This window comes from Penicillium cinerascens, assembly GCF_028974065.1.
Source record: "Penicillium cinerascens strain IBT 15544 chromosome Unknown scaffold_4_segment0_segment0, whole genome shotgun sequence".
NCBI classification, from domain to species: domain Eukaryota; kingdom Fungi; phylum Ascomycota; class Eurotiomycetes; order Eurotiales; family Aspergillaceae; genus Penicillium; species Penicillium cinerascens.
The window spans coordinates 2685092-2755513 of record NW_026695297.1 but is presented as its reverse complement, the minus strand read 5'-3'; the positions used below and the strand labels follow the sequence as shown (position 1 = coordinate 2755513).

Sequence of the window (70422 nt, the reverse complement as noted above, 5' to 3'; positions counted from 1 at the left end):
TCATAGGCCTCCATCCTGATTATTCAGCATCCCCCTGACCATGCTCACTGCTGCGCAGTATCCTCCGATCTCCGACCGCGCGTCCACGCCCTCTAGGACCCTGCTCTCTATGACCTCCCTGTCCTCCACGTCCAAGGCCACGACTGCGTCCTGGGAGGCGCCCAGGGCCAGGCCCACGTCGCCCACGCCCACGACCTCGCGGTGGCTGTATATACTCGAATGCTGACGGCTCTCGTTGGGTTGAGCGGTCAAATGCTGTCTGCTGCTTGCTTTGCTGTGTGCTCCGCTGTGTGCTCTGCTGTGTTTGACGCCTGGGAAGGCCGTACGAAGTTGGCAGCTCCACGTGGCCTTCCCCGGCGTCGTACCGGTAAAGGATCCTGCACTAGGAGTAGAGCGTCAATAGGCGGCCTCTCCTAGGTCGTATAGATGCCAGTGCAGATGGAAAATCTCAGGCTCGAAGCTTCGACCCTCGTCTTGATACTGCTTAATTAGGTGGATACAGGTTTGCTCGATAGCCATTTGGTGACGAATATTAGTATATTGGCGCTTAACGGTGTCCTCAAAGCTCTCGAGCACCTTAAGAAGGTCATTTGTCGACGTATAAAGGTTTCTTTTAAGAAGCCAATGAGCTGCTTCAGCCCTTGATGTCGCCGTCTCACCTAGATGTAGGTAATGCGAGGTGTAGAGATGTAGAAACTGCTCGGGGCAGTCATCAAGCCATTCAGCCTGAATATAAGCTAGTATAGGCTGGAAAACTAGGTCTGCGTAGGACGCTTGGAACGAGCTCCAGCGTTGGTTTAATACGGCCTCTGAATCCGCATAAATTACCTGATTCCAGCGCTGAAGCATTGATTTCCACCCTTTATCGACTAGCTTTCGAAGCTCATCCTGAAGTCGCTCTTTAGTCATAGGCCTATCAGACCGTGTAGGATTATTAGGGTCGAGGTCGAGGTCAAGGCCCGCTGGTAAAAAAAATGCCAATTCTGCGCGCGATAGCAATCTGGTCTGATAGAAGAGGGCGAGGTTTTTTCAAGAGAATCATCTCGATATGCCATATACAGCTGATGGTCTTGGTGCTAGGAAAAACGACATTAATAGCACTAATAAGCTCTCGCTCTTTATCTGTCAATATCGTTCGAGGGGGCTGAAGACCAAGAGAGTCGTAGGCCTCTGCAAGATAACGAAGGACGACCTCGTAGGTGTCTTGCTTCTCATCTCTAATAAAAGCGAATGCGATAAAGCAGGTTTGGCCAGTAGAGGCTAAACCTACGATATCAAGCAGCGGAAGGCTATACCGATTGGTTTTATATGTGCAGTCCATCAATAGAACCCATGAATGACGCCTCAGCATCTCAATACATGTACGATGCATGCAGAAAAGCGTAGTGATGTGACCTTTATCGTCAAGCTTATGCTTGAATATCCATTCGCCGTCCTTTGGAAGCTCTATTAGAAGCGCTTGTATATGTGTTCGGCCAGCTAGAAACTCCTCACTAATCTTCTTTCGACAGTTGTAGATATCCTGGAATACTAGAATAGAGCGTGGGTCCTCTCGAATACTAGTCAGAATCTGTCGCGTAGTATAGCCTTGTGTAAGCTGATGGTCGATAGTTGATGCCTTTTGGGCGAGCTCAAGCCTGCGATGTACGGCATGGGTTGATGGCGCTGAGGGTCTATGGTTATGCGTAATAACCTCATCATGCTGAAGACGCCATGTGTTCGTATCATGCTGGAGCCGTAGCGATAGCCCAAACTGACATCCATTCCATGATCTGCGCGCTCATCCCTTTTGTCGTGGGAAGTAGTAAAGAGATTCCCATGCTTTATCTCTACTCCCCAGGAGTCCTTATGACTTTCCTCGCGGTTTTAATGCTCGTCACGACGATACCGTTCAAAATCCCTATTGGCATCAACTCCCACGCAAGAGGATCACAGCTGCGGCCATTCATATACTACGCGTGTGAAGATTTTGTTGCAGTCGATGGCTTACAAGATCGGGAATTCCGCGCGCGGTTTAATCATCGATACGAAACCTCAAGACCCTTTAGGCGCATGATGCTTCATTTGACGCTATGGTGGTTTCTTGGAGTTTGCATTTATCTGGGAAGTGTATCGGCTATAATATGGACACTCGATTTCCATATTGCGTTTGGTTTATCGCTCGGAACCCTCTTCGGATGGATTTTCATCTGGGCTACGTTGTCATATCTCTACTTTCAGTATAAGGTGGGCCGGCAGAGTCGAAATTGGGCGAACCCCTGTTCATAATGTTTGGCGAACATATTGAAGGTTTCAGAATTGTCTCAATCACCAGCGGTGTGGGTCACTGATGAGACTCCTCTATCTGGACAGCATTTTCCAGAATTGTATTACAATTCACGGGTTTATTTCAGGCAGGCAATTCATGGGAAACAGCAAAATCATAGGGTTGTCCTTGGACGGGCCTTGGCACGGCTTAACGTAATTCACATGCGAGCTGACCGCACAAGCGAGCTGACCGCTCACCCGCCCTCTTCTTATTTAATAGTATATTTATCAACCAAAACGCCTTGATATTAATTATTTTACCTAACTGGGCATCTAGGGGACTTATGCCCTATCTCGCCACATATAGAGCAGGTAAATCGACGCTTTTATAGGGGTGCTGCTGTAGTTTGAACCGGTTGAACTGAGTTATGCAGAATGGGCTGAACCAGAGAAATAGGCTGCTCAATACGCTGAGAGAGCTCTTGGGCCTCCTGGGCTGATAGGCCTACAGGATGTGCTTCTCGTCTCTGCGTACGTGCCCTTTTTTGCTTCTTTTTCTCGTTTTCTAAGCGTAAATCCTGGTTTTCCTTCGCGAGAATTATAAGCTCTTGACGGACGGTATGGAACCCTTTTTCTAGCTGGTCAATTGCTTGATATGCTCGAACTGATGGGCTTTGCGACCGTCGACGAAGAAAAGCTTTGATTGATGAAGCTTGACGACGTGCTTGAATGCTTGTTTTTGGTGTTTTTGGGCTAAAAGCGCTAGATCGACTGCTTGGTCGGCTCTGAGGGGGTGTAGGTGTACGAAGCTGAATATTTAGCTTTGATATCACTCGGTCGGCATCTAATGGCCCTAAACCAGCTGCTGCGAAGCTATTTTGAATCATGACTGATTTAAATGTTTCAACGCGCGCGAGGGGATATGCTTCGAGGAAATCAAGCTTATCGATATGGTTGATACCAAGACGCATCAGACACTCGACGATCGTACCGTACGCGCGTTTAAGCGATGCAAAACAACCAATATCAAGTGGTTGAAGTAAGTGTGATGAATGCGGCGGCATACAAATCGATATAATATTGTTTTGAGCACAGATTTCGTCAAATTGTGGAGTCAAATGACTACCGTGGCCGTCGAGGATAAGAAGCCGATATTTGCCTTTAATGCGATTATTTGTCGCTGGAATAAAGCACTTTTGTAGCCATCGAAGCCCAATTTCATCTGTCGTCCATCCATTTTGACTAACTTCAAAGCGCCAATCTCTCGGAAGGTCATTAGTCCAAGCTAGATTATGTAGTTTGGCTTTGAAGATAATCGTGGGCGGAAGCGCCCACCCAGAAGCGCTAATTGACTCGATTGTAATACCCACTCGCGATTTCCTGGCTGTAAAACTGATCGCCGACCGTAGTATTCTGCTCGGGTAATAACCTTTGCGGTCGCTGTAAGGCCCATCGCGAAGCAAGTCTCGTCAAAATTGTAGATATCCTCCGATAGGATACCATATTGCTGAATTGTAGTTTGTACACGATTAAACCACTCTTGAATAACCTTTCAATCCTCTTGTTTTGCTCGCTAATAGTCGTATCGACGTGAAAAACGAGTCTTTAGCTCTGGCTGTCTTTTGACATAGTTTGTGACCCTGTTTTCGCCGACCGTCTGGATTGGGGTTGAACCGCGCTTTGTAAGCAAAAGATTCGCCATTTCTCGCACCAGAGGGCCTAGGGGCTGTTCCCCGCGTATCCATTGATAATATCCACTTCTTAAGCGATTCCTCTTCAGTTTGGGTCAGTTTATGGTTGTTGGTGCGTCTTTCAGAGCGATTTTGGTGGCCATTGATACGGTCGGCGAGCGTAGAACGCGGAACGTTAAATCGGCGCGCTGCGTCTCGAATAGAGCTAATTTCTTCCTTTTTTAGAGCCTGTATAGCTAATAAAAGACGGCCCTCTTGTTCGATGGAATTACGGCTTGATTGAGCGCGTTTTGGAGGCATGGTGGTTGGTAGAAAATAGAAGAGACGCGTTGGGACGCGTAAATTTAGTTGGGTGGCCGGGTGGCTTGTGAATTACGTTATGTTGTGACTTTCGCTATGTAAGTACGTTACCCAATTAATTTCTTTACGACGGCCTTCATATGGCGAAACTAATTACAAGCTCCATAATACCGGTTGGAACGATGGCACGTGGGTGGGCCTCTAGTCAGACTAAGAGGTTCAAAAAAGTTGGCATAGCCGTGCCTTCTAGCGCCCCACTCCCTTCGGGTGTTCGTGCGCCGGGGCCCAACGTAACTTATTCCATCGATCTAACCCAATATAGCCTACTGTGTGTTGGGCACCTGGTCTTTCCGTTCGAGAGGTGATCGATTTTCACACCGAGTCGATCTCAGGAGCTATAAAGATTCTATTTGGCCGCAAAATGACGCAGGAGATATGAGACAGGGATGGTGTTCATGCCTCATTCAACCCTGTCTTCTTCCCCTGCAGATCGGCTTACGCGTATCTAGTTACGGAGTTAATAACACATCCGGCACGTCCAAAAAATGCATGCTGTCTGGCTTTGAAATCTCGATCTGCCAATAAGTGAGAACAGGTTGAACATGTATGTTAAAGGTCAATGCAAGGCAAACATTGGAAGCAAAATACTCGGTTGCCAATTATCGGAATAACTCCGAGTCATGCATGGATGGATTACTTCCCAAGGGCTTCAAGGTCATGAAAGCCTTGCGACTCTTAGATGAACTTCAGAACAACTATAGCTTGGCACTAGAATAAGGACAAAAGCTAGGCTTAGAACAAGGCAGATGAATGCAACCGTCGCGATGAGAATACGACGCATAGAATGAGTAGATCGGAAGGACATTGTGTTGACATGGTACAAATAGCAGGAAAAATATATATTAGATGACAGATGAGAAAAGAAGAACCACCAAAGAGCCAACCGAGAGACCGCGCGGGCTAGCTTCAAGGCCCACCCCCCTCCTACAAGTCATAAGAATGAAACAGTATTAAGACAGAGCTATAAGTCAGTTGAAAACGTATATTTTGTCATCATAGATCGCACATCAGTTAAGCCCGAGGAACGCGTAGGTCTAGTGGTTTTCAGACAGGGTCGTTCACAAAGCTGGGTTTCTGGCTGACTTGATACACCAGTTGCTCGGTCCAGAAATGGGAAAAGACGGCTTGGACGGCCGGAACAGGACCGAAAAGGGTTCCCGCCACAGGGAATATTAAGCGGTCGAGAAGAGGGCCACGGTCCCACCAGTTTCGGAAGGAAAAGCCCGCATCAAGGACTCCTGCTTCCATCATATCATCAGAGCGAGTTTTGACGCATAGATAGTGCCAGCGGTCGTAAACAACCATGCAAAGATTTATCATGATGAATGAGCTGACACGTAGCAGGCCCGTGAATCGGAACACCAAGTCGAGATCTGGATGTAGTAATTCCGGTGGCGTGAGTGCAGAATAGATAGATGATATAATCAGGACGAGTGTCAAATGGCACGGAAGGAAATGAGCTTCCCAGAGAAGGTGTGCCAGCGCCCATTGCTTCCCACTGAAGAGGATTCGCCAGTTAGGACGGGAAGCGGTACCAATACTCTTGCGGATGGCATATCCTGTATCGAGAGCACCCCACATATGACGCAGAGCCTGACGATAGCGGGCGGCAAGAACATCCATAGTCTGTCGCCAGCCACGATTGTTGCCGCCGGAGATATTGCACTGACTGGCCGCACTGGGCACCGCCCGCGTGGTGATGTTACCATTCATGGCGAAGTAGCACTTGAGCAGCATATGCATGTCCTCACCAATAGCGGCCGCATTGCTATCCCAGCCCCCAGCCTTCCGCGCCAGGGATACAGGTAAGGTATACACAGAAGTCGGAATGGAGATCGGGGATCCGGGGTACATCGCTGAGATACCGGCGAATCCCCACATCAAATCAGCACAGCGGACCAAAATTGGAGTTTCGGATGAGTTCCGATCGAATATGATGGGGCACGAATAGAAAGACCGCTCTGAGCTTGCGACATTATCGAAATGAAGCCGTCGAATCTCACTGAAATAGTCTTGCAATAGGTGGGTATCGGCTACCAGCGCATTCATCAGTACCCCTGAATTAGAACAGAAGGAGCGCATTCCCTTTCAACATACCATCAATTACCGTGATCAATGTATTCATCACGCCCTGATCGCCATCCCTTGCGTGTATGTTCATGATATGCCGAGCCGCATATGCAACGTTGGAACTTTTGCCGGCAATCTCCCCTGGTACTCCTGATGGATGAAAGGTGGCTCGGATATGAAGGAAGGCCATCTCAAAATTCGATATCAACTCGGCTGCCTTCCCAGTGGCTTCCGCCTCCTTTGATTCCATACCGAGATAGATCTAGATTGGTAGGGCCGGTCAATTTTTGGTTCTTTCGATTTCAAAGATTCAAGTCAAACTGACCTCATATTGGGTGAACGCTCGTGGGTGGCTGGCCAGCACAATAAGCGTGGTTCTCAGGGTATCGAAATCCTCCTTGTAGTTTGGAAGAATAATGGCGTGGATGACCTCCTCACCACCGGAAAATGACTACGATTCGGTTGCGAAGGATTTCACATCGAGAACATCTAGCGAAAGACCCGGCTGACGTTCGCCTTCCGAGTAGTGCTCCACGTCACGAGACCGTTTTGGTTTAGCTTGCAAGCGCCGCTGCGGCGTCTTCTTTGATTCTCTCAGCGTCTTCACCAACGCCAAAAAGAGGCGCAGGGCGAAATTACACAGGGATGCCAGAGGGCTTCACCGTCCCAGGGAAGTGCTGGAAGCTAGTGCGAGCATTGTATAGGCTAAGAATCTCACCGCGCCTGTGGCAGCAGGAAGCGGCGGCAGTACTCAGCAAGCTCGGGCTACAGCCTGTCCCTGAGGACCCCTGTGTCTTCGTGGGCGAAGGAATCATCGTTTTCTTCTATGTGGATGATATCCTGATAGCAAGCCATTGGACTGCGAGAGAGCGGGCCCGGCAGCTAGAACGGGATCTCGAGGCACACTGGGAGCTCACTGATCATGGAGAAGCCGCATGGTTTCTAAATATACGCATCCTACGAGACCGTCAGCTCAAGAAGCTCTGGTTGTGTCAGGATAGCTATGTTACCAGTGTCGCAGCGCGGTATAACCTGACGGATAGACCGTCCGTGTACACGCCGCTGCCGGTTGAGGCATTGAAGCCTTATGAGGGCACCGCAAGCCCGCGAGACGTTCATCTTTACCAACAGAAGGTTGGTTCAGCTGGATATGCTACGACCATCACCAGACCGGATGCCGCAAAGGCGACGGCGCATCTAGCACAGTTCCTGACCAATCCGGGACCCCAGCACCATCAGGCGATCGACCGAGTGATCACCTACCTCTACACGACTAGGTATTACGCCATTGAGTACAGTGCAGAGAGTGGGATGGAGTCTGTGCAGCTATCGAGCGACGCTTCCTATGCAGACCATGCAGATAGGAAGAGCTCAGCAGGATTCATCTGTCAGGTCTATGGGGGTCCAGTGGATTGGAAAGCCACTAAACAGCGCACCGTGACCACATCGACCACCGAGGCAGAGCTGCTAGGGCTATCTGACGCCGGCAAGAACCTCCAGTGGTGGAAGCGGCTGCTAGACCGCATTGGCTTTGCTCCCTCTCATGTTATAACCATTGAGTGCGACAACGAGCGAGCGATGGGGCTGCTAACGAAGGACGACGTCGTGTTCGATACGAAGCTGCGGCATGTGGATATTCATCAGCATTGGCTGCGCCAGGAGGTCAGAGAGGGCCGTATAAACATCCGCTGGGTGCCCACGGCTAGGATGGTCGCGGACGGGCTTACCAAGCTGCTTCCTCGCCAGAAGCATGAGAATTTCCTCAGATTGCTTCGAATGGTGGATATAGGTCACATGATCGACTAGGCCCAAAGAGGAAACAGAGGCTGATTCGTAAAGTCATCGTTTTCAGCGATTTCAGGCCTACTGACATCGCTCAGGGGTGTGTCGGAACGAACAGCCTATGGAGACCGGATTATTGGATGATCCGATGTAATTATTTCTTATGTAATCAGAAACCCCCATAAATTGCCAGATTCAGAGGTATACAGTGACACAGCAAAAGTATTAACACCCCCCTAGACCCACCCCCCCCTTATTACCTAATATTCTGCCGGCCTAAAACTCCATGAATTTCTATCTAGTAGGGCGTATACCAGCCCTGGCTCTCAATAATAGCTTCCACCCGGTGCGGCATCGTCTCAGATAGATGCGTTAGGTGCTGTATTTCTAGTTCTTCCCATGCTATCTGTGCTGTCTCCACTAGAATAGCGTAGGACGCGCTATTATTACGCATATCAATAAGATCCGGCCATAACTCATAGATTTTAGCCTTCAAGAGCGCCCATAGGTTCTCAATAGGGTTTAAATCAGGCGAATGAGGCGGCCATTCCATTACCTCAATTCCTAGCTCGCGTAGAGTATCGCGGACAACGTGTGCAGTATGTGTAGGCGCATTATCATGCTGAAAGATACCACCCTCATGATTCATTAATGTAGGCAGCATTCGGAGATATAAATCTCGAATAATAAAGCGATCAACGCCTCCGCGAGGTGCTTCAGGGTTTCCAAATAGAGGGATAAGGCCAGTGCGTCGTGTGCTGCCAGAAAAAGCCCCCCAAAACATCTGCTTAACTTGGTTTCCTTTTATAGGAAGACCTTGACATTGTCTCTCCTTAGGCTGATCTCGAGGGCGAATAAAAGTCCATTCACGACGAACACCAATACCGCGCTCAATTGTACATTCGTCAGACCAATAGACACGAGCCTAATCTTCAGCAATAAAGTGTCGATAGCGATGCGCCCATTGAAGCCGTTTTAGCGCATTTTGTTCGGTCAAATAGGGCCGCCAGCTACAGCGCCACTTTCGTATATTCTCGGCGTTTAAAAGGCGTCGGATCGAGTCATAACCAAAAATTTAGGTCAGTAAGCATTTAAAACTAAAGGAATATAGCTAACCTTATTCGACACATTTGCAAGCAAATCAACGCGGGTAATCTTAGGATTTTCCTCAATAGCGTTTAACAAACGCTCACGATCAGCTTCATCAAGCTTCCGTGGGCGTCCAGAGCGTGGTTTAGAGACACCATCGAGTCGTTCGCGGTCCTTTTTAATAGTATAGCGTATACTAGAAAGAGAGACCCAAGGATAGCGCTTTTGAATACGTTTATAGCCCCATCCCGCAGCTTGGGACAGCTCACATATACGCTCACGTAGCGCAGGTGTCAATTCAGACCGCGGTGCCATAATAGATAGCAAAATAAGGAGATTCAGGAGGTATAAACAGAATAACGCGCAAAAACGCGAGATTATTGAGCTACTACTAGCGTGTTCCTAGGTAGGCGGTGAGAGGGCGGTGTAGGCGTGGGTCCAGGGGGGTGTTAATACTTTTGCTGTGTCACTGTAGCAATACAGAGTTCTTTTTACCGCTGATTGGCCCTTATATTACGTGCTCTGACAATAATTACTTCGGATCATCCAATAATCCGGTCTCCATAGGCTGTTCGTTCCGACACATACAAAAACATAGGAAATATGATGTCCAATGCGACCACTGATTAGCGGTAAATTATCCCTCCACGGGCTGACAGTAGGCAAGGGGTGTGTCGGGAGTAGTCGTCTCCTATATATATAGCTTCGTGTTTCCCCCTGAATAAACACAAGAGATACCTCTGAGCTACAACAAAATCTGGCACCCGAGACCTCTTTCAACCCTACCCCTACCCGAAATGCCTGCTCAATGGATTCACCGCTTCTATCCATAATCTCTTTGGGAGTACGAGAGGATGGAATGTGGTTCCAGTTGATGCCGCACACGGTCTACACGGCCGCATTCGGTCGGTTCATCCGCATGGTTTCGGACATACAAACTTGTACCATGAAACCTGTTATGCGGCACACGAAACAGGCATGCCCGTGACATAGACTCAATACATCGAATATAGGGCACATATAGGAAGCTTAATTCGTTGCCAGGCATCGCCCATCGTGTGCCCCTCCTTTGGATTTCTCTTCGCTGCAACCGCCGTTCGTTGATGGATGTATCGATGGCAGCGATGCTGTTGATAGACGTTGTGAAAGGGAGAAAATGAAAATATAAGAATGGAACATAGAGTGCCTATGATCGAAGCCGGCATGAATCGACGTGGCTGTTGGCAAGTCTGACAGTCACCAACTGAGAAAGCCGTGAAAGTCGAACTGCGCGTTTCGCCCGATTCACCTACGACTTGGATATCTCACGAATATAAATATAGGAATTGATACTATCAAACCCCCCTTGCCGCCCTTAACCTTCAACCAAATACTCGACCCTGTCGAGCCAGCGCCACCTTCGGCAGCATTTCATTCGCAAGATTATTGACATGTGGACCCTGGGTGGCGAAAATCATATTAAAAGCTTCTATGAGCGTATGGGCATAAGCGGACTTGAAGGCAGTGGGTAATACCAGCGCAAAGGGAGGGTTGCATGCTAATTTTCGCGCAGACTGTTGCGCCGGGATTGTTGAGCGTGGATCCTGCTTCGGCTAATTTTACCCGAAACCGGCGATGTCTACTGTGACTGAAGTGTTCGGGTGTTCGGCGCTTCTGGCCAGGCCCAAACCATAACACCCCCAGAAGCTCGGCAAATGCTTGGAAGGGTACTGGGTTTGCTTGCGTTGATATGACGCAGAGCGCCGTTGTCGCTGTCTAAGCCCGTGGAAAGTTGTGGCCGTTGCTTCTACTAACCTGCAGATTACCCATAATACAAGCAACCCATCATTGTTTACCACTATGGGATGCATGGCGTTTATTCTGCTCGCTTTGCGCAGCTTTTTCTTGAAGCACTTTCGCGCGCTGACCCGTAGGAGCCCTCGTACACTACTACCCACCTTCGGCGAGAATCAGCTTTTCGTTAACCTCCCCGCTGGGCGACGTGTGTGTCGGAGGTTAGCGACAGGTATCATAATCGCAGTCATACTATTGTTCTGGGTTATACATGGAACTCGCCGAATGGTAGTGGCCATGGAAACTCTCTCTCCGCATTGGTTAAAGTATCCAATGTAAGTAATTGCATCTCGCAGCGAGCGGGAGTGCCACTGACATAGAATATACAGACTGGACGGATATTCGCATGGACTCGAGTCAATTGTGATATGTTCAAACTATTCCCCGGAATATCCTAACGCCAAAAATGCAATCTTAACGAATTCGGCTCCACCGACAGCGTCTGATCCCTTGAGCCCGCCCCAGTTGATCCAATTCCGACCTTATCTTGGCCAGACAGAAGAAACAGGTAGTAAACACGAATTGTTAGAACTCTGCTATCTTGACTCCGCCGCGAAGATAGAAGCTCCTGACATTTACGCCTACAGTGGGGTTCCCCAGTTCCAGCCACTCCCAGCCATGGGGTCCCACAATCTTCTCCATCTCAGAGACGATATTTGTTTCGACCGGTACGGTAGATACGGCCCATACGGATTGGGTTACAGCATCGAAGAAGGCGGAACTGGTGAAGGAATGTCGCACCGGCTAGACCCAAGAGTCGCGGACGTTTGGAAGAAGACCGGCCTTATCGACTACAGAGATATCGACTGGGGCGAGGCGCAACACCGGTGTTACGAGTCAAACCAACAACATTTCGTTGCCGGTAATGGCACAATTGAATCGAGAAAGAAGAAGAGACAAGCCGTCGTCATCCGGACTTACACCGGGTTCTTTTGGACGCAATATGCAAAGTTGAACATTCGCGCCTTGATCAGCGAAACGGCTCTGAAGTCTGGCGGTGAGTATGCGGTACATCTCCTTTTGCACGTGAAGGATGATGATATTCCCATCTGGGCAGATGCAGTGGCACGGCAAAGTGTGCTGGATGAGCATGTCCCAAAGGAGTTCCACTCGATCTGCACATTGTGGTCAGAGGCGCAAATGAGGCTATATTACCCAGGGGACTTTGGAGTCTCTGTCGAAAACCCATCGGATGGAGACATCCACAGTGTACATCGCTCAGCACATATGCCACTTCAGCATTTCGCCGTCCATCATCCTGAATATGCGCATTTCTGGAACTGGGAGCTCGACATACGCTATATTGGTTCATATTATGAACTTTTTTCCAAGCTTGGAGACTGGACGGCAAGGCAGCCGCGCACCGGGGCCTGGGAGCGATCAGCACGGTACTATATCCCCGCGCTTCATGGTTCTTGGGAAGCTTTCACCGAAAACATTCAACGCAATCTGCGGACGAGCGGACGCCAACCCATTATGGGCCCCATTGAGTTTGACAGAGAAGAGCAGGTCAATTGCGTCATGGAGGAATACCTGGCCGAATCATGCAAGGGTGATGCAAACGTCTCATTGTGCGGTGTCGATGAGCCAGCCGACTTGATCACGCTCAACCCTCTATTTGATGTTGAGGACAGTGGCTGGGTTTTCAGCAAAGACATCACCGGATATGACGTCAGATATTCACTGCCTCCCCGGCGGTCGACCCTTGTGACAGCGAGCAGGCTTAGTTGGCGCCTACTTGATACCATGCATCAAGAAACGTGGAAGATGCACCATAGCATGTTCACTGAGATGTTTCCGCAAACAGTAGCGCTACATTATGGCCTCAAGGCAGTCTTTGCCCCACACCCTGTTTACCTGGAGCGATCCTGGCCTCTAGAAACCGTCGACAAGGTGTTCAATGGCGGCAAAGACCACACGGCCGGTGGGCCAGGGAGCCCTTTTTCCTTTGCTAATGAGCACAATTTCAAGGGCACGACGTGGTACTATCATGCAGAGTTCGCTGGGCGACTATGGCGCCGGTGGTTGAGTGAAAGGAAGGAGGGCGATGTAGAGGACGAAAAGCATGCTGACACAGAAGGACAATCCCGGCTTTGTTTACGGAGCATGCTGTTTCATCCGATCAAGTGGGAATGACAGTCAGGTGGGCATTCAGTGGGCGAACCGATATGATGGAGACAGTCAGACCTATGTGAGCCTACCATTACCCTCTTGACTCCTGCCTATTGCGATCATTTGTCCTATATGGCTTAGACCGCTACATTTCCCGTCCCTTATTTAGACTACTGTGATTATTGCATTTACAAGCCCGCCTCTTGTCTTGGAATTGGGAGCATTCGTCCTAGTTAGACATCTGTCCAGCAACGTGGGGGAATTATGCCTAGACAGTGTTTCTACAATCGCCAGGTCAGGTCCAGGGGTGTTGAAACTTTTGCTGCATCACTGTATGAACTAGGAAGTACTTTGCGTCATGGCGAGAATTGCGCCTAGGCGCGCCGACAGCTGAGAAAAGTGGGGCACATGGCCCAAGTCTTAAATGATAGGTTCTATTCAGGACAGTTGCATGAGAGCCCCTTACGTCGGGCCCACGATATTCCGTGCAGGACATCGCACACAAATATCGCTTGGCTATCCTCTCCCTCGAAAGGAACATCGCCGTTTCGAGGGAGAGCCGGGCTCTCTTCGGGACGGTTTCTTCCCGCCCACCACGGAAACCCTCATGTATGTACTAGATATGCTTCCGCATAGCTATTTTCCTCCTAATATATACGGAGTGCCACGGGGGCCCACCTGCAGCCCGCACAGCGCTGTAGTCCTCCGCCAACGAGGCCTACATCGCCAGGGTACAGACCGCAGGTGCCCCGTTTGGGCCAAAAATATCTCATTCGTCTCCATTTGTGCCAGTGTAGCAATGTTTGGAATAGACTATAATTTGTGCAAGCTAAGCTTTTCTTGGCTTTTGCGGGCGTAATCCCGGATCGATATCTACCACCTTGACCTCGATCCGGGTAATGTTCTGGCTCAAACCAAGTAGACCTTACCCTTAGTCTCTGCACGGAACTCCCACGTGTGACCGTCGGGACTCTATGATGATGATATTTCGGCCTGGCGGTCGTCATCCGTTTCCGCAAACTCTCGGTCGATCGCACTAACCTGCTCGAAAACCGTCTTCTTTTTTTTCCCGCGAGGAACACTTGCTGGAAACGGAACGCCCGTACACTGATCAAATCACTTTATATGCCTCTCATCCATGTTGTGTGCTCTGATTGTTCCAATTGTTGTTTCTCGTCCCACTATAAATTTCCCGGCATACCCAACCACTGCCTTGGCAACTGTGTCCCATTGCATTGCCCATTCGGCCTCGAACGAGTTTTTGACGAACAGCATTTTCAGTCCATGAACATCACGACTCTCAGCCGCCACCACTGAAAGTCAATGCCGACTCGCTTCAGCAGATGACTCGCAAGGCCAGGGCTACTATTGTTTTCCTCTTGACTCTGATCGTAGGGATCCGAAAGGAATATGATTATTCATATTTATTCATATAATAAGATGCCATACATTACCACTCGTTTCATTACATCCGAATACATCATTCATACTCAGACACTTTGTTCCATAGCGACTTATATACCTGTCTTTAATTTCGAAGCACTGAAAATTACATACATGCACCATTGGAAATACATATCTAAGACTTTCCTCTCAATAGCATCAGCCATCGCATAGTCTCCGCGTTTAGACGGTGCCTTCGGAGGCCCAAGACATCTCGAGCATTGCTGAACTCGCGTTCAATCCCGACCTCTGCCGAAGGGATGGGTAGGTAATCGCGAGCGGCTTTTGCCATAAGTGGAAAATTAAACGCGTTAGCCTTCCACCAATTTAGGACCCATTCTACGTCCGCGTCGCTGATCATGTGGTGAGACCAGTTGACCGACGGGGAATCTAAGTACTTATCAATATCCGACAAGGAGGCCTCTTTACATAGCTGGACTTTGCGCAGAGTCTTCCACATTGTTTCCGACATCCCTGCTGGACGCGGATGGTCAACTTCACATAACATAAATGGCTCTGGGGGGTATTCTTTCTTTAGAAATTCCCGCACTTGCGAGACGATCAGCCCCGAATCTTGCTCGCTCATTTAAGACACAATCAAAGATGATTTAATACGCGGATCCAACACGGAAACCACATAGTAAAGAAGGTTGTCGTCCATTTTTCTAGCAAACTTATTCATCTTCCGAATGCCTTTTTCCACCGCATCGCGAATTTTAGTATTCACGTCCTCAAAATCTCCCTCCGCATTTTGAACGTCACTTAACAAATCGTCCAAGCTCCAGTAAATCGGTAGACTTTCCAAAATTATTAAGTATGTCTTTGAAACGGAGTTTGTGTGGTCCTAGAATTAGACTGCGCCAAAGCCCACTGGGCCCATGGGCCGGGCCCAACCCAACCCCCTATGGGTTGGGCCTTGGGCCTGGTTCTTGGGCCCATTGATGGGCTATGGGCTGGGATAGAGAGCCCATTGGGGGCCCAATGGGCCTAAGTGGGCTACAAACATTACAAACATAGCTTATGCAAAAAAACGTGATGTTTTAGGGTGGTAATTTTACTACTAAAAAAAAGGATCGCTAAGAGAATCGAACTTATGCCACTAAAAATTCAACTCTAAGGATAACCACTAAGCTATTCTAACTAAGAAATGTAATTTTCCTTTATAGGAGCTATTATATAACTAAATTTCTAAGGTATTTACAATTTTTAAGATTAATACCCTATATATCACGTGATTTATAATACTATGTTTTAGATATGTAAATAGCCTATTTATTAAGGTAATTTTTGTATCTAGTTAGATAATTGTATTTTAAATAGATATATATATTTATAATACTAATAAAAAAAAGGAATTTATTAGATTTAGTAATATTAAATAAAATACATTATTCTTTAGAAAATATAGGTCCATCGTAGGATATATATATATATATATATATTACCCTAGGTGTCAGGATTTTAGGTGTCTGCATTTATAACTGCAGATTTCTAGAGCTTCCAATTCAACATGGAAGTTCCCGCTGAAATTCCCGTTCTGCCATTTCTCACCGCCTTTATCTGATCTTGCAGTTATCTCTCATTTATCTCTCACTTTGCTCTCACTTCAGCCTTTACTATGCTTTCTCTTTCCATTTGCCTACCGGACCGAGGTTATTAGGCCTATCTTGTCTATAGCCGCGGGTAACAACACGTTTACCTACCTCGGGTAACAGCACGTTTACCTACCTCGGGCAATAGCACGTTTACGGCAAGATTACCTCGGGCGAATATTACCTTAGGTAATTAGCCAGATGAACTGAATATTTGTCTATAAATATAGCCTAGAAACCAGACTAAATAAAACAAGAGCTTTCATCTCAATTATTCTCTTACTACCTTTCTCTCATAAAGGCAGACTAAAGAGACCCTTTATCTTTATCTACATCCATCTTCCTGGGGTAAGCTACTACGCCGCAGTAGTAGCCGACCTCTACGGGAGGTAGTATTTCTCTCTACAAATATTTGTCCTAAGGACTGCCCTGCCGCATAGGGACCCTTAGGCATTTATTTATCTCTCTTATTTTCATATACTACCAATCCCGACACTAGGATACTAAATATATTTATATTTTATATAATACTAAACTATATCTATAGATCTTATATATAAATATACTATATATTAATATAAATCTATAAAGTATATATAAAAAAAGCTAGAATACAGTGTATTAGAGAATACAAATGCATTATTTATAAGCGTATTAATGTACATTAAGACCTAGATTTTATGCAAAAATGGGCCTAAATGGGCCTAAATGGGCTGAAACCTTCGGCCCATCGTGGGCCGTGGGTTGGGTTGGGCTTTTAGTTCAGGGCCCATGTATGGGCTTTGGCGCAGTCTACCTAGAATGGCTTTAGGATCTTGGCTACTTACTAAAGTATCGACTATTCGTCATCGGTAAGCTAGAGGGCCTAAACTTCTGGATATATCTGCGCAAAATGCCTCAGCTCAGTTTGTAACCAAAGCGCATCTTGAATCATGATATACGTCGAGTTCCATTAGGTGTCAACATCATAGCTAACTTATTTTCTAGGTGATACTTCTTTCCAATTTTGGCAGCGCTGTGGGCTACGGGCGATCCACAGTGCTAGAAGTCGTATTTTCATGATTGCTCCTTTCGTGCTGTGAAGGGAGTTGAATGCTGGGCTAGTATAAATGACCATATCGTCCAGTATCACCTTTGCTTCTCGAGCTAAACCAGCCCTTAAAGAAGCTAAGATATCTTTGCAATTTAGGTTGAGGATATAGGCAAGGCAAGGAATAAAGCTCTATCGTCCGCGGAAACGCATTAGAGGCCTAATACGAAAGCGGTTATCGTCATTATCGTACCTCTTAAGGAGCTAGTCATGCAGGCTATCGCAGAGCGTCCCGTTATTGGCCGTATTATCCCCTATGATGGTCAGGAGCTTTGGCGCGATGTCCAGTTCGGCGAGCATCTTCAACACAACTTCCGCTAGATTCTCTCTAGAATGCGGTCCATTAATCTCGGTGAATTCGAGAAGTTCATCTCGCTTTTCAAACTCGGGGGTGATCCAATGACCAATGATGCCCATTATCGTAATCTGATTTTCCAACGTCCAAACGTCAAGAGACAAAGCGAGTGTGCGGCAGCTCCCCGTAAGCTCCTCTTTCACGTAAGCCCTATTTGAATGGAATTCCTCTTTAATTCGGTTGAAAAGAGTATCAATAGCCTTGATGGGCAAAGAAGCCCCCGTTGCTTCAATGAGTGCCTTGAAAGCCAGATGCTCCACCACTGTGAAAGGCTATCTAGTTTGAATAACCCATCGGACTAGCATTTCTTCAACGCCAGCCTTCTTTCTCGGCGACTCCAAGAACCGATCGAGGCTTCCTGCGGCCGTGGGTAAGAAGATGGAGTCGGCCCCAGACTTAATACGATGCTTAGTCTAGAGATGCACCAACAAATTCGAAGTGGAACCATAGCGCGCCGAATCTCTAGAGGACCAACTACAATGTTTGCAAATCAGCAGTCGGTCTTTTTTCAGTAGGCCACCCTGCCGACACCAAGTGCTATCCAGATCTATGGTCTAAAAGTGCTCAATAGTCCAACTAGAGTACGACTTGGTTTTTCACCTTTTATACAGGTGCGGATTACTCGTATTGCTCCTGCTTTCCGAAAACGCAGGATCAAGCGGGGAGGGCGAAGAGCTAGGCAAATAATAAGACTACTTCGTCTAAGGCGTGTCTTCGGTGTTCCTAGATAGGGAGGGCTCAGGAGAGTAAGGGCATCCTGTCTCACAGATAGATTCCTCAGACCGCTCCGAAGGTGACGAAACTAGGCCATTATATAGAGCATTATAGTCTCGACGTGGAAGACCACGCGTCCTCCGCATGGGCGGATTAGGTATAGACGCCATACTACTGTTTCCTGGTATCAGTATATCAAAAGGAAATCGACGGCAATGCATGGCATACCTAGAGCTACCTGGGCTGGGGTTAGAAATTGATAGGAGACTTGAAAAAAAGATGATGGTTGACAAGCCCAGTCATGTTCGCGCTTTATATACCTTTCCTGAAGTGAAAAGTTGATAGATCTCTTTCCTGTTTTTTGCAGCGCGATATTGACGATCCTGAACGTAAACAAATGCAGCCAAGATCATTAGAGGCTCTGGGTTGTGAGGCAAACGCGTTTTTACGTGCCATTTCCTAGGGCTACTTTGTGCACCAAGTTTGAAATGATTTGGAGTGGAATCAGGGAACTGAGTGTTGGAAATTGGAGCCCTCATCCTAAGACGCCAACATCGGTCGGCATCTCTCTGCCCCGATGGCTGCTGATTGGTCAGCCAGGCCCATGAGGCTATTGAATTGGGCGCCCGTATATGCAGGATTCTCATCTATATCACCTTCTTTGCTTGTTCCAGAGGATGTTCTTTCATGGACCACCGAGCAGCGGTGTAGGAGAACATGTTTGTATGTATTTCCCTTAGAAAACAGTTCTCAGGAATAGGATATAAATATCCCCCTGAGAACGAGCAGAAAATATTATCAAAATTTACCATCAATTACCGGTCCATCTTCTTTTCATCTGATCATCTACCCCTTTCTTTCTCAACAGCTTCTTCCAGTTGATACCTGGATAACTATCAGTCTATCATAAAAGCTCCAATTCGCTGATAGCGTGAGAGGCAGCTTATCTTTCTATTCGCTCCAGGTGCGCCAGATTTCGTCCATATTATGCCTGATGGATCTGCTCAATGTATGACGCACTATGATTATCCTACTGTGACACTTCGGCAGGCCTCCAAATACGACATTAAGAGCCTGTTGGTGTGCTGCCCGCGCCTCCCCCCCCCCCCCCCTACCAACAACCACGACCGTAGAATAAGAGCAAAATCCAACCTAACGGTCCTTCATGAGCATCTGCAATTTCAAAACGAAAGGCGGCATATCCGAGTCTATCTGATCATAGAGCCGGTTCTCTCAGAATCCCAGCACTGGCTTGGCGTCAGCACCCTGTTGGATAGCAACTCGAACGGAGTCTGTACGCCCTCGAATGGGGAACTTCATACTACCCGGCTTAGCGAGGAGCTATTCGCGGAGTTACCACCGTAAAATAGCACTTTGCTCGTCTCTTCACCTTCTGGGGAGTAGACAAAATCCAAAGGTATATTATAGCTGCACGCGCTTTCTTGTCCTATTGCACATGTACTATTTCCAAGGCTGCCGCACGAGTGACATAATTCTAATCAGGTTGGGGCCAGACCTGTGTCCTAAAATTTAATGCATGTGAGCCGGGTCTTTGAATCAGGATTTTTGCTTCCCGCGATCGGGTACCATAACGGAACAGGAATTGAGTTTGCGCCACCACATCTAACGTCTGCCCCTCATTAAACTAAAAATCCTTATCAAGATAGTGCGATAAGAACAATCAAAGATAAAACCTACTATTGGATCGCTCGGCCCCACTGAGCGACGGCGTGACGTACCAAACCATGCAATCACTTACGCCATACACCTAATGTCTGCACAGTATACATGTATTCAAGTAAAATAAACGCCGAAAATTGCTCTACTATTCGGATTAGTCGGAAGACCCAGAAAGTATACTTAACCAAGCCACTCAGGCAACGACTGTCCAGTGTGACTTCGTAGCCTTGGGCATGTGGGTAGGTCACGACTTGCTGGTAATGTTGCCCGTGGTCCAATTTGAAACCGGGGCAATTTCCCGGTAAAAGCGGGAAGAATCTTAGTAAGATATTATAGCCTTGATAACTTAAAGCGCTAGAGTTCGAATTGTCATGAAGTTAGTCTGACGTAACAAATTATTGTCTCTTGTCGGAGCACGTAATATAGGGGCCAATCAGCGGTGAAAAGAACTCTATTGCTATACTGTACCCCTGAATCTGGCAATTTATGGGGGTTTCTGATTATATAAGAAATAATTACTTCGGATCATCCAATAATCCGGTCTCCATAGGCTGTTCGTTCCGACAATTTCTTATGTAAATTAATGGGAACCACCCCCAAGATTTACCGCGGCTCGTGCTACCCGCCTTGGACCGGTAAGACTAACAGATCAAGGCAACGCCACAAAATCGCAAAGGTTCAGCGGCATTAAATAAGAACCAGTCAGGTCGAGTGTGGATGTGAACGTCATAGGATTACTACTGGCAGTATTATAGCGGTAAAGCATGGTGATTCCCCGTTTCTCGGTCAATAATATTAAACTATCTGACCAGGGTCCGGTAATTAAGCAGACGCCAAAGTTTTAGTACCAAATCCAGTTGATGCGATTTACCCCCTATCCATGGATAAATGAATCTTGCCCTCTCTTCTTTTGTCCATCAAGGTTTGCGTCAATTTGATCACTCCCAGAATTGGGAACTAACCGACATTCATATGCTATAAATCAGGTTCTCCAGGTGTTCGTGTAATGTGTAGTGAGAGGTCCAGTACCCTCCCCCCATCTAATCGCGCGAGGAATGACCTCCCACCTCGGCCACGACCTAAGAGAAATGTACGCACGGCAGGAGGATTAAAACAAGAAACAGTAAAGGTATGAGGACATTTATCCTGGATTATTCGCGTCAGACTTTTAGTAGCACAAAGTACTGACATTAGCAAAGTAACGGAAGCGTCGGACGCTAAGGCAAACTAAGACACGAATTGTTCACCTCCAGCACAGGAAGATCATCCTCTTATCTCGAGAGTTGCGTTGATAACATTGACGGCTAGAGATAGAGACAAATTGTATTCGACAAAATCATCATGGCTTAGATGTGAGGTTCGCCAATTCCTCTTTGAAGAGAAGTTTAAAGACAACGACAAGATATACTTCTTCATTGTGGCGATCTTTGAACACGTAGCGAAGCGTGTGGGTCCTCTCACTCACATACTTCAGTACTTTGATCTTGATCCCAGGTAGCTTGAGGACTACCCGGTTTGGGTCGAAATATGGATTGTAAAAGTCGGCAAAATATTCGCGTCCTTTCTCAAGGTTGAACCCTTGGCGATTCATAGGCGAAAGGAAATATTTCCTACGGCCTTTAGAGTCCGATGGGATTCCTAGATCCTGACGAATAGCATACCCGTCACCATCCCCTCCTTCTTCGACCACAGGTCGCTTAGCTAGGGTTGATATGGTTTCAGGTGATCTCTGTGACCAGCCACCGTTCGATACCTTGTGTCGATGCTCGCCAACTCGAAACACAAAAAAACAACTCAAAGCGGGCCCATAGGACCAGGGCCGGTTCGAGTAAGCATCGCAATTAATTCCCGGGTCTATAAATGTCTTCGCAATCTTGTAGGCGATATTGAAGCCTGGCGGCAGTTGATCGCGAATGGGATGGTCGAAGTCGTTGCCCCACACCAGATCCTTCGAGTTGATACTTTTCTTCGGGATAAATGAGAAAGAAATCGAGTAAAAATCTCTCAGGTGTCTTTCATGGTCAAAATAAATAGAGGTTTTGGGAGATTCAGAGGGTAATCCCTCGAAGTCCCTTATTCTGATATGCAACTGAATCGACATATGAGCACCGTCGATAAAAAATGGTTCCGGATCGTTGACTGTAACGATTCGATGAGTCGACTGTTCGTATGATGGTCCCGCCATAACTAGCAGCTTATACTCTTGCTTGTCTTGTATATTGCGCGCCATTTGGATTTGGAACACCATGTATGGATTCTAATTTCCCAGGAAGACAGAGACCGTAAGGAACGGTTTTATAAGGTTTTAGAAAGAGGATTATGCTAAGGAAAACCATAGAGTTTCGGTTACTTCGGATATGACAACATATCCGTACTTTACAGCACATGGTTTACGGAATGATGACGACCAGCGGAGTTACCCGCAGATCCGTATGTGCTTACGTACCGAGTTTTCTCTGCTAGGTGGGCCTTTCTGTTTAATTGCCGCCGCTTTTAACGTATTCAATAGTGAGCTTCCACCACTGGCGCAGCAGCAGGCCTATTACTAATCAACCCAGAACGTGTGCTTTCGAAGCTTAATATATCGCTACATACACGTACATCCTCTGGTAGCCGGCCAAGCAGCAGATCTAGCGTTTTGACACCAAAAACGCCTAGAACGGCTATTCAATAGAGAAACAGGCTATAGCGCTCAAAGATCTACTCAAGCAACGTTCTAAAAGCCCACCGAGTCCAACCAAAGCTATAATTGACCAAATCATCAAAGGCCACTATCTTGCTTTGCATAATACAGCACTACTCGCGAAGGAAGTTGATGATCTACGTACGCATAACGAAAAGAGACGTCAGAAACGTACACGATCATTTAAGCAGATAGCATACCAAGGTGGGCCTTACAGTCACTGAGGCTCGCAGGCCCTACAGCCTTCTACACAGGCTATAGAGCGCGTTCAATCACCTACGCCTATAGCTGTTCAACAGCCTATTTTACTACCTCTGCCGGCTAAATGCGCTCAACCAAGGTGTAGTAGGTGTGGAGATATAGGGCATAAGATCAATTCATGTGAAAATCGATAGTTTTTAAATATACTATGGCGTTTTGGTGGTAAAAACCCTGTTTAAAGATGTAGTGGGTAGATAGGTGACCGGGTGGACTGGATGACCGGATCGACCGGGAAATACGTAACTTTACGTCATGACTACTTACATCATAAAGACCGGACAGCCCCTTCCCACGTTTAGAAGCATTCGAGGGTTGTTTTAAGGACATCGGTTCCCTAAGTGCAGACGGCCAATCTTCCACGATGATTTTATGCTACATGCTATCACTCTGGTATCGGGTTTTCCACGGCTTTCTCTTTGCTTACCGTCAATTCTTCGTTCATCCCCCATATCCAATAACCTACTGGACTGGAAAGACAGTCATCGTTACCGGTGGAACGAGCGGATTAGGCTTGGAAGCAGCTTGCCACTTTGTACGCCTGGGTGCGGAACAAGTCATCATAGCTGCTAGACATCCGGACCGAGCCGAACAGGTCATTGGTTATGTTTCCAGAACTGTCGGAAGACGTGATTGTGTCGTTTTGTGGCCCTTGGATTTATCATCCTACGAGTCGGTTATCGCGTTCGCGCTAAAAGCCCAGGATGGAGTAAATCGGATAGATGCGGTAGTAATGAGCGCAGCAATGGCCTCTCCGATGTTCCGAATGGCTGAGAAGGACGAAGCGACCATCACAGTAAACGTTATAAATACGTTCCTGTTAGCCTTCTTGCTGGCCCCGAAGCTCAAAGAAACCGCGGAACGTCACCGAACCCGACCTCATATATCGTTTGTGGGAAGCGAAATCATGTTTCAGACATCCTTCCCTGAGGCGGACGCGCCGTATCTGCTCGACGAACTGAATGATAAGAACAGAGCGCAGATATAGACGCGATACCATGTTAGTAAGCTTATGGTGGCGATGGTTTGTCGAGAGGTATTTGCCCGACACCAGGAGCATTATCCCCTTGTAATCAACTACTTGAACCCTGGTCTCTGCCGCTCGAACCTGCTACGCGATTTGCCTGCTGCAACAAAACTTGTCCAACTTGCCCTTGCTCGGTCGGGAGAGGAAGGCGGAAGGCTTCTTGTACACGCGGCATCCGCAGGAAAATCCTCGCATGGCCAGTATTTGAGTGATGCTAAAGTAGAGGATCCGCCGGAGTTGCTCCTGACCAAAAGAGGCGTGGCGATCCAACGAAGGCTCTGGGACGAGTTATCGGAAAGACTCGAATCGATTCAGCCAGGCGTTATGAGCAACCTCTAAACCTATACTACCTGATTACATTGCCATTTGCCACGATTACCTTTGCGCACACAAACGGAAGACTAGACTTCGCCAAAGCCCACGATTGGGCCCAGAGTCCGGGCCCACGGCCCAACCCGCGTGGGCTTTGGGCTCAACCCTCCGGGCCCGAGCCCAACCCATAGCCCACTGCGGGCCCCCAATGGGCCCCCTCGAAAGCCCAACTTTTCATAAAATCAAGGTCTTGGCGGTCATAAAGCTGCTGATTCACCTAAATAAAATACTGTACCTTACGCCTGTTTTAGTCACTACTATAACTTCTTCAATATTTAATGTATTAACACCCTGAAATTAAGAGAAATTTACTGGTATTCTAATATAATAGATTCAGTAATAGTTTAATTACTAGATATAAGAGTAAAAGAATCATAGCCTTACGCTGTTAGTAGGATATTTGAGGAAAGGTGGGGGGTGGTTGCAGGAATATATATTTAACACAACGTGGTTTAAATATATCTTTATGGATGATCTCAAGAAATCTTTATTACTTTACTTTCCAACGTACGCTTAATAAGTTCTGGAAGCTTTGGCACTAGTATTCTGACGACTGTCAGAAAATAGAGTGCAATTCGATATAGTGTCGAATCGTATAAGGTATACTATAGTTTCTGCTTCGATCCTTTGCGGTTCGGGTTCTACGCGGTTCGATATTAAGATTAATTAGGCTCTAGATGGGCTTTTGCGGGCTTTCATGGGCTTCTGCGGGCTTTCATGGGCTTCTGCGGGCTTTCATGGGCTTCTGCGGGCTTTCTGTGGGCTTCTGCGGGCTTTCTGTGGGCTTTTATGGGCTTTTGTGGGCTTTCTGTGGGCTTTTGCCGGCTTTCTGGGCTTAACCCTCTAAAATAAGCAAGCATTAACCAATCATATAGTATTAACCAGGCTTAGCGGGCCTAGTTTCCGATGTATCAATATCCTTGATTAATTATTGTTTTGTAGGTCTACAGACGACTGGCGTCCTAAAGATTTTAAGTATGTTCTACTCACACTGTCCTCACTTTCCCCTTACCGTTTTTTTGCCTTACAGCTATGTCTCAGAGTCAGAATTCTGAGGTTTTCTCTTCATCTATCTATGAGAGTGATATTAATAATATTACTTACCTTACTCCTGAGAACGCGCAGTTATTCACACCTGATCCTTCGAGCAGTCAGCAGATATTTGATTCCTTTGATACTGAGTTTCTTCGACCACCTCCTCTTCCTCCTACGATACCTCCCTCTCTCACCCTTGTTGGTCCTGGTCGAAAGAAAGGCTTTGCTCTCTATGACATAGAAATGCATTCTGAGTGGGTGAACTGGTGGCTCGAGACTGGCTATAGGAAGTCAAGCAAGATACGATGGGACTCAGTCCACCTCTCAGACATCTGGAAGCAATTTCATCAAGTAGCTAATACCTCTGATGGTGCACTAAAGGTTATGTGTAAACGCTGTGGTCAGATTCTTGAGCATCCCTATTCTTTTAAGCTAGGGGGAACAGCTCGGCATGGAACCTCTACAATACTAAGGCATATCAAAAGCGCTAGCTGTCTAAGATCTTCCAACAATAGCGCACAGAAATCTGGCCTAACAAAGTTTATACAATCAAAGGTAAGTGATTATCTCCTGATTTTGATTTTATCTTACTCTCCCCTAGGGTTCAATAATAGCGAATAAGAAAAGCTTTACCCAAGAGGCTTGGGAAGAAAAGCTTCTTATCTTTCTTACTATTGCTCGTCTTCCATTTCAGCTCATTGAACATCCTGAGTTCTTTAGCCTCATTCAACTCGCCCAATCCGCTTCATCAATGCCAGATATTCCCTCCGCAAAGACTATTCGTCGTCGGCTACAAAGCTCTGTTCAGCTAAGACAGCAGGATATCCTCCGAAAGCTTCCTGATAATACAAAGCTTTCAATTGCACTTGACTGCTGGACCTCCCCATTCTCTTAGGCATTTATGGCTATAAGTGGCTACTTTATTACTGAGGATTGGCAGTGTTGTGAGGTCCTTCTTGGGTTTGAACCAATTTATGGAAAGCACTCCGGTGCTAACCTAAGCGCAGTTCTCTTGGGTATTCTACAGAAGCATCAAATCCAGAACCGAGTACTTGCAGTGACTACTGATAATGCTTCAAATAATGATACTTTGATAGCTGAATTACAGAAGTCACTCCCAGAGGATACTACGCTGATTAGGGTTCCATGTCTTGCTCATGTTATTCAATTAAGTTTGAATGATTTACTTGGACATATGAAAGCGATTCCGATTAATGACACCACTGATACTCAGTGGACAGAGCAGCGATCTCAGTCTGCCCGGGCAAACACAAAGAAAGGAGATATTGCTACTACTCTAAGTAAGGTAAGATGCTTTCACCTAACTTTCCCTTCACTATAATATAGTACTAATATCTAAAATAGGTTCGCAACCTTGCTATATTCATTAATGCAAGCCCTCAGCGCCGGGAGACCTTCTTCACACTCCAGCCAGATGCTACAAAGCTTGTTCCAATCCAGGATGTGAAAACCCGCTGGAACTCCACATACCTAATGCTTCGACGTGCAAGAAGACTTCAGTCAATCTTTATACCCTTCTGTAATGAATGGGATCGAAGTGATCTTCAACTGAATGATGAAGAGTGGCGCCAGGTTGACTATCTTCTTTGGATTACGCAACCTTTCTACGAGTTTACCACTGAGCTCTCAAAGACTAAGGATGTGACTTCCCATCATGTCTTTAGGATATACAACCTCCTCTTTGAGCATCTTGAGCAGTCGATCTCTCAGCTAGCAAGAAAGAAGGCGCGATGGAAGAAAACTATGCTTCAAGCGCTACATGCTAGCCGGGCAAAGCTAGACTACTATTACTCTATGACAGATACCATCCGTGGTGATCTTTATGCAGTATGCACTATGCTGGCGCCAGAAAATAAGTTTAAATTCTTCCAAACCAAGGACTGGGACGATGAGTGGCGCACAAGATACAGAAAAAGCTTCAAGGACTTCCTAGCACCCTACCAAGAATATGTTACTGGGCAACAGTCCTCACCTATCTCTTAGGGTTCTCTTAGAAAAGGCTCACGCCTCGGACTCTTGCTTAACAAGCGCAAGCCTCAGTTAACTGAACCAAAGGATGAAGTCATAGGATATCTTGATACTGGTATGTTACTTACCTTGTTTTATCTATAGGAGTACTAATATATTCTAGAGCCTATAGACTCCTTACCTCTTGACTTTTGGAAAGCTCACCAGCAAAAATACCCAGCAATTGCTGCCCTTGCAAGAGATGTGCTTTCAGTCCCTGCGACTGGTGCTGGGGTTGAACGGCTGTTCAATACTGCCCGAGATATCTGTCACTATCGCCGAGGTAGATTACATGCAGTAACTATCCAAGAGCTAATGATGTTTCTCTGTGTATCAAAGTTTGATATAGATGAGGAGCAGGCATCATTTCTAGCTGACTCATTCTCTCAAGATGATATTGAAGCAGCAAAAGAGGAAAAGGAAGAGATGCCAGATCAGTTTGAACTTGATCCAATCAGTGATAGTGAGGAGCGCGCCCAGGAAGAGAGAGAGGGAGACACTAGTGATTCTTCTGAAGATGCAGTTCTCGCTCTGCCAGTCCCTGAGGAGGGAAGCACTCAAATACGTCAGTCAGTTCGATCGCGGAAGCGTCCTCGGCAGGAGGACGATCAATGGTCATATCATTAATGATTGACACTATAGCGAAATCAAGCCTATTTTCTGACGGCCGTCAAAAAAAGCTAGTGTTAGAGCTCCTAGTCCCTAACCCCTTTTCCGAGTAAATTCTGACGGCCGTCAGAATTCTAGTGCTATAGCTTCAAGAATTCATTGAACGTATAAGCAAATGATTTGGCACTAATTAGATTAGTCCCTTTAGAACTAGTAAGCTTCTAAATGTATACCTTTAAACTAAGGCTTCCATTGAAGAAAATTGAGAGTAAAGTAAAGGAAATACTCAAAAAAACAGGCGAAAACTGCATAAATTATGCAGTCACGAGTCTCTGCTTTGTTTGCATTGTTTGGGGCCCATCGTGGGCTCAAAAACTGGGCCCAAAGCCCAACCCATTTGCGGGTTGGGTTGGGTTGGGGTCGGGTTGGCGTGGGCTTTGGCGAAGTCTACGGAAGACCACGTCACACTATTTCGGTGCTCTTCCGGATTTTTGAGACATCTATGGCCGGGAGGAAGTACGAAAGAAAAAAGGACCGACGAGTTATCCAAAGCCTTAAGCATCAGGAGGCACAACCGAGAATTCTGTTTACTCCTGCGTCCGAACCAACAGTAGTCGACTCCTGCCATGTCTACTGGGTGCCTTTGGAGGCTCCGCTTTATAGTTTCTGTAAGCACTATAATCAACGACGGGGATATTTGCTACGGACGACTCGGTATCCGCGTAGGTGTTTGTTGCTTTTCTCATGCTGGAGTGAGTCGCAGAAAGGGCATCCGCAGACATGTCCTATCGGCTCCATTATCTCAGGTTGTTGGCAGGCGACTATGGGTTGGTGGCACTTAACTAAGGTTTTTGCTTAAATATAGAGAAAAAGTGGGGCGCTTGAGTGCATCCCATTTAGGAATAACGGTCGGACATAGACTGCGGCATGGTCTTGGTCTTGGTTATCACTTTACTAACCAAGACCAAGACCGTCAGTTTGCGGTTAACCGTTGGTTAACCGCACTAGCATAATTCTTGTAGATCTTGCCTATTATAACCACGCATGTGACCTTTATACAGCTGACACACTCTGGGTTTTAATGCTAATTTACCTACGTTTTGGTTATGACAAGACCATTATGCTCGCAATGCCCGTAATTCACCGAAACTTTGAGAAATATAACTGTATTCAGTTGCAAGGACCAGTGCTAATAGTGTTTTTACCTTGAGATAAGGGATGCGAAATATAGGTGGCCAGTAAATTTATTGTCAGCGTAAGGGTCGGATATATCTTAAGAAATATATATTCTTGCATACAAGAGTCAGTGCACCTTCCTACGAAACTCACTTACAGGACTTGACTTTATCAATTACGTAGTTTACAATCCCATTATAACACTAAAATATGCAGCTGAGATATCTAGTTATATAGACAAATTTAGAAATCAAGTTCCTATGTAAAATAATAAAGAATTCGCTATCTGAATAAATGATTGCATGGTCTTCAGCGGTTACTTTGCGGTTACTTTGCGGTTATTTGCGGTTTTTGTGTGGTTACCTTGTGGGTTTTGGTGGTCTTTAGCGGTTAATGGTAAGATAACCATAGATAACCGCACTACCATACGTGTATACCCAATCAACACGTAGTATTTTAGGTAATCTATAGTTTCTTTTGCTACAGCGTCCAACCCTAGTCGCGACTTGTCAGGATTTTAGGTGTCTGCATTTATAAATGCAGATTTCCAGAGCTTCCAATTCAACATGGAAGTTCCCATTGATGGAAGTTCCCGTTGAAGTTCCTATTCTGCCATCTCTCACCGCCTTTATCTGACCTTCCAATTATCTCTCACTTTACTCTCACTTATCTCTGACTTCAGCCTTTACCATGCTCTCTCTTTACATCAGCCTACCCAACCATGGTTAGTAGGCCTACCCCTCACTTTACCCCTCTTTTCTCGACCGAAAGGAATGATTATCTCGACCGAATTATTTCGGCCGAACACAATCTTTGTCTATAAATATGGCTCAGAAACCAGACTGAATAAAATAAGAGCTCTTAGACTTCCGCAGAACCCAACTCAACCCGGGCCCAGGACTTCAGCCTAGTATTGGTCCTGGGCCGAAGACTTAGGCCCAGCCTGGGTCCGGGCCCCCAACTTGGGCCACAAACATAACAGACATGCCAAGACTCGTGACTTTTCATGGTTGCATGAATTGTGCGGTTTTTGGCCGTAATATTGAGTATTTCCTTTACAATAGGAGAAGTATGACAAAGAGATATCATGATATTTTATCGGGGGCCCACTCCCGATAAGACAATTATATGCAATCTATAATAATACATCAAGATACTATCACTTCGAGTAATATTCAAAGACCTCATCCTCTCGAGTCTTCCGCTTCCGGCCTGATGCCCGTACCTGGGTGCTATTCTCAGGTGCTGGTAGCTGGGGCTCATCATCATCCTCATTCTCTTGCTCCTGCCCCTGCTCCTTAGTATCACTAATCAGGTCTATCTGAACCTCATTAGGCTTCTCATCTTTCTCTTCCTTTGCTGCTTATATTTCAACACGAGAGAAGAATTTCTCAAGATACTTCGCTTCCTTCTCTTCCACATCAAACCTTGAAGGACAAAGAAACATTATATGCTCTTCAACCGTCTGCGTCTTTAGCCTTCCTCGGCGATAATGACAGACATCCCGAGCAATATTAAAGAGTCGTTCAACACCTGCACCTGTTGCTAGGAAGGAGAGCGTATCTCGTGCAAGAGCAGTAATTGCTAGAAAACGAGATTGGTGCTCTCTCTAGAACGCAAGAGGCCCAATATAAACAGTATCTACTAACCAGTTAGTATAATATCGTAAAGACTTAATTTAAAACGTACCACTGTTCAGATATTAGGTTATTTTATTAGTCACTGTCTCTGGTTGCGCCACGCTCTTATCTAACATCTTATCAAGCTCCGAGCTTAACTAAATTACTGGACGAGCTCTATCTAAGGACTGGCCAAGCGTTGATAGCTGCTCTTGGTATAGAATAAGTGCCTATTGGAAGGAGTTGCGATATATATCGTGCCATTTCTGATCCCAATCCTTTGTCAGGAAGAATTTGAACTTATTCACAGGCGTAAGCATTGTGCTAATAGCGTAGAGCTGTCCTTGAATACTATCTGTTTGAGAGTAGTATTCATCAAGCTTGGACCGACCAGCTTCTAGCGCGTGGAGCATCTGGCGCTTCTATGGAACACGCTCTCGTCGGAGCTGTTTTATTGACTGCTTAAGGTGTTCAAAGAGCTTATTGTAAATCTTGAATATATAATACGCTGTGAGATCACGAGTCTTTGAAAGTTGAGTTGTATAGTTAAAGAATGGTTCAGTGATGCAAAGAAAATAGCCAACCTGGCGCCACTCTTCGTGATTTAGTAGTATCTCCTCGCAGTTATACTCCGTATAGAACGGAGCAAAGATATTATATAGACGCTTTGCCGGGCGAAGCATTAAGAAGGTTGAATTCTAGCGAGTTTTCACATCTTGGATAGGCACTAGCTTCACGTCTGTTGTCTAGAGATTATAGAATGTCTCCCGGCGCTGAGAACTTGCGTTCACGTAGATCGCGAGAAACCGGACCTTATTTAAGGTATAGGATATCTCACGCACTTGGTGCTGCGCGTTAAGCTTTGCGAGTCTTGACTGCTTCTCTGTCCACTTTGTCTCGGCTAAGTTATTCAACGGATTTGCCTTAATGCGGCTAAGAAGCTGGTTGAGACTAAGCTAAATGACATGAGCAAGGCATGTTATTCGAGGAATGATCGCATTATCTGCTAAGGCCTGTTGAAGAGACTGCTGGAGAGAAGCAACTAATGTCTTATTATTAGATGCATTATCCGTGGTAATTCTAAATACTCGGGCTTCAATATTATGCTCTATAAGGGTTTGAAGAAGCATATTGCTTAGGTTCGCACCTGTATGCGAACCATGAAGAGGCTTAAAGCTAAGTAGTACCTCACGGTAAACCCAATTAGCATTAATAAAATAGCCTGTGATAGCTATAAATGACTGCGAGAAAGGAGACGTCCAGCAATCAAGCGCAATTGATATCTTTGCGCTAATTGGTAGAGTCCGAAGTATGCCTTCTTGCCGGTCTTTAACGATGGCACTTAATCGGCGACGGATTGTATCGGCAGAGGGTATTATTGGTAGTATTGGAGCGCCGTAAGCCCGAGAAATTAGACGATGGAATAATGGATGTTCAATGAGATAAAGTGGAAGCCGATTTAGTGTTAAGAACTGGAGGTCTTCGTCCTATGATTCTTGCGAAAAAGGCGTATTATCTATTGGGTCTCCCTATTATAATATAAAACGCGTTAGTTAAGAGCTGATTTTGGTAGAAAACCCTACTGAATATAGGAATAAAGGAAAAATGGAACAAACCCCTTTCTTAAGAAACTTAGTGATCTCGTTCCCCTTCCCTTGCCCAGCCTTTAAACATCCTGCTATCTTGAGATGTCTTTGTATCGTGGATGTACCATGGTATTGTAACTTGCCCTGTGCCTTTGGATTGACTGTATATGGATGCTCAAGGATAGCTCCACATCGTTGACACATTACCTTTAGTGCACCATCTACATTATGGGCAACCTAGTGGAATTGGCTCCAAATCTCCGTATATTAGGTTGAGTCCTAGTTGATTTTGCTCTTTCTCCCGTAATCAGTCTATAACCACCATTCTACCCATTCATTATATGCCATTCTTTCATAGAGAACAAAGGCCTTCCTTTGGTCGGGTCCAACGCGCGTAAAGAAGGAGGGGAGTACCGGTCGGGGAGGTCGGAGAAAGTCTTGGTCGGAGATGTCAAGCGCGTATTGACTGCTAGATGGAGTGGCTAGGGGGTTTAGTGTCATTAGGTAGCTAAGATTGTCTATCTCACCATCATAAAGAGAGGATGCGAAGTTAGAGTGCTGACTTTGTGACATGATGAATTAGCTCTATGGTAAACCTAGGATGTAAGGGAGAATTAGTTAAAGAGACACCTACTAAGTAATAGTATCTTTAGGCAGTAGGGAATAAATCAGGTAAATATGATATATCAACTATAATAGGGCGGTAAGAAGTAGAGCTAGATTTAATTGGCTAGATAGCCCTATCTTATGTGGAGATAACCCAAAAAGCCCAGCTAAAACCCAGTAGTAACCCAATTAACCCAGCGAAAACCCAGCAATAGCCCAATTAACCCAGTAATAACCCAATTCCTAGCCCAACTCATCTTTAAGATCCTTAAAAATTTTCGCCAAGAAGAAAAACTTCAATCTTCAAGTGGCCTTCCTACTCTATAACCTTCTTTTAATTGATTTTTAAGTAAGCTAATCTAATGAGATAAATAAGACTAATAACTTTTGTATATATTATTAACTATATTTAGCCAAAATTTCATAATGATTTTCTTTAGTCTATGAAGATGCACTAGGTACTTCATGTAGTAAATATATATTTCCACAACTACATTATCAATTAAAGGCAGGAATCCAGTGATCCACGGATCACTCCTTAATTAATGCGATTCTAAGCTAAGTTTATTGTTATTTATTATTGACTAATTATACTCTCTAGGATTACAAATTTATTTCTTAAAATTTCCAGAGCTTAATGGGAAGAAGGTTAGTGCTACGTTGTATAAACCAGACAGGTGTAAAAAACAGTATATTATCTTGATGACTGAGCAGTTTTATGACTAGAATTATGAAAAAGTTGGGTTGAATTGGGTCGAGTTGGGTTTTACTGGGGGCCCAGCGTTAGGCCCAAGTTGGGCTTTGCGGAAGTCTAAGAGCTTTCATCTCAACTTCTCTCCTACTACCCTTTCTCTCTCCTAAAGGGCAGACCAAGGAGATTCTCTCTATTATTTCTCGTTTATATCCATCTCCGAGGGGTGAGTTACTACGCTGCAGTAATAGCCTACCTCCACGGAAGGGTAGTATTTCTCTCTACAAATATTTATCCTAAGGACAGCCCTGCTGCATAGGGACCCTTAAGCATTTATTTATCTCTCTTCTTTTATATACTACCACTTTCGACAATTACTTTGGTGATGGCGATATATATACAGTCAACTTCCAGTATTGACATCCCATGCATTACATAATCTCCTTATTAACTGTCGGAGTACGTAATATAAGGGCCCATCAGCGGTAAAAAGAACTCTGTATTGCTATACCCCTGAATCTGGCAATTTATGGGGGTTTCTGATTACATAAGAAATAATTACGTCGGATTATCCAATAATCCGGTCTCCATAGGCTGTTCGTTCCGACAACCCCTAATAGCCTCGCTAACGCTCAGCTAAGGCTACAATTTCAGAGTTTTGCTGGGATGCGGAGTAAGCGGATGAAAGCCTCTAACATTACTAGATAACAGAGCACGGCTCGTGAAATGCAAGTACGCGCATCAATTTCAAAATGCGTACGTCTTCCAAATTCCAGATGGTAGTCCAAAACTGGCTAGATCAAAATTCAGGGCGGACTCCGGGTCTATCACTGGTTCGGGTAGGGGGGCCGGCGGCGCACTTATGAGCGGTATAGGGGTTTCAGAGCTAGATGCGGCTGTAACGAGACCATCAAGCATGAAAGAAGTTTGGTCGGCCGCGATGAGAAGGTCACTCTGATGAAATAGTGCGTCCATGTCGGCACCGACCCCTTGTTGCTGCCGGTGTGGACGTACGTCTAGCGACATGGGCGACCTGACAGCGCCTTTAACTGAAAGTGGCGTGAAAGCCAAGCCATCGTTACCCGGCTGAGGTTTGATATTATCTTCTGATCCGGCGCTCATAGGTTCGCCGGTCTGTTGACGTACGTCTAGCGACGTGGGTGATTTAACAGCGCCCTTAACTGAAAGCGGCGCGAAAACCATGCCATCATTACCTGGCTGAGGTTTGATATCGTCCTCCGATCCGGCGCTCATAGGTTCGCCGGCTAGGGAAGCCATCGGCTTATGTTGGTGAACAGAAGAGTCCAGCGAGGAGGATGAGCTGTCGCGGGCGTCATCAGGATCACGTCTGCACAGGGACTGAGTATCTTCCTCAAAGCAAAAGCCCTTAGTCTGATCTAAGTCTCCTAATCGTGCGAGCAAATCGTAAGTGAGTGGGTGCCCGTCTGTCTCGAGCTCCAACGGATCGCCAGGCCAAACCCCGCTTTCGATAGTATGTCGATACAGCTGGCGAAGTCCTCGGACAAGCCAGACTTGTTGCCGCTCGAGAATTTCCACGTACCTATCGGTCGTGAGTATTGCGATTATGGAATATGCAAAAAGACTAAGTAGAAACTCACCCCTTCGGATGTACTTTATTAGGGACACTTCTTCCCTCACCTGAGAGGCAGATAGAATTGTCTATTTGACAACGCGAGCAAGGTTTGGTGCCGTCGCACTAAGAAGAAGGTCAACAGGATTAAAAGCACAAGGTCTAACATTCACAGAGCGTGTACCTTGGTCTTTTTGAGTCGGCATCGATCGCAAGCCTTGCGGACCCTTTTACGCCAGATACCCGATGAGTGGGAGACTTCTGTGGTAGGGTTCAATTGACGAGGTACCATAACTGCTAGGCCACCAGAAGATGGGATGGTAAACGCGGGAGTAGGATAATGTAAATCCCAGATAAAAAGGCTGCGTTTGGACTTTAGAGTAACCTGTGATGCTGCCTGGTCGACAGCAGGACAGCCGACCCAGTTTTCCTCAATGACCACTTGATTGATGTTTTGATTGATGTCAACTAGGATTCAAGATCAGATGCTTCGGTCGTTTTACGCTAAACCAAATCGCGAATACTCTTGCGTTGTAGCGTCGATTGGGTGAACTTACTCAGTTAAGCCTGACGGGATGGACTTTCCTTGATGATGAGGCGGGGGCAGCCAGATTACTTGGATTAAAAAGAAGAGAATTGAGAAGCAGTCAATGAAAGAGACTTAAAGGAAGGTATATCAAAGTAAAAACCGAGCAAGCAAGCGTGCTGATTAAGAAATCCGGTTTCCATTCGGTTTTCGCTATGGTTTTTGGGTTCCTTGTGCGGTACACAGCTTCGTACCAAAGGCGACCAATGTCTGTCTTACACTTGCGTCACCTAATCGATTAACCGAGTGACCACAAAGTGACCCAAAGTTACAGAATAGTTCCCACAATACGGCTAGTTGTAACGTCATGATTACGTCCCCTTTTCCGCAGAAGCCTTTACTCGAACATATCATACGTACGTACCCGGAGCACTCGCTTCCTGTTTCGAAGCTTTGATTAGCCGATTTCTATGCTATCGGGGCTGTTAATGTTCATAGCAACCCCCAAAGCTCCTAGGCGCAGGCGGAGAACAGGAATTAAGATCGGAGGAGCGGGAGTAATTTAGTCATCGTAATGATCTTAGCTCCCGCCCAACGCGTGCCTAATGAAAGAATCTAGATCTTCCTCCCGATGGGTATCTGACCGCCATGTTAGTGCCTATAGGCTTTTTGAAAGAGCAAGTTACTGCCTAATGGCACTCGTAGCGAGAGGCAGAGAAGGGAATATCTTTGAACACGAAGGTCACAAACGTACAATGGGTCGGCAATGGCATTTCAAATGGCAAGAGGCGGTATGAAACGCGAATAAGTATAGGCATTTGCACTGGGGTTCAATCAACGCGATTTATCATCTCTGATCTCCGTCACCTCCCATTGTGCTCACTGTTCGCGTCTCTGCTTCAATGCCCTCTGGATTATAATCAATAGAATCCCACACCCGACTAGGAAACAATACAAGAGACCAAAACTACCCCGGGCTCTTGCGTAGCCCAATTGTCTCGCCGGACAATCCTATTCCTGGCGGCGAGAAATGGAAGACTTATAGCAAGCGTGATATAATTTTGCGATATGAGAGAAGAGATAGGATCAATCCGGCTTCTGTTGGTTCTGGTCAACAAATGAGAATTTGTTCTATGTGCTAAAATATTGAGGATTGTGGACGCTTGAGGAGGGTCTTAGAATACTCTTCCGGAATTGCTTCTGACTTACCACTGAAAGTTGGCCAGTTTCGTGTTGTTCCAGATACCTGTAAACGGGCAGTCCGGTCTTGGGTCCTGCTCAAGGAGAGGAAATTGGACGGGAAAGTGGCGAGATGCGAACGAAATACCCGCAAGGTCTTCTAGGTGGTGGTGAAGTGAGGCAGAAAAACAAGAATTCATACCATAGTAGGTTTAATACCTACGCATATAGTGTCCTTGCTGGATCAATTTAATTCAATTTTCTATCGAGTTGAGTAGTGGGATCGGAAGAAAGCAGGTAAAGAAGATTTCGTTACCTCGGATCATAAAACCTACAAAGACAGGAACATCATTACTTGTTCCAACTGGCCTTGGTAGGTTTTGCCCGGCCTAGCTAATTCTTCGTGAGAGGTGGTGGCACCCGAGGCGCGAATGCCTGAGAGATAACTGGGCGACGTGTACATAGAAAGGACGAGTAGGAATGAGTGGCTTCTGAGAGGCGCGTTATGTCAATGGTACTGTATAGTAGAACCTTATATTAGGGATGATAACAAGTTTCAGATCCGTCGGTACTGGAGCCCTCGCCTACCTTTGTAGATGGCCAATCACTTTAGCGTCGCAGTGGGGCCTGTCTTGGTGGCGTTGACGGCTACCGACTACCAAGCTTTTTCCCTTGCTATGGTTCCGCCTGGCCCCGCTCGATTCATTCCACAAACAGGCATCCATCGGGGGAGGAGATAGCATCACAAGTGACAAAAAAAAGGTTTAATCTAGTGTCGTTAAGGAAAGTCATCAATTACAAGTTGGAAGCGGGGCCACCACGTTGACCTCTTACTCTAAACGGAATCCGTACGAAGATGGCTGACTACTATACTTACGGCACAGCAATTGCTGCTCGTTCATTATTGGTAACTCATCATGCTCGGTCTGAAGTAGCATTTTGTCTCTTTAGGAGTGGATGACTTCATGCGTCTTTTTCCCATGCCCCATGACTAGACTGCGCCAAAGCCCACTGGGCCCATGGGTTGGGCCTTGAGCCTGGTTCTTGGGCCCATCGATGGGCTATGGGCCGGAATAGATAGCCCATTGGGGGCCCAATGGGCCTAAGTGGGCTACAAACATTGCAAACATAGCTTATGCAAAAAAAGTGATGTTTTATGGTGGTAATTTTACTAATAAAAAGAAAGATCGCTAAGAGAATCGAACTTATACCACTAAAAATTTAACTCTAAGGATAACCACTAGGCTATTCTAACTAACGAAGTGAATTTCACTTTATATAAGTTTTTATATAACTGAATTTATAAGGTATGTACACTTTTAAATATTAATATACCGTAGGTCACGTGATTTGTAATTCTATGTTTTGGATATGTAAATAGCCTATTTATCAAGGTAATTTTTGTATTTAATGAGATATTTATATTTTAAGTAGGTGTATATATCTATAATACTAATAAAAAAACGGATTTACTAGATTTAGTAATATTAAATAAAATATGTTGAGAAAGAAAGGGGTAGATGATCAGATGAAAAGAAGATGGACCGGTAATTGATGGTAAATTTTGATAATATTTTCTGCTCGTTCTCAGGGGGATATTTATATCCTATTCCTGAGAACTGTTTTCTAAGGGAAATACATACAAACATGTTCTCCTACACCGCTGCTCGGTGGTCCATGAAAGAACATCCTCTGGAACAAGCAAAGAAGGTGATATAGATGAGAATCCTGCATATACGGGCGCCCAATTCAATAGCCTCATGGGCCTGGCTGACCAATCAGCAGCCATCGGGGCAGAGAGATGCCGACCGATGTTGGCGCCTTAGGATGAGGGCTCCATTTCCAACAGATATAATTGCCGGAAATGTCCTAGGCATAATAAGTATGTCATAGATTGTGCAGATATGTCGTAGATTGCACTAGGCGTCATTATGAAGCACCTTGTAAAAGGCTGGATGTACCTTGACGTCATTAGACCGTCAGATTAAAATAAATTAGCATATATACCGGTCACTGTACCGTTGCGTGTGCGAAACCCTAGGTCAACACAATTTGGAATAACCATACCGACCTTTCGAGTCTGCTTGCTCCATACGGAGAAAAAAGTCAAACCTCGACCTTGTTTCCTTTCCGACATACTACAATCAAAATGTCCGAAGCCCTGCCATCCGCTATCCCAGATAAGCAGCGGGATGATCCGAAGAAAAGCTGGGGCGATGCTGGCAAATCTTCTCGACAGCCTGGGATCCCTGGTCCCGCGGCTTCCGCTTCTGCACCTGAGAAACCAAAGGCGCATTCTAGCAAGGTTTTGAACAAACTTGATCCAACGCAAGATTCGGATGCCCTTGAGGCGCAACGCAGAGGAGAGCTTGACACATCAGAAAACAAGCCGGGTGTTTCAAAGTGAGGAACCTCCGTAAATTCGAGTTTCAATGCTGCAAAGGTTTATGTCTAGGTATCCGACGGATGTCTTTGATATTTGAACTTGGGTGTTATGGAAGGTGCCCGTCGCAAGATTCGCAGTGAAGCAAAGATCAATATAATAAGCCTTTCAGCATCAACGCATGGCTCAGTGCAGATGCGCCATTGTCTTTTGATTGCTTTCCCTAAGCATATTTAAAATTTAGAGAAGCCTTAAATAACTAGGAACAACTGTGGTGCTGCCTGCTTACTGCGCTGATGCTAGTTAAGCCTGTCAAATGGCATGTACCCCGTACGGAGAGTCTTTCTACGTTCCTTGAGACGAAGGGACAACGTCGGATCGTCGTCCGGTTCCCCCGAAGACGTTGAAGAATATGAGCCTGGAGAGGCTAGAGGATTGGGTATAATCCACCCGGAACCGCTACCACCCTGGAGACCCCGGAGCTCGATGTTGGATCGGACAGAGAGATGGCAACTTGACGATCCAAGGCCACACTGTCTACTTCGGTTCTTGTTGTGTACTCGGTCTGGACCCAAGAGCCATCCGTGTGCTATAGTCGTAGCGCTCGGTGGCTGTCTGGAGGCTACCGAATTCCTGCAGGTTCAGGTCGGGCCGACGGGCCGGTAGTCGGTGCACGGCGGCAAACTAACTGCGACCCGAGCGACTTTCTAGTGGGCCAGGACCATCAATGAATCAATCAATCAAAGTTCAATTAACCTGATGGAGCCTAACTAGTTGCGTCAAGGCTATTCAGGCGCTTCGTCCAAACCGAAGCAGAACTTGGTATCCTGAACGCCGTGTCCGCAGAACGAGACCCCATACAAAGGAAAGCTGGCCTCTGATGGGCCAGTACAGTAAGGAATGTAAATAGATGAATCCAACGCCCTCAATCCCGCAAATCCCGCAAATCCCACAAATCTCAGTATCTTCCATCTGCATCCACGTTCCCCAGTATCTCGCATCTACCTCCCCAACCCCCATATTCCGTCTGCTCCGTTCTCAATTAATAGTGGTGGCGTAGTAAATCGTAGGATGGTGAGTATCCAGACCTTTCTCGGAGGCCCGGTCTTTTCGTATTCGGTGGTGGATGCGCAGCGTCTTCGCAACCTACTCCATGGCCGCAAGGCCGATCAGTTCGTGGTCATCATCTGGGTCTAGCTCCGGCTCAACGTGTCGGAACTGGCCCACAGGAGACCAGTTTGGTGCATCATTGCAGCAGCGTAGCGGGCTGCTTGCGGGTGAGATACGATTGCATCGTATTCAGTTGTGCTGCCAAGATCGGTGCGAGCGATCTTGTCTAGCATGGTTCGTCGTAGATCGTTGTATAGCGGACACTGGAGCAGGATGTGTCTCGGTGTTTGAGACCCCTGGTTATAGCTACAGCGATCTGATTCCCTTTCCTTGATTTTGTACAAGAAATGACTCAAACCAATACGAATTGACCTCATTTGAATGAGCATCGATGCGTATGGCTTGAATAACCCACTATATAGTTCCAGTGTCTTCCATTTTGCGCCTTGACCAGTTGCCTAGTCGACCGCGCTGTTGTCTCCCTCTCCCACTGCTTTGCCCATCTACCACGGATGCACTTGCAGACATTCCGTTTCGCGGCCGAGGCGAGTCGGATTATATGTTTCTCCGCATCCGCTCCCGCACCTCCAATTGTGCTCCCAGCCCCCCACAACGCAGCAGTCTTTGCATGCTCATCTGCTGCCTCAATTACCAGTAACATCCACATGGGCTGGGATCCACCGGAGGGTGATCGTTGTGGGTGTTTGCCGCGACCGGATGGCTCGTACGTGGTCATAAATGCGTCCGAGCACGTATTGGCCGGACGGTCGCTTTGGGTTTCGCACCGCTTGAATTGCGGCCTGGCTATCAGAGAAGATCACCAGTTCTCTGACTTTGTCCTCGGCTGTTTGGGCTGCCTGGATTGCGAGCGGTTCCAGGGCCATCTCCATCCCTGAGAGCTCCGCCGCGTACACGCCAGACTGTCGGTCCGTTCCAAGGTGACGCTGATGCACCGCGCCTGTCAAATCAATAGCCGCAGCACCCACCAATCCTGCGTATCCACTCCCGTCGGTGAATACGCGTCATATTGCCCCATCTGCGAGGGCGGCTTGGAATTCGATCTCGTCGTGGATGCTGCGAGCTGCCTCCGCGTCCTCAATGACACAATGCAGTCGTTGTTCCTATGGGGCTAGCACAAAGGCCCTCTTGGTCTCCCACTGGGCCGTTTCCCGCTTCTTCAGCGGCGTTAACGGGCCTTGTTTTCTCCATTTCATCGCCTCGAGCGGTGACATTCCCCCCAGTCGGATTTCCTTTGGCTTTCGTTTGGCATTGAGGCCCCCGGGGCGGGCCCAGGGCGCCTCTGTTTGGATTCGGATGGCAGTTTCTTCGATGACTTGGTGCATTAAGAGGTTGATTGGCGTCAGGAATAAGTCGGTGTCGAGGGCTGCCGCGGAGGTGCTTTTGAAGGCGCCGCTGACCATTAGCGCCGCGCGTTTCTGGATTCTTGTGAAACTCCGTATCGCTCTCGACTGCTCTGTGGCTGAAACATTCCCACTCGCTGGGCTGTACCAGGCGGTTAGGCCTCAGAAGAGCTGCGGTATGACCACCGCTTGGTAGATCTTCCGCATCGCCATTAGCGATGTACCCCACGTGGAACCTATAATCCCCCCTAAATGCCTCCAGACTGCTATTGGCTTTGGCGATGACCTTGCTGCGGTGCGTTGTGAAATCGAGGTGTTTGTCGAGCCACACGCCAAGGTACTTCGCATGTGGAGAAGGTAAAATGGTTTGCTGGGGGAGTTGTAATGGCATCTGGTCACCCCCGTCGAATTGTAATTGTAATTGTAATATCATTCTCGGATCCGTCAGCCACAAGGCCGATTTGCCGGTAGACCTCTTTGGGATAGCCGGGATAGCTATGTCAGAACTGAGATTAGTGACTAGTGTAGTACTGAAAAGTGCCATTAGACCTTGACACAGCCCTGGGCCGCCCTAAATGGGCTGAGCCCGAGCCCGCCCATTGGCGGGGATTGGGCGGGTTTCCCCTGCCCGGCGGGCGGTCAAACAGTGCAAACATAGAGAGTCTTGGGAAATGCATTAAATATGCAGTTTTCTTCTGTATTTTTCGGTATCTAGCTTACACCACCTGGTTTTTGTTTGGTGTATAGATTAACATGGAGTAGAATATAGGTTTTAGTAAACGCGATATGATCAATTTAAAGTATTAATGATATACTAATAATGAACAAAATCTTCATCCTCACGTCTTACACGCTTCCGATTTCTCCCTGAAACGCGCTGGGTATTAGGCAAAGGATGTTCAGCCTCATCATCAGATGGAGTAGCTTTCCGACCCTCATCCTCAATATTAGATGCTATAGTCTGGCGTCTTTTCCCTACGGCACGCTCTGAAAGTTCCTGGGTCATAGGCTGTACCTGGGAGACAACTAAATCATCCTCCTCGTCGTCACTAATTGGATCCAGATCTTCAAGTAATGGGGTGTCCCTTTCCTCACGAGCCTGCTCTTTTTCCTCATCTGATAGAAACTCATCTATTAATGTAAGCTGCTTCTCCTCGATATCGAATTTTGACGCGCACATCGACATCATTAGATCCTGGATAGTCGTGTCGTTCAGTGAGCCCCGACGGTAGTGACAGACATCACGCGCAGAGTTAAAGAGTCGCTCTACACCTGCATTGGTCGCAGGGATAGAGAGGATATCACGCGCTGCTGCAGAAAGAATTGGATATTTGTATTGATTTTCCTTCCAGAACATCCGTGGAGAAATCTCAATAGTATCTAGTAGAAGAGTTAATAAATAATCAATTAATAGTATAGGTTTTGACCTACCACTCTCAAGGTACTGTGCAGTCTCATCACGTTGGCTCAATCGCTGGCAATGTTTTGCTCCTTTAAGCATAACCTGGAGCTCATCTATCTCTGTAGATTGCGTAGATAACTGAGCTTAGGATGATGTCTGTGTGTTCGTAAGACGTCGCTTGTACGACTCAAAGGTATCTTGCAAGCTTTCACGGTATCTTTGTCGCCAGTCTATGTCAGCAGCATCAGATTCCCAGTCTTTACTATTAAAGAACTGAAGCTTATGCTCTAGTGCAAGGATTGTACCAATCGCAAAGAGATCACCATGAACTTCGTCTGTTCTAGCATAGTACTCTGCAAGCTTATCTCTCGCAGCACTAAGTGCTTTGAGCATACCTTGCTTCCAAGGAACTTTCTTTCTTTGAAGCTGGCGGGTTGATGTTTCAAGGTGTTCGAAAAGGTTGTTATAGATCTCAAAGACAATATGGATTGTGGTATCTTTGCTTTTGCAGAGGGCAGTGGTGAACTTGAAAAATGGCTGAGTGATCCAGAGAAGATATTCAATCTGCCGCTATTCATCTCCACTAAGAGTGAGGTCTCTTAACTAGAACTGCGAGCAAAATTCATTGAATGTAGCTTGTAGTCGTTTAGCTCGACGGAGCATGAGGAATGTTGAATTCCAGCGAGTCTTCACATCTTGGATAGGAACGAGCTTTGGTGTTGAAGTCTGGAGACTAGAAAATGCTTCACGGCGCTGTGGGCTTGCGTTGATATAGATAGCGAGGTTTCGAACCTATATTATTGTTAATAAAAAGCCCTTATGATAGAAGAAAGGCCCTACCTTATTAAGAGTGTCCACAATCTCCCGTTTGTTTTGTCGTGCGTTCTTTGAAACTGATTGCGACCGAGCTTCTGACCACTTCTCAGTAGTTTCGTTTCTTGGATTGGCTTTCATCTGGCCGAGGAGCTGCTTTAAGCTCAATTAGATCACATGAGCGATACATGGAACTCGAATGATTGTTGTATCATCCTGAAGGTCGAGTGATTGTACTGAATCCTGGATACTTGAAACCAGAGTAGTGTTGTTAGATGCATTGTCGGTGGTTATCGCCAGGATCCGATCGGCAATACTATATTGTTGAAGTAAACCTAGAAGCACGGCGCTCAAGTTAACACCAGAATGTGTTCCATGGAGTGGCTCAAAACCAAGAAGAATCTCGTGATAGTTCCAATCTAGGTCAATAAAGTAGCCAGTGACAGCCATAAATGCCTGTCCATATAGTGATGTCCAGTAGTCAAGAGCAATTGAAATCTTCGTGTTTGGTGGTAAGGCTTCGAGTACTCGTTGTTGCTTCTCTTTTGTACGGGCACGGAGCCTTCGCTGGAGTGTTCGGCCTATAGGGAACTCTGGTAGAGTCGAAACTGAGTGAGATATCCGGATAAACTTCCGGAATTGTGGGTGCTCAACAACCTGAAATGGAAGCCGGAGAATAGCGATTGTGGTTGTGAGTTCGTCCTCCCACTCTTCTTTGCTAGGTGGTTGGGTTATTAGACCGTTATGACTAGCCTATTAAATAATTAGTAAAGTCTTTTATTAGTGGAGTATTACTTACCTCGTCTTGTAAAAGCCGGCGAATATTAGGTTGTTGAGCCTGTGTTCCAGCCCGACGACACTTTTCTCCTCTCCAATGCCGACCCATAGAGTTTGTTCCTTGCTTGGTATGCCCTGGATGCTCAAGTATCTTATGACATCGCTGGCATCTAACTTTTGGAAGGCCATCGGAAGTTGAAGCAAGCTGATCGAAGTGTTTCCATACTTCAGATAAATGTCCAGCTCGATCCCAGACAAATCCTTTCCCTTCAGGTCTCTTTCCAAAGGTTGTTTGTAGCCACTAGTGAACAAAGACTTCTTTACTCATAGTATCGAAAAGGACAAATTCGGATCGGCGATCAGGTTTAACGCGGGTGAGGATTGGGGGAACCGAGAGAAGTTGAGAGAAATCGAGATCGAGCGCAGATGTAAGGGATGCTTGGCTTAAAAAGTGCTCGGATGTAAATGGTGCTAGACTATCTGAGTCGGCAAATGAAGTCGAAAGCGTGTCTGTCAATGTAGGAATAGGAGTAAGTAAAGCTGTACTGTCCTCATATACAGACGAGCTGTAATAATTTGACTGCTGCGACATAATGAAGCAGAGCTGGTAGCCTTATGTACCAAAGCTTAAGGGTGAGGAAGAAATCAGAAGACTTACTATGCTCTCTTTTCGTAATACTAAAAGTACACTACGTAAGGGGCAATCTACAAGAGTGTTGTGGTTAATAGAGTGATCTATCAGAAAAGAATCCACCGCTTTAGAATATAAGAGGTATGATTGGGTAAGATAAACGGGCCGCCCTGGGCGGTGCCCTGGGCTGCCTAGTCCCGCCTAGACATTGACATGCCCATGGGCATGCCCGTCATGGGCATGCCCGGCCCGCCCATAGGCAGGTCCTAGGTCCCGACCTTTAGGCCCATAGGCGGGCCCACCTACCCCTGCCCGCCCATGGGTCATGCCCATGGGCCGCCAAGATGCCCATGATACAGAGAGGCATAATTAATGCATCTTATGTAGTAATTTTTGGTATTCAAAGAGTAAAATTACTGACTAATTTTTGAAAAGCTAATTAAATCAGATAGAACGAGGGAATTTTTAATTTATTAAGTGAAATATTAAATAATTTAAGATATTACTCCATAGATATAAGAAAATAAAGTGATAATTAAGTGATTTTAAAATTAAAATTTTAGTGAGGGTAATCTTAAGAAAAGTGGTGGTGCAACCACATATAATAAATATATATCTTTAAGCACTAACTATAATTTTTACTACCACTTTTTTATCTTTACCCTTACTAGTTTAAAATATTAATACGACCGATAAAATCGACCATTAAATATATATAAACAAATTTATTTCTTATAATTACCTAGTAGGTAGGTTAAAAACTAGTAATATTACTTGTTCTAACTAAAACAGACGTAAATAACAGAAATTAGTCAGCATATTATGTCGAAAAATCAGGCCAAATTAGGCCAAATAAGGCAGAATTAGGTGTCCACGGGCGACCCGTGGGCGACCCGGCCCGGCCCATGGGCGGGCATAGGTCCTGACCTTAGGCCCATGGGCATCTATGGGCCCGGGCCCAGGTCCTGGGTCTAGGCCCATGGGCGACCTATGTCAATGCCTAGTCCCGCCCGGTCCGGCCCGTTTATGTTAGAAAACTAGGCAGGAAGGCATCCCCCTAGGATTCATTCCAACATCCAGAGGGGCCGGGCCTCTATGCCATGGTTAGAATATGAAATGAATTAAAAGCGTGAACTTACTTTGTCTAATCTAAATCATTATTAGCCCTTGACACGTAATTAAGAGTAGCTTGAAAGAATTTGTTGCAACAGACACTTATATGTGACAGCCCAAGAGTATGCTATACGAATATATATATTCAGGATGAAGTCAAGCATTTACACTACTTCATCAAATCACCCACCATAACAATCGTATAGGTTTAAATTTGTGGTGTATTCATATTCATACACCAATGTCAATTCTAAATACAGCCTAAATTTCTTTTATTTCATTAAGGAAGTAGGTAAATATCTCTAGTCAGACAATACAGAACTGGAACATGTGTTAATAACAGGTTATTTTTCAGCTGAATCATCAGAGTATACATCCTAATCGGGACAATTGTGCACAAGATGGGCGAAAGCGGGCCCGCCCAGGGCCGCCCTATGCGGGCACCATGGGCGGGCCTGGTATGTACGTGCCCGCCCGACGGGCTTGGACGGGCGGGCTACGGGCGGCCTCCTTAGGCCCATGGGCGGGCTGTGTCAAGGTCTAGACGGATCTCTACTTAGGACCTACTTATGCGCACGGCGCGCTAAGGGAGTGGAGAAGGGGATTATTATTGCTGCTGCTTCTCACTTTATTTTATATATATATATATAATGAACTGTGGTTCCGTTTCCTACCTTAGATTCTGCATTGTCCGGGGACAGTGATGGCTGTGTTGGTACCCCACGAACGGTAGACCTAGACCTCGGCAAGGACCGCAAGGGACCGGACCAGACCGCGGACCGGACCGCACTATGCAGGGCCCGGTCCTAACTTTTCAAGGACCGGCACGGTCCCAACTTTTTAAGGACCGCACCAATGCGGTCCGGTGCGGTCCTGCGGTCCTGTAAACAGGACAAACATAGAAAACCCCGTGATATGCATATTTTATGTAGAATCTGTAGGTATTTTTCAGTATTTTACTTTCATTCTTTATAAGGAATAGTCATAGCTGATGCCTACTGAAAAAATTGAAGAGGATTTTTGCAGAAATCACTTGTGTAGATGATTTATGATTTATGTAATAAACAAGATTTTAACCTCTAATGACCCTTTGTCTCTACTAATTATATACAAAATCCTCATCATATCTCAATCTCTTTGGAATCCGCCCTGATGAACGCCTCTGGATATCAAAATCAGGTAAAGGGATCTCATCATCATCTGGCTCAGTAAGCTGATCATCAACAGCCCTTCTTTTCCCTAGCGCGCGTAAACTAGGTCGCTCAATAGATACTTCAACGGAAGCGTCTATTATAGGATCTTCCTCATCATCGCTGATAGGATCATACTCCTTAGTCTCTTGCTCAGCATCATCCTGCTCCTTCTTTGTATGCCTCTCTTGGGTGGAGAGAAACTCATCCACTAGCGCAAGCTGCTCCGACTGGATATCAAATCTTGTTGTACACATAAACATCATTAGATCTTGAATAGTCTGTGGTCTTAACGATCCCCGGCGATAGTGGCATATATCGCGAGCAGAGTTGAAAAGCCTCTCTACCCCAGAGCCACTAGCTGGAGTTGTAAGGATATCTCGGGCAAGGCTTGCGAGGATAGGATACTCTGCCTCATGAGCCTTCCAGAATACTAGTGGTGTTGATTGGACAGTACCTAGAAAAGTATTAGATTAATAAAAGTAATCATATAGGAGGGAGAGATATTAAACTTACTACTTCCAAGATACCTTGTGAGTTCATCTGAAGTGGTCGTCGGTCTTGACTGGAGAGATTTAGTAGGTCTCAGAAGGATATCAATGTCAGAAATATCGTTGCTCATTGACTGGATAGTTGATATTGACTGTGCCTCTATATGACGCTGCTGGTAAGGCTGGACATAAGTCTCAAGGGACTGCTTATACCGCGGTGCCCAGTGTGTCTCCCATTCTGGTGTTAAGAAGAATTCAAGCTTATTGCGGGGACCTAAGATAGTTCCAATTGCATAGAGATCATTTGGAATATCATCAGTCCTGCCGTAATATTCCGTAAGCTTATCGCGCCCATGCTCTAGCGCCAGCTTCATTACCTTCTTCCACCCGACTTTCTTTCGTGCTAGCTGCGCCTTTGCCTTGTCAACGTGGGTAAATAAGGCATTGTAGATCCCCAAACACATTATGGATAGTCACATCAGTTGTAGCTGATAAAGATGAAGTGAATTTAAAGAAGGGATAGGTAATTGACAGTAGATAGTCAACCTGTCGCCATTCATCTTTATCCATCTTCATATCCGTCAGATTGAACTGTGCACAAAATCCATCAAATGTAGTCTGTAGCCGACGTGCGCGCCGAAGCATAAGAAATGTGGAATTCCAGCGTGTTCGGACATCTTGGATTGGCATAAGTTTCGGTTCTTTTGTCTGCAGTCCGATAAAGCTCTCGCGGCGCTGGGGGCTTTTATTGATATAGACTGCAATCTTCCGAACCTAGAGGAGAATGAATAGTTAGTATTAGATAGAAAGATAATAGTGGAAAGAGGGAGGTAATATACTTTATTCAGGGTTTGCACAATCTGTCTGTTCTCTTGCCGGGCGCTATATCTCTGATCGGCCCATTCCATCTCTTCCCTATCATTCAATGGGTTCGCATCCATCTGACCAAGGAGCTCCTTGAGACTGAGCTGTATAACATGTGCAATACATGGTATACGAATAATCGGTATATGACTAGGCAGCTCAAGAGACGAAACTGCCTCTTCGAGAGTAGTCAGTAATGTATCGTTATTCGATGCATTATCAGTAGTGATCGTAAGCACGCGGTTGGTAATTTGGTGCTTCTCAAGTAACTCAAGTAGTACACTACTTAGATAAGCGCCTGTATGGGAGCCACGTAGAGGTTCAAAGCCGAGTAAGATCTCACGGTAGTTCCACTCAAGGTCAATAAAGTAGCCTGTGACTGCCATAAAAGCCTGGCGAAAAGGGGAGGTCCAGCAATCTAATGCTATAGAAAGCTTGGCGCCCTCTGGGAATGTTTGCAGTAGAGAATCCTGACGTTCCCTGACTGTCTCCTGAAGATGCCGACGGATAGTCCTAGCACCAGGAATTTCAGGGATAGTTGGGGCAGACGAAGCTATTTCGATAAGGGCGCGAAATTCAGGGTGCTCAACGAGCTGAAATGGTAGGCGTAAAGCAACAATAAAGGTAGTTAACCTATCCATCCAAGCTCCTGGTGAAAAGACCTTTTTGCGAGACGGAAGGTTTGCCTAGAAATAATCATCTTAGTTAGTATAAAATGAGCTATATAGATAATATTCATACCCCATTCGAGATCATCTTTCTGATATCATGTGTTTTAGTCTTTCGCTTTTGACAGGTAGCGGCCTGTAAGAAATGCCTATTCATAGTAGACGTTCCCCGGTGCCGGTCGGCAGGATGAGCAAGGATATGATCACACTGCTTACACATCACCTTAGGGGATCCATCAGAGATCGTAGCAACCTGGTGGAAGTGCTCCCAAGAGCCTGCCTGTCGTTTACCCTCAAAGATATTTCGTTTTGTTGCACTTCCGTACTCAGTTTTTAACCACCAGGCGACAAAATCTTCGTTAAACATCTCTGTCCAAAGGATATACTTCTTCCCGCCACATGGCCCAACACGCTCAAGGGTTTCTGGAATCAGGATAGGTACTACTGGCCGTGTGAAAGTCACACTTGGAGTAGAGGTTGGTGTTTCGTGTCCGTCTAGGTTAAACGGCCCATCAGATGTAAGGAAGGAGAGTGCATCCACAGGGTTATCTTCAAAGATGGATGAGGGATAGTTATCGGAGAATTGGGATGCGTGGCTCTGTGACATATTGATAAATAATATGAAAGAAAAGGTAGGTAGTAGGGTTTGAGAGTTATAGGAAAGACATACAATTCTCTTTTTATCTAGACAAAGAAATAATAGGGGGTACCAATACTGAAGAAAGTGATAGGTAAATAATTTGAGATAGAACGAACTAAATTATAGACCGTGATTGGCTGATAAAACCTACCCCGCTATGATCCCTGCGGTCTAAGACCGCAAGGACCGCCAGGAGACCGCAAAGACCGCATAAGGACCGCATAAGGACCGCAAAGACCGTCAGAACTTATTAGAACCCACAAGCAACCCAATCCGCACTGACTAGTTTCTTTTCTGACAGCCGTCAGAAATCTAGTAGGAGTATCAACAGTTTCTAGGCCGTAGCTTCTAACGGCCGTCAGAAAAACTAGTAGGGATATCACCAGTTTCTATGCCGTAGATAGCCTTAATTCTGACGGCCGTCAGAAATATAGTGGGGATAGTAGTAGACACGACACTTGTAAACGTATGTGTCCTCCTACCATAAAATATATATCTTCGCATTCTCACAAGTATATTCTAAAATACTTACCACAACGATCCGAAATTCAAACTTCATTAGTAATTAACTTAATACGAAGCTTCAAGAAAATAAATACGAGGTGATTTCACCTATTTTGTTAATTGGTAGACCTGATTTATTATTAGTATTCGCGTATATACCAAAACAGTGTTTAATAACAGTAAAAAACGCAGCTGAATAATCGGTTTATACGGCCAGAAAAGGAAGGTCTTGGCATAATTATGAATTTGCGGGGGACCGCACGGGGGACCGCAAAGGACCGCGGGGGACCGTGGTGCGGTCCTGACTACTTTGAAAAAAGACCAAAGACCGCATGGTCCGGTCCCGGTCCTAACTTTTAGGACCGGACCCGGTCCTTGCCGAGGTCTAGGTAGACCTGGCACTCACCCGACCCGCGGGTCCAAGATCAAGAACCGTGAACCGACCCGGACCCGGACCCGTCCAGGTTCCCTTCGGCACCCGCGACGGGTCCAACATACCCGCATAAGCTACGCTTTACCTATTTAGGACGCACAAAATTGATGATTCAGCTCAGTAAAATACTGTTATTTATAGCTGTTCTGGTATCCATTTCGATTCTTTCCTAATCGTTCACTAATATATACGAAATTTAAAGAAATTAGATTGTATATAGATAGCTCGTATGTCGTCACCTAATGTCGGGATTGGTAGTATATGAAAATAAGAGAGATAAATAAATGCCTAAGGGTCCCTATGCGGCAGGGCAGTCCTTAGGACAAATATTTGTAGAGAGAAATACTACCTCCCGTAGAGGTCGGCTACTACTGCGGCGTAGTAGCTTACCCCAGGAAGATGGATGAAGATAAAGATAAAGGGTCTCTTTAGTCTGCCTTTATGAGAGAAAGGTAGTAAGAGAATAATTGAGATGAAAGCTCTTGTTTTATTTAGTCTGGTTTCTAGGCTATATTTATAGACAAATATTCAGTTCATCTGGCTAATTACCTAAGGTAATATTCGCCCGAGGTAATCTTGCCGTAAACGTGCTATTGCCCGAGGTAGGTAAACGTGCTGTTACCCGAGGTAGGTAAACGTGTTGTTACCCGCGGCTATAGACAAGATAGGCCTAATAACCTCGGTCCGGTAGGCAAATGGAAAGAGAAAGCATAGTAAAGGCTGAAGTGAGAGCAAAGTGAGAGATAAATGAGAGATAACTGCAAGATCAGATAAAGGCGGTGAGAAATGGCAGAACGGGAATTTCAGCGGGAACTTCTATGTTGAATTGGAAGCTCTAGAAATCTGCAGTTATAAATGCAGACACCTAAAATCCTCACACCATCGATTAGTGTTAAGCCAAGTATTAAGAGATTATACGTATAGCTTATACGAGTAGCTTATGGATGCTTAGCTTATATATTCCTTTCTAACATTGTGGCCCTTTAAGATATTTATACATCGATGAGGTGCTAGTATTTCTAGTAGCTAGATAGTCAAGAACCTTCTAGCATCTTGTATGTATCACGCTAGGCTTTCTATCTTTCGTATAAGCCACTTGCTCGAAGCTATCCTAGTAACTTGCTTGACGCTTTCTATCCTAATTGATCCGTTTCTTCCTTCCGTAGTCTATTTAGAGCCACTAAGTCACAAACTCCTTACTCATTTTATCTTCGTATAATAGGAATTAGTTTACTTAGTCGGGTTTGATTCGTCTAAGGCTCTCGGGCGCTAAAGGTGCTCTTCGTGGAGTATTAGGTATCGTATCGATGGTAAGCTAGCTTAATAGGAATAGGCTTATAAATAGAGTATCGTCTAGGATAAGGTATTATAACTTATCTATTCTAACCCCTTCGATCACCGAGGACGAGTATAGGTTAGAGGTTTGAGATATAGTAGACATTAGTTATTGTCAGGATTTTAGGTGTATGCATTCATACATGCAGATTTCCAGAGCTTCCAATTCAATATGGAAAGTTCCCGTTAATGTTCCCGTTCTGCCATCTCTCACCGCCTTCATCTGATCTTCCAATTATCTCTTATTTATCTCTCACTTTGCTCTCACTTCGGCCTTTACTACACTTTCCCTTTACATCAGACTAGGTCATGAGACCTAGTCATAAGACAAGGTCATAAGGTCTACCCCTCAATTCATGACGTCTATAACCTTAAGCAATCAGGCCATTTATTTCATGTGAAACTGAATATTTTCTGTCTATAAATATGGCTCAAAACCCAGACTGAATTGAACAAGAGCTTTCATCTCAATTATTCTCTTACTACCTTTCTCTCATAAAGGCAGACCAAAGAGACCCTTCATCTTTATTTTCATCCATCTTCCTGGGGTAAGCTACTACGCCGCAGTAGTAGACATTGACACTCCCATGGGTATTCCCATTTGGGACAGTCCCGTCCCGCCCATGGGTGGGATATGGGACCGACCCTTAGTCCCATGGGTGGGACGGCCTTTTCCCTACCCACCCATGGGACTCCCATACTCCCATGAGTACCCATAATACAAGGAGGTATAATTAATGCATATTATGTAGGAATCTTTGGTATTTAGGTGGTAAAATTACAGTCGAAAGGTAATAAAATAAGAAAAACAAAGTGAGGTTTGAATGAGAGAATAGCACCTATATTATTCTATAGAATTTCAAAGCCCTCAGGCCCCCGAGGACGTCTTTTCACCCGACCAGAGGCCCGAATCTGGCTTTCTGGAATTATAGGCAAAGAGACCAAATCATCATCACTCTCATCAGATAAAACACTCTTTCTTCTCTTACCAGCCCGAACAGAAGATAGCCTAGAAACATCTATCCTATCTAGCTCATCTAGCTCATCCAGCTCATCCACCCTATCCGCCTCAGTATCACTAATTAGCTCAAAACCTTCTATTTGCTGAGAAGTTCATCTGTTTCACCGTCCTCGTGGATAGATAGAGATCGGATAAAAGCTAGCTGCTGATCTTCCATCTCGAACCTAGTCGTACACATAAACATCATTAGGTCTTGGATAGTTGAAGAATTCAGACGACCCCTCCGATAATGACAGATATCCCGGGCTGAATTAAATAACCTTTCTACACCAGCACCAGTAGCAGGGATAGAGAAAATATCCTGTGCTATATGTGCTAGTGTAGGGAACTGATGCGTATGATCTTTCCAGAATAGACGAGGGCTAATTGGGACCAAACCTAAGTAAAACCAAAGAAATTAGACGAGAGGTAAAATGAGAGGTAAGACTAGAAGTGAGAGAAAAGTGAGAGGAAAGTGAGAGGAAAGTGAGAGGAAAGTGAGAGGAAAAAGTAAGCTTACCTCCTTGGAGATATTGGGTTAATTCATCCTGATCCTTGGTGGATTTAGGCTCAGAAGCAAGCAATTGATCAAGCTCAGAAGCTTGGATAGAAGCCTGAGGTTTTGGGATTGAATCACTCTCTGTTTGATATACTTTCATTCGCTCTTGAAAGCTCGCTCGATATAAAGAAGCATAGTCTTTATCTATCCAGTCGGGGCCAGAAAAGAACTGCAACTTATGCTGAGGGGCGAGGATTGTGCCATGCGCATAGATATCACTAAGTTCTAGATTATCTGTTTTTGCATAGTACTCTCGAAGCTTATTTTCAGCTGATTCAAGAGCTTCAAGCATCTGCCGTTTCCACCCAGCCTAGAAGTGAAGGAAAAGTAAGTAAGTGAGACTTAAATAAATCCCTTTTCCGCTAATTGTGACTCTGATTTTTCGCACTTTAACCCTTGTTATATAGGTTGAAGTGCGAAAAATCAGAGTTATAATTAGCGGAAAAGGGAGAGAATATAGGAGACTAACCTTTTTCCGCCTCAACTGCCGAATCGAAGCTTCAAGGTGGTCAAAAAGCTTATTATAGATACTAAAAACACTGTGGATAGTAATATCCTTGGTCTTAGATAGGGCAGTGGTAAATTGGAAGAAAGGCTTGGTTAAACAAAGAAGATAATCAATCTGACGCCATTCCTCTGAATTAATCATTAACTGTTCAACCCGGTAGGTGATACAGTACTGATTTAAATCAGATTGAAGCCTTTTAGCCCGGTAAAGCATTAGATATGTCGAATTCCAACGCGTACGGACGTCCTGGATTGGGACTAATGTAGGCTGATTAGTCTGAAGCTTTAGGAAGTTATCCCGTCTCTGTGGGCTTGCATTAATATAGATAGCAAGACTGCGAGCCTTACGAAGGGTATTCGCAATATCTAGCTTTCTAGACCTCTGCTGAGCCCGAGTAGCAGCCCGACTATGCTCTTCTGTCCAAACCATTTCCACTGTGTCATTCTGGGGGTTTGCCTTCATCTGACCAAGAAGCTGTTTCAGACTAAGCTGAATCACATGCGCAAGGCAAGGAATGCGGATCAAAGGTAGACCAGGATGACTAGCTTGGATGCTTGTAATCATCGTCTGGTTATTTGACGCATTATCCGTAGTAATAGCCATAATCCGGTCTAGAATCTGATACTTTTGAAGGGTATCAGTTAGGACTAACCCAAGATTCGTCCCAGTGTGTGTTCCTTCTAGGGGTTCAAATCCTAGAAGCACCTCTCGGTAATCCCAATTCTGGTCTAGGAAATAACCAGTAATAGCCATAAATGCTTGCTGAAAGGGTGATGTCCAGCAATCTAGACTAATTGAGAGCTTTGAATGGGGTGGAAGCATCTGAAGGGTGTCTTTCTGTCGGTCTTCGACTATATTTCGTAGTCGGCGCTGTATCGTGCGACCGGTAGGAAAGGTTGGGATTGAAGGGGCTGACTGGGTTAGGCGTAGAAGCTTCTGGAAGTGCTCGCTCTCGATGATTTGGAAGGGTAGGCGTAGGCTAGTGATAGTGGTTAAAAGCTGTTGCTGCCAGAGCTCTTCAGACCAAGGTTGGGATAGATTGGAGTTGACTGCCTAGTGAGAGAATAATAGGTTAGTTTTCTCTTATTTTGCTCTCACTTTTCTCTCACTTTTTAGTAAACATACCACTTTCTGTATTAAGTGCTTAATACTTGTTTGCTTGCTTTTTATCTGACAGGCACCATTTTTTAGATGTCGTCGCATCCCAGATGTCCCATCTTTTACTGGATGCTTTATTATTATACCACACCTTTTGCAAGCAACCATTGGTTTTCCTGTATTAATATGTGCAACTTGGTCAAAATGCGTCCATACATCAGATTGATGGCCCTTTCTATCCCAATGGATATATTTTGCTTCGGGTTTTGTCCCATATAGAGTGGTAAGCCACCATTCAATAAATTCAGTCTTGGTCATTTCCGTCCAAAGTGCCCACTGTTTCGTCCGGTCTCCAACACGTTGAATAGAGGGTGGTAGTAGTGGTGGTGGTGTAAGCTCAGTTGTTTGGCTTTCAGTTGGTTCGTTTGGTTCAAAAGAGAAAGAATCAGATAGAAGGATAGGATCAATACTATCGCTATATATAGATTGGCTCATAGGGTCCGAGAGGTGTGCCATACTAGCGAAAGTGAAGAGAAACTAAGACCAAGGTAAAGAGAAAAAGCTTAGATAGAAGGTAAGGCATATTAAGGGCTTTAAGCACGTAGCCTAATATTATTGGTTCTTTATAAGCCAATCAGTACTGGGTGGGTCTACCTAGCCTATCCTATTGGCCTAACTCTCTATATTTATGTGGGTAGTCCCATGGGAGTCCCATAGTCCCATAGAATTCAGTAAGAGCCATGCCCCCTAGAAATTTCTTAACTTTTGCTCTCAACTCTGACCTTTTTCTCTCAACCACACACCCTACACTAGCAATTAGGTGTTTGCAAGATAAATATATATAAAAGAAGCTATAGTAATTAAATTAACTAGTAAAATAAGCCATAATAACCTAGTATTATAATATAATAAAATCAAAGGAAATAATAGCAGAGTGGTTGGTTGTATACAATAAATATATATCTTAGAGGACAAACCATAATTTCTACCACCGCTTTTTTACCTTTACTTCGATAGGCCTAAAACATTAATGCGACCGATGAAACGGACCCTTTTATATATATAAACAACTTTATTTCTTATAATTACCTAGTAGGTAGGTTAAAAAGTAGTGATATTACTTGTTCCAACCGAAACAGACGTAAATAACAAAGATTAGTCAGTGATCTTATGCACAAAATTCAGGCGAATTCAGGCGAATTCAGGCATAATCAGGTGTCTATGGGTACCCATGGGTGGGTATTCCCTTAGCATACCCAAATGGGTATTCCCATGGGTGGGACTTGGGACGGACCTTAGTCCCATGGGAGTCCCATGTCAATGTCTACGCAGTAGTAGCCGATCTCTACGGGAGGTAGTATTTCTCTCTACAAATATTTGTCCTAAGGACTGCCCTGCCGCATAGGGACCCTTAGGCATTTATTTATCTCTTTTATCTTACATACTACCAATCCCGACAGTTATAAAGAGGTGGAATAAGAGGACTTATAAAGATTTTAGACAGAAAAAAGCTATCGTATAGGGGGAATCCGTTTACCCTAGTCGCGCGAAGACACGAGTTAATATATTATCCTATCCCCTCACTTTGGCTAAAATTGTCTCGTCTAATTAGTTTATATATTAGGTCTTATAGGTCACCCGCGGATAACCCTAAGGGTTACCCGTAAGACCCGACCTTTAAGACCCGGTCCTCTAGTTATATAGTCTTAAGTTTTATAATGGAAAAATGTCTAAGTCCAACAATCTAGATATTTAAACTTATTTTGTACTAGATCTATAATACCTACGAGAAAACTAAATTAAGAATTAATTAGATAAGTCTATAGTCATTCAATAACTAAAGAAAGCTTTCGATTTAAAGCATATTTAGCACTAAAAGAAAAAGATATATTTACTATCGTATAAATGTAGTACTCTCACTCTACCTTTAATATATATTTCCGTAATGAAACTCTCAACTTTCCATAACCCACTTAAAAACTACCCACGCACTATATCAGTCTAGTCAAAATTCAGAATACTTAGGTGTCAGGATTTTAGGTGTCTGCATTTATAACTGCAGATTTCTAGAGCTTCCAATTCAACATAGAAGTTCCCGCTGAAATTCCCGTTCTGCCATTTCTCACCGCCTTTATCTGATCTTGCAGTTATCTCTCATTTATCTCTCACTTTGCTCTCACTTCAGCCTTTACTATGCTTTCTCTTTCCATTTGCCTACCGGACCGAGGTTATTAGGCCTATCTTGTCTATAGCCGCGGGTAACAACACGTTTACCTACCTCGGGTAACAGCACGTTTACCTACCTCGGGCAATAGCACGTTTACGGCAAGATTACCTCGGGCGAATATTACCTTAGGTAATTAGCCAGATGAACTGAATATTTGTCTATAAATATAGCCTAGAAACCAGACTAAATAAAACAAGAGCTTTCATCTCAATTATTCTCTTACTACCTTTCTCTCATAAAGGCAGACTAAAGAGACCCTTTATCTTTATCTTCATCCATCTTCCTGGGGTAAGCTACTACGCCGCAGTAGTAGCCGACCTCTACGGGAGGTAGTATTTCTCTCTACAAATATTTGTCCTAAGGACTGCCCTGCCGCATAGGGACCCTTAGGCATTTATTTATCTCTCTTATTTTCATATACTACCAATCCCGACAGATGGTTAACCTACTAGGGTTGGCGAGCGCCTACTTAAGTGTTTAATTAGAATATTTAGGAATAGAAGCTTCTAAATCTGGTTACTATCTTATATTTACCCTTTCTCTTCCTTAAGCATCAAGAGTTCCATAATCTTATCTTGTACGCGCGATTAGCTCCAATAACACTAACTATTCCTTCTCGGAAGGTAATACGTATAAAGCTCCACTAATTCGTTACCAAAAACCAAATAACCACCCTCTAAAGCCTACCGCTAGGGGCAAAGCTATCACTAGTACTTAATTGCTAGACGTCGCTATTCTAGTAAGCCTTTATAGCAATTATAGCCTACTTCCTAGATTGGAACTAGGAATATCGCGAAGTCCTCCTTAGCTTTAAACCACTTTCTAGTACACATTTAGGCGCTAACCTTAGTGATGTTATTATCTAGATTCTCTAATAATATAAAATCATTAACCACGTCCTCGCGGTTACTACTAATAATGCGTCGGACAATACGATACTTATCGCTATAGTGAATAATATAATCTAAGCTCTTTAGCTTAACATAGACTCAACAATCATTTAAGTACCTTATATTATATATATCATTTAAATTAATCTTATAGATCTACTTAGGAAGATAAAGGTAACCCCAAAAAATAACACCGCGGAACTAGAGTAGAAAGAGGATCGTGTATAAGCGCTTCGTGCTCGACAACAAAAGCGAGAGATCGCTAACACACTAAATAAGGTAAGTTTCTTAATTATTATCGTATAATAATTAGATCCTTAAGCTTACTATCTATATACGAAACTCTAGGTTCGCTATCTTGCTATTTATATTAACGTAAGCCCGCAACGTCGCGAAGCCTTCTATAACCTTTAGCCCAATAAGCCAAAGCTTATGCCTATCTAGGACGTACAAACACGTTGGAACTCGACGTATCTTATACTTCGCTAGGCTAAAAGACTCCAAGCCACTTTCGATACGTTTTACTCGTAGTACAACTAGCCTAATTTTGCACTTAGCGTAGAAGAGTGGCGACAATTCGACTATCTCCTATTTATCCTATAGCCATTCTTTAAATACACAACGGCTGTTTATACGACTAAAGACTTAAGTATCCACGTAGTCTTTAGTTTCTATAATAAGCTTTTCGATCATCTTAAAAAGGCTATTTGCCAACTTTGGCGAAAGAAGGTTACATAGAAGTAGCTTATACTTTCCTCGCTTAAGGCGGCGCAAGAGAAGCTATCGAAATACTATAGTATAATAGATAGTGTGAAAGGCGACCTTTATACGATTGGTACGATCTTAGCGCCCACGAATAAGCTATAGTTCTTTTCAATAAAGGACTAGGAGTCAGACGACCTAGAAAAGGACTAGAAAAGAATTTACCGTGAGAGTCTTGAGTCTTTCTTTAGATTATACGACGAGCGTCTTCCATAAGACAAGCTACAATCAGACGGCTAGGTATCAAGGATAGCGATAATAGACGCGGATTTAATATTCGAAGATTCGCAATAATCCCTACCTCGGTAACACGACGAGCTTACAAGATATCTTGAAAGTTGTACGTTCTTCCTTCTTCCTTACTAAACCACACTAACCCCTCCTCTTAGCAACCATACGAGGCTCCCCTTGGATATTCTAGAAAGAGCATAAACGCGAGTTTCCCGTACTTGCAAGCCTTGCACGGGATATAATGTCGATTCCAGTAACTAGAGCAAGGGTAGAACGCCTCTTTAACTCTGCCCGGGATATCTATTATTATCGACGAGGCTCGTTAAAGCCAAAGATAATTCGGGACATTATACTCTAGATATATACGACAAGATTTGACCTCCAAGAACAGAAGCGGCTTATCCTATAAGAGTATCTCTCGCATCAAGAGATCGCAGCGATAGCTAAGGCTAATAAAACCCGAGAGGAATCCTTTGAACCGATTAGTAATACCGACGAAGATTAGGAGAGGGAGTCCCTTCTATAGTCTTATACGACGACGTTTCATCTTGAAGGGATAGAGGCTATAGATTATAATAAGGATAATGATAATGATGCTAACCTCCCTCTACCTAATACCCAATAGCGTACGTATATCTAGTAGAAAGCAGAAGCGTTCAAAGCTACTTAATGGCTATATACTTAGGTCTTAATGATTTATTGTTCTATTCTATATGTTAAGTAAATCATACGATGTTTCTCTTCGAATTCAAGAAGGCCAATACACAGCTGAAGAAGCGTAATTTCTGACGGCCGTCAAAAAACCAGTGCTATAGTTAAAGATTATAATTCTGACGGCCGTCAGAAAACTCGACCTACTCTGTTTTAAATATTATAAATGAATACACAGAAAAACTCCCTAAATCTATATAACTTATGCGTAAACGAGCAAGTCACGTTTTCTACCTGTTTGTCCTGTTTGTGGACCCTGCGGGTCACCCGCGGGTCGGGTAAGGTTCCTTAGGTTCACCCGCGGCTGAGTGCCAGGTCTAACGAACGGCAGCCATTCTCCCTAGATCCTTTACGCGCACCAACTTTCCCACGTTACCTTATTCACGATCACGGCAGCCCGATCGAGCCTGAGCCCATACGAGGGGCCTACCTAGTCCGGGATTGGCCCAGCCTCGTTGCCGCTAAGCTACTCTCGTGCCTTCCATCCCCAACCAACCTCAGCAGCCAGTCTCTCATTGATGAACTAATTTTACCTTCGTGCAACACCTACAGTGGGGCCCGTCTGGCACCCAAAGAGCGTGATGTCATGAGCGATGCATCCCGAGGTTCAGCTCATCCACCATAGTCTCGTCGAACTTCAGCCGCCGATGACACGTCCGTTGAGGAAGAACCTTGCCGAAACGTGGACTACCTCTCGCACGAATGGCGCGAGGAGGATCTCTAGGCATCTTGGTGCTATATCACCGCCCACGCCATAGCAACCTGGTCTAATTCGAGGCGGAAAAGACAGAAGCGGTCCTGTTCACGCGAAAGCGTGGCCGGAACGTTCGGGACCAGACCGAACGGGCCCGAATCGTGGTAGGAAACCATTAGGTCTCATTCAATCACGAGGCCACCCGGTGGCTAGGCATCTGGCTAGACGCTGGCCTCACGCTTAAAGTACACTACCAGACATGCCTCCGCAAAGCCCGGAACGCGGAGGCCCGGGTTCGATCCCTATGCCAGGCGCAGGGTCTGGCACCAGGGCTCGTTCGCAGACTCTAGGTGGCTGCAGTGCAATTAGTCGCGCTATACGGAGCGGAACTCTGGTGGCGCGGCCAAAAGGATCGGCTGGAGGGGATGCAGCGCATGATCAATCGACAAGCCCGTTCCATCACGGGAATGCTACGGACCTCCCTAACCGGGCCCTTAATCCGAGAATCGGGCTTAGCCCCAGCGGGGGTTGTACTAGAGGCACGCTAGCTAGGCTATACGACCGGTCTGCTTGGATTACTGGATAACAACACCGCAAAAGCAGTCCTCCCAGTCAGCTTCCGGGAGGGAGACTTGTATGCCCTGCCTAGGGAGCAGACCCCAGGAAACCGAATGTGGGCTACGGCTCATAGCAGGGGACCGTGGTCTCTCGGGTAGCATCTAGCCCGACAGCTAGCTAATATCCTACTAACGGACCCCTTAAACGGCTTTGAAAGTCTGGGCCATGTGGCCAGTGACCATTTCCCGGGCCGGGTTGAGGTCCAAAGCACAGAAAAGGCACTCGACGTAGCCCGGGCGATCTGCCCCAAGCGAGCTATCTGGTCCGACGGCTCTAGGCTAGAGGACGGTAAGGTAGGGGCAGGAATCGCATGGCAGGACTCTGGAGGCATCTGGAAGACCAGGGGCTTCTCACTCGGACGAGGATAAGAGGTCTTTGACGCAGAGCTCCTAGGGGCTATATAGGGTCTTAGAGCCGCAAAGAGGATTATAGGTCAAGGTCCGGTCACGATCCTACTCGACTCCCAGGCTACAATCGCAAGGCTACGATATACACGACGAGGGCCCGGGCAGTCGCTGGCGATCTAAGCCCACATAGCTGCCCGCGACCTTCGGGCCGCTGGCAAAGAGCCCGTCATTCAGTGGGTCCCAGGCCACACGGGCATCGAAGGGAACGAACAAGCGGACCAGGCGGCCAAGCAAGCAGCTAGGAGGCCAGGATCTTTTCCCGGGGGACTCTCCCTAGCGTTCATCAGTAGAGTCTGCACCGAGAATATTCGTGACCGCAAACAGGGCTAGCTAGCCCAGGCCCTGGCGAAGCGCTCCCGCCATAATCAGCGAGCGTACCGGCCCGACAAAGGATGGAAACTTAACCCAGCGGCTTCGCTAGCTTCCAAACCGCTAGCGAGCCGCTACTATCAGTTGAAGAGTGGACATACCGCGATAGGAACCCACCTACACCGAATTCAGGCGCGGGAAAGCCCAGCCTGCGAGAAGTGTGGAGCACCAAAGGAAACTGTGCATTACGTACTCTTTAAATGTCGAGAGTGGCAGCACCAGCGAGCGAAGCTCTACAGTGCTCTAGATCGTGTTGGAATTGCTAGACCCTCGGCTGCTGAAGAATGCCCGGAAGGCAGACTCCTAGGCGAGCCCAAGGCGACCAGGGCCATTCTGCAATTCCTGGCAACCACGAGGGCAGCTCTACGCTCAGGCCATTACCAGACCATAGCAGAGCAAGCCCAGCGAGATGATGAGTGGGGATTAGAGGACTTGGAAGAAGCAGACAGGATGGGGGAGGGATAGCAGGAGGGGTAGCCTAGACGCTCAGCCTAGGGGACACCCACACTGCTAAAGAAACCGAGGAGAGCCAAGATGGCTCAAAAAGCCCTGCGCAAACAGGCGGTTTGGGGCGAGGAAAAGGATCAGATTATCTTAACATGGGGCTCATGCGCAGGAACTAATAGGAGGCAGTGGTGTGCAAGCGCGCAAGCGTCAAGCTCCAGCCTCAGAATCGCGGTCTATCATAGCTTTAGGGCTCGGTATGGACAATAAACTTGATTAATAATAATAAGAAGGGATGAAGAAATATGAAAAGTACTATTCCATTATGGATGACTGCGACACCTACTACACTGCCCTCGTCTTGGATCCTCGAGTCAAAGGTGAAATGGTCTTACGGGAACTACAAGATGGCAATGCAGGAACAATGATTCTGGAAACGATCCGCACCAACCTCCATCAGGTATACGCACCTAGCAACCCGGAGCATGATGCCGCTGCACCACAGTCGTCTTCCCTAAAGCATAGTGATGTGGAGTCTAGGATGCTGAAGAAGTTGCAGACGCGAGATCCACCGCTCTCAGATATTGAGAAGTACTTCGACACCCCTCCGATCAGCGTCGCAGACACGACCGGCCAGAACTGGCTCTGCAATTGGTGGAAGATGCACAAGGGCGAGTATCCGCGGATGGCAGCAGCAGCAGCCAGGGACTATCTAGCGATTCCTGCTTCTGAAGTTGCTGTTAAGAGAGCCTTTAGTACAGCGAGGGATGTGCTAGGCATCCGGAGATATTCTTTGAAAGGGGATACCATAAGAATGCTGATGTTGATTCGCGACGGGTATAAGTGGTAGCGGTCAAGGGATTTGGTTTAATTATGCCATTGCAATATTCCGGTTCTGCAATCATAAATTGCCAAATAAAACTACTATCCGACGAAAGTTCGTTCGCTCTCTAGATTTTTCTAAAGGAAAAATGCGCCGATGCCGATACAATATGACGATATCGTGAGTGGTGATATCGTCAAATTTGAAGCCCGCCGATATCGTACCGGCAATCGGCATCGACAAATGCAAAAGTAGCCGATATCGTATCGTCTGTCGATATCGTATCGTCAAAATCGGTATATCGACAATATCGTCAACAGCCCTACACCTTGTACGATTCGTGTATATTCATGATACACAATAGACGCATCGCAGAGCCTCTTTCCTCGATCCTAGGAATCTATAGTTGGCTCCAGGATATAGGTCAAGAGGCCCAGGACCGAGTCGGCTCCCGCGGCCAGTGATTGCATTCCCAGCTCCGGTTTTGTCATCAACAGGAACGTTAATTGAGGTCCAGGGACCAGTTTCCCCGCAATAAGAGGAATATTCAGGAGCCAGAACCGGCACACGAATACGAGGCATGCCAGTCCAGGGGATACCCCACTAACGTCCTCGGAAGCAGATAGCTGATCCTGGAAATTTTGTCGAGGGCCCTAGGAGCGAGACCCAGGACCAGACCATATGATCCCAACACCGCTATGTCGTAGATGGGAACAGAAGTCACAGCTCCAGGAGTAGATTGCGATTAGATTTCGCCAGCATATGTGCCATATGATGTATAAGGTACCGCAATCAGCACGGGTATGAAGGCCCAGCCCGTGTCTGTTAGCCTATTCCTTGCATCATAGCTCCGCCTCGATGAAGAAGATGTGATATGCTACTTTTCAATGTACGTCCGCCCAATGGTTTGGGTAGAAGAATGAGTCTCGGTAGTCCCTGGGTGAACGGCAAATACGCCCGGGAACTTTGGTTACAGGTGAAGGGGTTTTTTCTGAACCGAGATGCCTTGTACTCGGGTCGGGGTTTCCAATCCAAAATCTATCTCATGAGCAATATGCTCAAGCTGGCGCTTCGGTGACAGTCACAGCGGGCATGGCTACCGATTTCGATTGAAATATTCGCATATATTGCCAAGAGCTGTATGCCAGCGCTGACAACATGGGACGTTGACACTTCGTCGCTTTCAGAGAGACGCTTTGTCCATTGACCAGCAATCAGCAACGGGCAAGGAAGGGATGTGGACGGCGAGCGGTACCCCGATCGATCAGCTGAGAGGGAAGTAAACTTGCTTGATCTATTTCCCACAACCCTGGCCATGTGTGCGACGCAGTCGGTCACAACTAATGTCGAGCCCGCCGCAAGCCTTACGAGATCACTAGATCGAGGTCTAGAGTTATCGACTAGTCCTGAACTCCTATCCGAGCTTTCTAGGACTGACGAGCTTTTTGGCAGTCTGCAGCAAAAATGAGGCCAGACTGAAGCAATACAAGCCTATCACACAGCTGCGGTTGCCACACCTCAATCCGTTGGCGCGCAGAACGTGGTCTTTGTGGTCGACGGCCGCCAGATACAGCTCGTTGCGGAATTGCTGTCACTGCTTTTTGGTGATTTTGCGCTGTACTGCGGGACGGCCATTGGTATGGGCGTTTGTTCTGGCCAGCAAAGGCAGTATCAGGATACTCCTATTTAGATAGGAAACCCTAAGCCCTAATTTCACTACTTCGCCGTCGCCATCTTTACTATTCGGGATCATTCCATTATGCCCATGAATATCCTGTACGGCGGCAGCCTTGACGTTTTGTCTTCTTTGATTCCATAGATGAAGAGCCACTGCGGTGCCGTCACCAGCGGTCCATAATAGCCCAAAGCGAAAGGTAAAACAGACAACTTACTATCACGATGCAGGTTGAGGCCGGCATGGTCGCATAAAGAGCAAAAACTCACCATCCCAATCTCGTTCGACGCGGTGATGAAACCTCGCGTACGCGGCGTTAAAGTAGATAGGTTTTGCGCCCGCAGCGCGAGCCATGATGGTATGGCGTGAAAAATATAAGTTTTCAAACAACGCTAGTTGATCACGAGGTTAGAAACAGCTCCAATTTAGCTCAGCTGCGGGTAGCTCTAAGCTTTGAATGTATGATGTCAGTTTGGATCATTATTTAGTGTCTAGGCCGCGGCACTTCCGCAGGATCCGCGATTTACCCTCTTTGTTCCACAAATCTAAAGCGAAGCGGATGAAGATCCTAAGGTATCTTCCGCGCGATAATCTGCCGAGCCCCGCGGATATCAAAACACTACAACCAAGTCTAGACTTTGACTTTTCTCATGAGTGCGCAATTTGGCAGGTATTTTTAGCTATTCTGTATGTTTTACACATGAAGAGAAATCTGGAACTTTCCCGGTTTTAACCTAAGTTATTTTTAAAGTATCCAAATAATGGATGAATCGGCGAAACGCAAAGTTTGGCTTTGCTACGGTCGCAACTTTCTCAGTTGATGAAGATCAGACCTGCCGACTCCGGGCATAGACACTGTGTGTTCCGTCTGTATATTTCGCGTCTGTAAATTTCGCTTTCTGTCCTTTCCGAACTCTATCGATAGCATCGCTGCCATCGATATTTCACCGAGCGGCGGATGCAGCAAAATCGAAAATGACAGGACGCTCGCTTGGCGATCGCTTGCAATGAATTAAACTTTCTATAGCGTGAACGACAAAGGACGTACGGAAGTTATGTCACGGATATTCCAGTCTCATTTTTGCCGCATTACAGGGTTCAAGTTGTTGTATGTCCGGAACCATGCGGGTTGAACCATCCGAATGCGGCCCTATAGACAGTGCTGCGGCATCAAGCGGAACGTCAGCCGCTTCGTACTCTCAACATGATTTTCATGTAAAAGAGCAATGAATTCATGAAGCAGCCGTTTTGGGTAGAAATAGAGTTCCAAAATTTTTTGTTTGCCAGGTATAAAAATCCGCTCTAGGTCTTGACAGGGAGAAATGATTTGTGTCACTTTTTCTTAGCCACGCGACAGCACGACAATGGGCAACGTTCTTCGCAAAGCTACAGATAGTGTAGCTGGCTACCGCCGGAAGTTGGAAAATATGAGTCTCAGACATGAAAAATCGAAACTTGCTAAGAAGCTCGATCCTCAGGTCGACTCCGCTCATGGTGAGTGAATTTCCCCCTGCCTCTTTCCTTCGACGAATACTCATTGCTCATTTCAAGTCAAGAAAGTTACGCCAAAATCCTCTGCGCGCCTACCTGGTCAAGGAACCGACGATCAGGGTTATGACCCTTTGATGGATCGGACGACTACTTAGCAGGCCAAAATGGATTTTTGGGAACAATGTGGACGGCCTGCGTCGCATAATCGCCACCATGCGCAGATCTCTGATAACTTTTACGATAAGCGTCAAAGGCAAATAATCAGTGAGACAACCATCTGCGCTTTCGTGGCAAGTACTGAAATAATAAATCATAGCGCCCCAGCGAATCAAATAGAGTATTCAGATTCCTCTTCTCCCGACATTTCCATTTACTCTTTATAGATTTTTGCATTATGCACTGAATTTCTGGACGTTTCACAACCTCGTTCTTTTACATACAACCTCGTTTGGGATCACTGCTTTTGACGTGTAACCTCGTTGACCTAGTCCACCAAGTCTTTTTGTGCCTTAATGATTGCCCATCGGCAAAGGCCGAATTTTCCCTCGCCGGAGGCGTAATTTCCTAGCTCTGCAGCGCTTGTTAAGCACTTCATTTCGCTCGCGAAGGGTCTGCTTCTCATTCTTTGATAAAGCCATCTGATACATTATTTGTTTTCCCTTCTTATAAACGATGACCATATTGTCAAGTCGAGCTTGTTGATATACTTTGCCGGTAAGAAGACCTCAGCATAGCTAAGAATTAGGCGGATAAAATGGGCCAACGGCCAATAAGTTTTGGCATGACCGTCCATAGGCATGCCAAACTGGCCCGAAGCCAGCATAATTCCCCTAATTAGAATGTGTCGGCCAATGTGAAGAAGAACCTTACTAGCGTCTTTTGTTTCATATAACATCCAACTGCTTCCTGATCGGTTATTCGGCTAAATTGAATAGACATACGAAAAAAGGGCCAGAATATGCTGGCAGAAAACATAGATGCCTAGGTTCTAAACATTCGGCACGCTAGGCATTTGGTTCGACTCGGCAGAGTATGCCCAATGGATGATCGACGATGGTCTTCTTATGGATGAAAGATACAGCGGAAGAGTGAGAAAGTGCGAGATCAAGAAGAAGCAGTGTTTTCGCTGCCAACGGTTCGGGCACCGGGCGTGGTCGCGCCAGAAGCACCCACCCGGTGTGGCCACTAGGGCGGCCAGCATCTACGAGCAGGTTGCCCACCGGCCATTGGAGCACACTGTCTGGACTGCAGCGGTGAACATGTAACCGGAGACCTCCTGTGCCCGACGCGCGCCAACGTACCCCCGTCACAATGTTAGGATGTTAGGAAACAACTTCCGAATCTTACAATTAAACACCATGAAGTCGAGGGCGGGCATGAAAGCTCTCATCGACAACCACCAGACCCGGGACCTGGGCATGCTGCTTACCCAGGAACCATCTATCACCGCATCAGGAACACGTGAACGACAGCGCGTGAAGACTATACCAACCGACGGTGGAGAGCGACTCGATCCGATTTCGAAGTCTGATCTACGTCAATCAAAGACTATCCACGTCCTCTCACCGGCAACGTGCAGTCACCCAGACCTGGCGTCAATTAAGATCTGGATGGCTGACACCCGAATTCTGGTCTTCTCAGCCTACATCAGCCTGTATCGATGCACAGGCCCCAGGAGGCATCAGCGGAACCGGTATTATCAGCTCTTTACGACACAATACAAGAGGCTTTCCAAGATATCAACAGGACAACCAGCACAATACCGTCAGGAGATTTCAGCCGCCACCACCCGGTGCGGGAGGCCACCACGTCCAAACTCGATTTATGGAGTACGCCGACGAAGTAATCGACTCCTTTAACATTTACGGCGTTCAGAGCTGTCTCTCCCGGGGAAGGGCGACCTTCTCGTCTCTAAGCCACGCAGGGAGAAACTCCACTATCGATCAGACCCAACCGAGTCTAGTCGTCAAATATAACCTCTACCACGACAATTAATGTCTCAGACCACAGCGCCGCTACTCTGAATTGTCCCTGCATATGCGACGCAACTATACAGCCAAGCTAAGGAAAGCCTACGACGGAGTCAACTGGGAGAAGATCGGAATAGAAGTAAAGAACACAGTTGAGTCACTTGCTTCGACCGCGAGTTAACTCGCCAAAGCGACAGTAACAACAGTCCACCGCCACACTCCCGAACTGCGTCCTTCTCCCAACCCAAAGAACGGTGTTCTTGGCATGCGAAAGCGTAGTATGGAGCCCTAGAGGGGGTCAGGCATACTTCATGAGTCGCAAAAAAGGGATCCTGGCCTCGTTGAGACACTCCACTTGGATGCTCTTTCCGTCTGCGACTCTGTGGTATGATGAGATGACACAAAGTTCTCCTAAAGAAGACTTATCTTACTTTAAGTCCTTGGTACAACAAAGGTCGAAATCAATTTTACCAATTCGTTCTCTTAAGTTCTAATAAGAGCTCCATTCCTAAGCACGCTTGACCAATTATGCTTAGCCTACATCCAGTTCCCCGCACTTAGCTGTACCTTGTTTCGGGGATTCATGTAAGGCTAGGCCAAACGAAGGGTTGAACGGGTCTAGCCAAGACTTTTAAAGAATCAAAGTGAGCAAAGCTGGTGAAACTGATTACGATCCATGCTGTAAGAAGCACTGGTGGTCAGGAAGTCTTGTCAAAGGAAGGCCGAGACATGGGATGGCATGTAAATATTAGACCGTGCTCGTATTGTTGGCTCGACCGCCAGGGTCGCGAATGTGTCCTCATCATGGCCTTGAAATGTTCGGATTCGCCAAAAAGCTCCTTAACGAAGCAGAGCCATCGCGAGCCAGTATAGCTGAGGATTTGCAAGAAGAAATGCGAATGTGATAACTTTTAGAGAAATGAAATATCTCCAGGTAGCTCTTAACTCTTTGAAAAGCTAAAAAAGAAATTAAGAGCAGGCTGAAGGCAAGACATGGGACAAGCGGCCTTTTTTGTTTCCACTTATCCACAATTAGTAAATGGTAGCCCGTCAAATGCTAGATTCCTAGTGGCCACGATGGGCGGTAATCATCTCGGGCACAATTCAGTGCTCGAGCGGAGATGATCATGTGGACCGCAACTACCCGTTTCACATAGTAAAAGGGTATGACCACTGCTAGCAATGC

At 45.9% G+C, this 70422-nt stretch overlaps 13 protein-coding genes across 13 annotated transcripts; 6 read left to right on the top strand and 7 right to left on the bottom strand.

Moving 5' to 3' along the window:
- Positions 1-5342: 5342 nt before the first annotated feature.
- N7498_008986 (glycosyltransferase family 2 protein) lies at positions 5343-6618 on the bottom strand (the record flags this gene model as incomplete). Its single annotated transcript, XM_058456048.1, has 2 exons — positions 5343-6331; positions 6396-6618. The coding sequence occupies 2 exons, from the start codon at positions 6616-6618 to the stop codon at positions 5343-5345; spliced, it is 1212 nt and encodes a 403-aa protein (XP_058306036.1).
- Positions 6619-11690: 5072 nt separating this feature from the next.
- Positions 11691-13208, top strand: N7498_008985 (DUF3405 domain-containing protein; the record flags this gene model as incomplete). The annotated part of the gene is made up of 1 exon (XM_058456047.1): positions 11691-13208. One exon carries the CDS (start codon positions 11691-11693, stop codon positions 13206-13208), a length of 1518 nt encoding a protein of 505 aa, XP_058306035.1.
- Positions 13209-17513: 4305 nt separating this feature from the next.
- Positions 17514-17726, bottom strand: N7498_008984 (uncharacterized protein; the record flags this gene model as incomplete). Its single annotated transcript, XM_058456046.1, has 1 exon — positions 17514-17726. One exon carries the CDS (start codon positions 17724-17726, stop codon positions 17514-17516), a length of 213 nt encoding a protein of 70 aa, XP_058306034.1.
- A 3671-nt stretch (positions 17727-21397) lies between these two features.
- On the bottom strand, positions 21398-22306 carry N7498_008983 (DUF1769 domain-containing protein; the record flags this gene model as incomplete). Its single annotated transcript, XM_058456045.1, has 1 exon — positions 21398-22306. One exon carries the CDS (start codon positions 22304-22306, stop codon positions 21398-21400), a length of 909 nt encoding a protein of 302 aa, XP_058306033.1.
- A 1438-nt stretch (positions 22307-23744) lies between these two features.
- N7498_008982 (uncharacterized protein) lies at positions 23745-23987 on the top strand (the record flags this gene model as incomplete). Its single annotated transcript, XM_058456044.1, has 1 exon — positions 23745-23987. One exon carries the CDS (start codon positions 23745-23747, stop codon positions 23985-23987), a length of 243 nt encoding a protein of 80 aa, XP_058306032.1.
- A 10508-nt stretch (positions 23988-34495) lies between these two features.
- On the bottom strand, positions 34496-35631 carry N7498_008981 (Zn(II)2Cys6 transcription factor domain-containing protein; the record flags this gene model as incomplete). The annotated part of the gene is made up of 3 exons (XM_058456043.1): positions 34496-35309; positions 35368-35465; positions 35524-35631. The coding sequence occupies 3 exons, from the start codon at positions 35629-35631 to the stop codon at positions 34496-34498; spliced, it is 1020 nt and encodes a 339-aa protein (XP_058306031.1).
- A 3562-nt stretch (positions 35632-39193) lies between these two features.
- On the top strand, positions 39194-39451 carry N7498_008980 (uncharacterized protein; the record flags this gene model as incomplete). The annotated part of the gene is made up of 1 exon (XM_058456042.1): positions 39194-39451. The coding sequence occupies one exon, from the start codon at positions 39194-39196 to the stop codon at positions 39449-39451; it is 258 nt and encodes an 85-aa protein (XP_058306030.1).
- Positions 39452-41181: 1730 nt separating this feature from the next.
- On the bottom strand, positions 41182-42289 carry N7498_008979 (ribonuclease H family protein; the record flags this gene model as incomplete). The annotated part of the gene is made up of 3 exons (XM_058456041.1): positions 41182-41539; positions 41696-42040; positions 42123-42289. The coding sequence occupies 3 exons, from the start codon at positions 42287-42289 to the stop codon at positions 41182-41184; spliced, it is 870 nt and encodes a 289-aa protein (XP_058306029.1).
- A 2588-nt stretch (positions 42290-44877) lies between these two features.
- Positions 44878-45482, bottom strand: N7498_008978 (uncharacterized protein; the record flags this gene model as incomplete). The annotated part of the gene is made up of 3 exons (XM_058456040.1): positions 44878-44887; positions 44913-45213; positions 45368-45482. 3 exons carry the CDS (start codon positions 45480-45482, stop codon positions 44878-44880), a joined length of 426 nt encoding a protein of 141 aa, XP_058306028.1.
- A 2251-nt stretch (positions 45483-47733) lies between these two features.
- N7498_008977 (uncharacterized protein) lies at positions 47734-50454 on the bottom strand (the record flags this gene model as incomplete). Its single annotated transcript, XM_058456039.1, has 5 exons — positions 47734-48281; positions 48341-48734; positions 48793-49089; positions 49155-49865; positions 49921-50454. 5 exons carry the CDS (start codon positions 50452-50454, stop codon positions 47734-47736), a joined length of 2484 nt encoding a protein of 827 aa, XP_058306027.1.
- Positions 50455-63602: 13148 nt separating this feature from the next.
- N7498_008976 (uncharacterized protein) lies at positions 63603-64127 on the top strand (the record flags this gene model as incomplete). The annotated part of the gene is made up of 1 exon (XM_058456038.1): positions 63603-64127. One exon carries the CDS (start codon positions 63603-63605, stop codon positions 64125-64127), a length of 525 nt encoding a protein of 174 aa, XP_058306026.1.
- Positions 64128-67139: 3012 nt separating this feature from the next.
- N7498_008975 (uncharacterized protein) lies at positions 67140-67421 on the top strand (the record flags this gene model as incomplete). Its single annotated transcript, XM_058456037.1, has 2 exons — positions 67140-67269; positions 67327-67421. 2 exons carry the CDS (start codon positions 67140-67142, stop codon positions 67419-67421), a joined length of 225 nt encoding a protein of 74 aa, XP_058306025.1.
- A 1203-nt stretch (positions 67422-68624) lies between these two features.
- On the top strand, positions 68625-69417 carry N7498_008974 (uncharacterized protein; the record flags this gene model as incomplete). The annotated part of the gene is made up of 2 exons (XM_058456036.1): positions 68625-69058; positions 69270-69417. 2 exons carry the CDS (start codon positions 68625-68627, stop codon positions 69415-69417), a joined length of 582 nt encoding a protein of 193 aa, XP_058306024.1.
- Positions 69418-70422: the final 1005 nt, after the last annotated feature.